This window comes from Oxyura jamaicensis, chromosome 7, assembly GCF_011077185.1.
Source record: "Oxyura jamaicensis isolate SHBP4307 breed ruddy duck chromosome 7, BPBGC_Ojam_1.0, whole genome shotgun sequence".
Classification (NCBI taxonomy): Eukaryota; Metazoa; Chordata; class Aves; order Anseriformes; family Anatidae; genus Oxyura; species Oxyura jamaicensis.
The window spans coordinates 12,916,926-12,989,014 of NC_048899.1; the positions used below are offsets into that span (position 1 = coordinate 12,916,926).

Below are 72,089 nucleotides of genomic sequence, written 5' to 3' on the forward strand. Positions count from 1 at the left end.
TTTATGGTCCTGTGTTCGATAAATTACTTCATAATTCAGGAAATGTTCAGAGTTTGAAATAATCGTCCTGTTAAAACGTGAAATCTAAGGTAAATACCCCTTCTTCTGCTCCATTACCTCCCACAAACTTCTTGCTGAGAGCAGATCTGAACAGTAAGCATCACTAGGTGTTTTTGAAACGTTTGCTGGTATCTCCTACAGATAGGAGATTTTTTTAATATTTTTTTTTTTCCCTCCAGAAATTCTGAGTTTGTCTGAATCTCTAATGGCAGAACAGATGACACAGTGGGAAGACCCCAGTTCTGTAACTGGGAACACTAGACTGCTTACAGAGGAACTGCCGGTGTGCGCAACCCCTTCAGGAACTCAGCTCACAAACAAAAAGATCCAGGCAGGCAGGATTTGAGGTAAATCAAATGCCAAACTGATTATCCAGCACAGATGATCCATGAAAGGAACATCCACATATGATTGCACACCAGCAACATCCAACATTTTAATATTTGTTTATCTTTTATCTATCTTTTTGCCCCTTTCAAGACAGATTTGCTGTAATCCACAGCAAGAGCCTCCAAAATGTTTTCAGGAAGCTCCAAATATCTATCAAATTGGAAAATCAGAAAATTTCCCTTCATATCCAACTGTTAAATCCTATTGTAAAGAACAAGGAATATTATGTTCATGAAATATTATTTTTCTATGTAAGCAGCTGTTGTGGTTGCCATAGAGATGTTATTCAATCTCAAATTGGAAGGTGGTCTACAATGGCCATGCATCATATTCCCTGTTAAGATGAAAATGTTTAAGAACCTGTGTGAATTCTGTAACATTCTTCAGAACAAATGTACTTCCATTTAGTAGCTCTATGATTTTTTTATTTTTTTTAATGACATTTCAGTGAATGCTAGCCATCAACCACCTACAGAGAGATGTAATGGCAGATAGATAATTGTATATAGCTTTGAACAGTTTATGTGAAAGTGTATCTTGGATCTCTTTGAATGAACTGGTCTCTTCAGAAACACCATCATTTAACCCATAATTGTAAGGCCCTTTATAAAGCATTTTGTTTAAGCCTTTCTCCATTGCTCTGGAGTACACTCCAGCTCCCTATCAAATGCTCTACTTTAGAAGACGGCAAAGTGGTAAGGATTGAAAATTTTAAACTCCATGTGATCTGTAGTATCAAAGTGTCATGTCTAATCTTTGTCAAATGCTGAAATCATTCTAGAAGTTATGAAATGCCAGAACTCTTATACAATTAGTATTTCTTAGGAGTTGAAGAACACCAACCAGTTGTAGAAGTGTTGTGAGCAGCAAAAAGACTCTAACCCAGGAGAGCTGGTGAGGAGGTACTTTGCCTGAACCCAGAGGAGCCCCCCAGGAGGGGGAGGTGGGTGTTTGCTCCATTCCCACTGAAGAGCTGCATGACCCAACTGCAGAGGGAGGCCAGGGGGAAAAAAAGAGGGTGGTCTCCTATCCTGAATAGTGTAAGAATGTGCAGAGGAGCAAGAGAATATACATGAATGGAATTAGAATTGCATTTTATCATTTCAATTTATTCAGAACTTAAAATTTCTGTTCTACCAAAGCAAACTGAAAATCTGTTGTTTTTAAAAAAACATTTATCATTCAGAATAGATTTGATATGACATTTGTGTGTCACTTAAGGGACTGGATCCATGCAGAATGGTGCATGCAAACCCAAAAAAAAAAAAAAAAAAAAAAAAAAAAAAAAGACAACTGCTGAGCTCTCTACCCTAAGCCATTTTACATATTTTACATATATCAAAGGCTTGCTAATTACTTGACCATTGTACTTTTTGAGAGAATTAAGGTTCAATAAGTTTTTATTCTCATCCATTTTGCAAATAATCTGCATCTAAATACTACAGTGCATTTGAAGTATGAACTTTGTGTTATTTTATGTTATTGGTGGTCTTATGTTATTGGTGGTCTATGCAAAATATGAAATTAGTGTCCTAATGCTCCAGATGGGGATTTGCCTCTTTGGTCATCTCATAAGGCCAATGAAAGGAAGAAGAAGAAACTGTTCCAAGGCACATTCCATAAGTCTCCCTCTGCAGAAATACACCCAAGTGTTTCCAGTTCTCCTTTTTCAAGTGCCCTTTCCAATAACCTAATCAACATTAGCATTTGTGGGAATTGTTTCAACTAAAGAGATTTCAGAAACAGGGAGACTAGTTGTAGAAACAAAGAACACAGGCAGAGTCAGTTTGGTATTTCTTCTCTGTCAAGTACTAACTTCTCATATAATGGGAAAAGTTTCTGTTTACCTCAACATCTTCTTTTCCAGGCTAATTGGCCTTAGCTCTCCAAATTCATTTTCTCTTGACTGTAACTGACAATGAGCAGCCTTCAGTGTTTGCTTTGCACTCTCCAATTCCAAGACAGCACTAGCCTTGTTGCCACATAGAGGTGAAGAAAAACTTAATGGAGAGTTTGCTCTTAACTTTCAGATTGTTGTGCTGCAACATGCTAGCCCTGCGTATTGCTTGGTTTTGCATGCATTTGCCATATTATTGGTCTCAGCAGCATATTCAAGATCAATATACTGGATTGTTATTCTTATTTTTAAAACTTACTACTTCACCAAGTTCTTCAAGATGGTGGATGGTATGTGTGCCTATGTTAAGCAACATACGTGCCATTTATTGGTGTGTATGCATACTTTCCTAGGAAATAACATGATGCAAATTTGACATAAGCATTGTCTTCCCTTATTTACTTTAGTTTTATGCTTTTTAACAGTGTGAATGTTAATTACTTGTCTTTGAGCCTTTCATCCAAATTTTTGACTTGTTGGAATGCAACAATATGTTAATTTTTGTATGGTTATCATATGTCTTTAGTCATTATTTTAAAACAGTTAACGCAACACTTTCAAATTTGGCAAAACCAGAAAATAATTGTAATGATATTCTAAAGCTTTTTATTTAGACCCACCTTTAATTTTAAAATTTTGATTTTTTCCTCAAGATTTCCACCTCACCACCTCATTCCTGTGATCTTCAAAATTAACATTTGTTGGAGTTTTATGAAAACACAGCGAAAATTATGATCACCATCTTCCCTGCTTGGAAAAGTACGGTGAAGAAAGCCCCTCTGATGACTGAAGCATGAACTGCTGTGCCTGAATCCATGCCTCTGTCCCTAATCACACTGAGGTCTTTCTGATATTTTCTCACTTTGTTGCTTCAGAAGACTAAGATTTTTCCCTACTAGCATGCAGTTCCTTGTTTGTCTCCTAATTATTTGTTTTTCATTACAGTTCTTTTGAGTTGGTTCTGGATCAGGCATTTTTTACTTTTATTTTTTTAAGACTTTTGGAACTTTCTTGCTTTCCTTACTCAATTAAAAAAGCACAGCTGTATGCACCTCCTGAGTTAGGTTCCTCTAAGCAAAGCTGACATTTATAACCAGATATCTTATATGGCTATTCTGTAGCTTCCCTGTTACTGCCTCTGGGGATACAATCCCAGATTTAGTCAGCTCTCCATCTGTTTCTCCTGTAAGACAGACAAAGCAACTACTTACCCACCTTGCTACTTCCTTACCAATCTATCTTTGTTTTATAAGTAGGACAATGATTTAGTTTGTTACTCTTTTCTACCATATTGACATTCATCCATACTTGATGCAGTCCTTGTTAGTTGATTCTTTCTGCAGCTTGCTGTTAACTCTTTACTGCTCTGTATTCTTTATTTTCTTCACAGAATTCCAAATTCCCAGTGTCTTAAAAGTATCTTTAAAGCTCCCAATTGTCCTCTTAGCTTCTCAAAGATACCCCCCCCCCCCTTTTTATTTTATTTTTTTAAACTTGTGTCTGCTAGCTTTAGGGACTTCGGTATCTGATGAATTTAGCTTGGTGAGGGTGCTTGCAAATTATCTGCATTATTCAGAATTATGTAATAAATTGCCTACATGATTATACTTTAGTCCATGAATTACCTGCAAACTATCCAATCACATATAACTATGCTGTTCATACTGTGTGACAGGTCAGTTAGTTCCCATGATACTGTTTCTATTTCCTTGTTGCATGTTGAGTTAAATTACATGGATTTAGACCATAAGGTGTTTGGCACAAGGAATTGTTTATTATCTGTCTACATAGTGTTTAGAAAATCACATTTATGAGCTATTTTTAGGGTTGTCTGCACACATTCAATATCAATAATAAATAACACACACTTCTCAGGACAGTTGTAAATGCTTCTTCACAGAACTTTCTGGCTTCATTTATATATTCACAATTCTTTTCAAAATCACTTGTGAACAAACATTCATGTTTTGTACTAAGTCAAAACAGTATAAAAGTTACAAATCAGCAATAAATATTTTGCTTTACTGAAATAGTCGCATCTGTACTTCATTACTTTCCCAGCTAAAATGTTTTTATCTTTCTGCAGTACATTCTTTCTTTGAGAAACTGAAGTAGAAAAAAAAAAAAAAAAAAAAGTGATCTAAACAGAAACATCTGACATTTTACCAAGCATTTGAAAAGCAACTAAACCCTTCCTTTCAGTCACAATCTGTTCTAAGAATGAGGTCTCACTGATACATATTAAGACTATTCAATGTTATCCTGTCCCCAGAGAATATCAGCTTCACAGATAACATGGAAACTTATTCTTCTGAATAAATGATTTACTGTGAATGCTGAAAACCTAGAGAGTTCACAGTTTAGAGAATAATTCCAATAATACACAGGAAAAATATTTGCAAAAGAGTTTCAGACGCTTTAAATTCTAATTCAGTTCAGGGAATAAGATAACTCCTAGACAGGAAAGAACAACTGAGTAAAGAAAGTACACTAGTAATATAGGACTTAAGAAGTTGAAAACCAGTAGAGGGAACATCTGAAAACCTCCTGGTAAAGTATCCAGGTAGGCTAGCCAGATGGCATATTATTTGTTTTCACTACTTCATTTAACATGGAGACAAACTGTTCTTCAGCTGAAAAACAAAACCAATTAGAATATTTCTTTCCCTCAGTGTTCCTAAAGCAGCCTCCATTAAAAATCACCAGGGATTTACAGATAAGAACTATGCCGTTTCTCTTTTAAAGTACAGGTGAAAGATCAGAGTCACCTCCTGAGCTCCCATCTGTTTTTAAAAATAATACTACCTGCACAGCATACAAGTAAGAGATTAGAAACTGTGAGATAGACAGCAAAAGAAACTTGAGTTAGTATGGGTTTTCATGTATTGGAAATTTTTTGTTAATATAAAAATAGTGCAATTAACTATGATTCCAAGAAAATTCTGAATTGAACAAGATCATTCTTCAGCTAAAGGACAGTCTCCTTTCTAAGAGATCTGCCACTTCAAGGACAGGCAATAAGCCAAGCATATACAGAATAGCTTTGCCTCTTGTCCCCTGATGAAAAAGTACAAGATACAAAATCCAGTGTAAATGCTAGTGGTTTAGATCACATGGGAAACTAGTCATCTTCTATCTTATGCTGTGGACTGAAAAACGTACCAAGGATAAGAGTAATCTTTTATTCTTTACATAGCTAAAGCTTTCTTGGAAGAGTTAGTCTGGTGTAAAATAAGAAGAGTGGTGGTGAACGACAGGCTCCTTTCTTTACAACAGCCTCAGGACTTTCTCTGAAAGATGAGAATAAAAGAAAGCATTATGAAAATGCATCACAATCCCTGACTGCAAATACTTGAATTAGTACTACTCAATATGAAATCTCAGTGCACCATCCAGAATCATAAAATAAGTAACAGTCCTTCTAGTTAATCCCTGGAGAAAACTTCTCTAGTGACTTCATCACAAATAATAGGATTTGGTTCTAACTGCAGCTCTGTTGGTATCTTCAACAAGCCTACCACTGCATCCTTGGCAGCATAGGTGATACTAAACTAAACTGGTATATCATGCCATAAAAGGTCCACACTGGAAGTTTGTGCCAGCAAACTCTGGAAGTTTGTGCCAGCTGTGTCTCTTATGACATACTGACACTGTCTCTGATGTCATACTCTTTCAGACATACTCTTCTGCCTGAAAAATTGTGAGTATTTGACTGCTGGTTTGTTGGTTGTTTCCCCCCACACCAACAAAGGGTTGCATATTGAGACTTCTTTTTCACTCCTCTGTTTCCATATTAAACCTTTTTTAAATACAGGACAAAAACTGAACTTAAATAGCTTCCTCCACACAAAATCTGAATGCAAACCAGGCCTAAGAATATTTAAAGGACAAGCTGCAGCTGTGCTCATCTAATTTCAGCAAAAATATGAGAAATCATATGGGATGGATGTCTCGTAGAGCCTCTGCATGATTCATATGGTTCAGTCTGCAGGGCACAGTACTTGGACACCTGCAAGGGAATGCTTGTGCCATAAGAATGGCATGGGATGAGAAATGAGTGACCAAGAAAAAGACTTTGATTATTTGGATTTATCATTTTCATAGATTTTTATTTTTATTTTTTGGCCTGCACATATGTATTCAGTTGAGACCAAGAAAGTTACTTCTGCTTAAGTAGTAGAAGGAATGGATATATTATGTGGACAATTTTTGAAATACACAGGGATTTCATGAAGCATTGAGTCTGGGTTATGTTATTGGCTAAAGACTAATACTGCAATTACTGAATTTTACTTGGCAGATAATACAGCAAAATAAGTTTGGGAAACTTGAATGAGTTCAGCATTTTAAGGATTAATTTTAATACACAGCCTTGTAATTACACTGTCTATTTAAAAGAAAAAAAAAAAGAAAACAGCAACACAATGTATAATTAAATAATTACCTATTAAATGCACAGCCCCAGAGATTTACAAAATTATACCCTTATAACTACCTTATTTGCCACTAAGTCCCACAGTAATTTTTAAATAATGAGTGTTTCCTTAGGATGTCTGTATGGGTCCTGTGCATTAAGATGCTAGGAGGAGATTAATTCTGACTAGAAATCAGAGCAACACTTCAATTCTGCATCTGATTTTCCCAGGGTTTCTAACCCAGCTGGAAAATGTTTGGTAGTTTTACTTTTCTTTTTTTTTTCCCAGCAAATTTTCTTTCATTCACTCACTCACTCATTCTGTAGAAAAAGACAGCAATAGATACTGCTTAATTATATGCTTAACAGATCAAAAGCTGCCTCTGTATGATTACACAGTTCAAAAAAAGAACAGTCACCAAAATAGTAGCCACCAAACCAAACTACATCAGCTGTAACCACAGAGGAGCACATCAAACCTCATGTGTATGGTACAATCTGCACTACCACGAGATCTTCCTTCTGTTTCAGAGGGAGGCTTAACATGCCCCCAAAAAAGCGCAGCTTCAGCACAGTCAGAAGAAAACACAGAAAGGGCACTCTCAGCTCTCAGAAGGGAAGTGCTTGGACTACAGCTGCAAAAAAAGTCGCACCTCGTTTTGTTCTGACAGACTTCTGAGCACTGAGCTCCTCGAAAAGCAGTGCCACGGCTGGAGCAGGGAGGACTATGTGACATCCCTCCCATCCCTGCCCCAGCCATCCCTGTGGTCAGTAATCGCTGCAGGGCACAGGGGCCTGAGGCACTTGTATATGACGTGCCAGATACTGTTTCACCTCGCAGCTAGCAAAAAATATATCATGGGGTTTCTATCTCATGAAGCCTCTATGGGCTGTAGAGTAAATCTCTCTCCTGGGTGCTGTGTGAGCCAGTGTCAGGCTATAAGGAAACAGAGCAGTAGTCCCAGGGATAATGACGGGGCACGGGGATCTCTGGTGGCTTTTCAAGACCTATTACAGGATTCAGAGGTTTTGGTAACAGATTTACTGCTTGTGCCAGAAAGGGGGAAATAAATTCTCCCTGAGCTCCTGCCATGCCCATTTGAAGGAAACTCTGAGGGGATGCTAACTAATATTCTGCTTTCCACATAGGTAAAACTACAAAACTATAAATACAGTTTACATAATAAGGAGGTTTTATCAAAGTTGGTCATTATATTAAGAAATAAATTGAATGGAATATGAATGACTTCAGGGAAATGAGTTATTAACTTGCAGGCTATTTTATCAGATGATTCACATGCACTCACTCTTTCCCTCTCTCTTTCATTGTAAAGGTGAAATGAATGACTAAGTTGATCAGGATACCCGCAATTGCAGCTGCAGCAGTGCTCAGCAGAAATCAAAACCAACCTTATTTGCACAAACAGTCCAAAGATATTATGAGTAGGGTATCTGACATTTGTACAGCAAATGGGAAAGAAGCAAAATACTGTGTAGTCCCATTTCCTAGTAACAAGAAACCTGTATTTGAAACAAATGCATAGAAGAATGAATGAATTTTCAGCTCAGACTGAGAGGAAGACAATGTGATGCTCTACTTTGAGCTATACCTACATAAAGTCCCTCTCTCACACAATTTTAGATCATTAGGGACAACTTTCCATACTTCTTTTCCCAGCAGTCACAGGAAATAGGCTGTTTTGGAAATACATGGCAATCTAGCAACTGCAAGGCACAGACAGGCTGTTTTGTCTCAGTAAATGAAATGATGTATGACATGGCTGTCTCAACTGACAGCTATCATGCCACAAAACTGCACAACCTTCACTCATTCCTTTTGAAACTTTAGTCAGCAGACTCAGTGTGGAGAGTGGCTCGCCACAAGAGCCTGCCTTTAGTCCGCCTCTGCAGTAGAATGAGGAATACTAAATGAACAAGTAAAAAGCAATTTTATCAAGAGCCCTTTGTGGCTGCCCACTGGCAGCTTTTGCTGCGTGGGCTGGTGGCTATGGAAGTGAGGGGTGTGTGTGTGTGTGAACCTAGCACCATGTGCTCCCTTCCCATTGAATAATATATATCCTCAACAAAATACCCCCCCCCCCCCCCAATCTCTCTGGAACTTTGCAAAGGCAAAGCTTATACTCATTGTGCTGCCTCCTTCTATAAGAGAAAACTGTTCCCTGCTGGGGAACATGCTCCCCTCTCTGCGTGAAATCAGGCTGTATTTTGAGGAGGCTCCATACCTCTCTCTTGCAATTATGAACGTGTGTTTCCTCACACCATGTGCCGTCATTCAGATTACTGACAAGAGAAAGTGATAGGAAACCAAAAAACCTGAATTAGTTGAAAGGAGACCACAGTGACAGCTGAAAGTCTTTGTTGACAACAACATAGTAATGAACATTAGAAGCAATCTGGTGAATTAGTCATACACATTTTTGGGTAGCAACTGTGGAATAAAGACCAGAGTTTCACTGTGGACAGCTCAGTAAATGTCCCTGGCCAACACGCAGTGACTGGTAGCAAATACACAGACTGCCACAAAGTAAAAAAAAATAAATAAATAAAGACACTGAAAATACAATGTCATTTTGAAAATTAGTGGTATGGTCCCATCAACTGGAATGCCATGTTTGATGACCCCAGAGTATGCAGCAGAATCACAAAAGGCCAGAGTGAAAGAAAGGAGAAGAAATAAAACTGATAATAGGCTGTAGAGGCTTTCCCTCTGAAGGGAAGCTGTGAAGAAGTGTTTACAGAACAGATGAATAGAAATGCACTTAGCACTGGACATCTGCAATAATGAATATTATACGGAAGAGAAAATGAACACTTCTTACCCTATTTCATAACAGGAGAGACACTCAATGAAAATGAAAACACATTTAAAACAGATTACAGCTTTTTTTTTCTCTTAATGTTGTGGATGATCCCATAATAATAGTCTGAGAGATTTGTGGCATCTTTTTCTGAAACATTGGCCGATAATGAACTAAATATTTCAGATGTAATTCAAAACAGGGTGGAGCAGAAAGTGCGTTAATATAAATAAAAGGAGCCTGCTAGCAATGGGAGACATCCTTCCTTCCCCCTTTAATTTCTTTTCATAGAAAAAGATTATAATGGCCTTAAAAGAACAAGGAGAGACTGGAGTCATTAGGAACAAGGATGAAGATGGAGTAAAAGCCAATGCTAGGGTTCAAGTGCAAATTAAATTTGTCATTCAAAATGAGAATTTCAGACTGATGACAGTTGCCATACAAGTAACCTTGAAAAGCTCTCCTTCAACTGATATATGGATCATTAAAATGATTGGTCTTCACACTATTTTCTTCATAAACTACAGTAAAACTGTAGTTATGAAAATAAAGCCTTTCTATAAATACTGTGAAATGAAGAGACTGTTTGATTATATATGTGCCAAAAATGAGGCAGACCTTGAGCCATAGGTTTCTGCCCTGTGCACTAAAAACAGGCAGTGCTGCTTACCACATCTGCGGTCCCATCCACGCAGACCACAGGATGCGCCACCCGTCAGCCACTGCCGCTCCCCAGCAGCCTTGTCTTGACAAGCATGCTGTTCTGGTTAAGCTTAAACTTAAATAACTCCTGGAAAGTATAATTGGATATAGATATACGTATTATATATATACACACACATACATATTATACATACATAAAATGTCAGAATGTGACACCAAAACATACACTAACATTGCTGGTATCTGTAATCCCACCTGTTGAAATGTCTGTCATTAAGTACCATAAAAATAATCAACTTTCCAATTTAGCAGCATTATGTTATATCATACAGCACAGCAAAACCATAGCTAATGTACCACATGCATTTTGTTTCCCCAGGTGGACCTTGCAATATTAAAAATATGAATATTTTGCACTGTTTAACATGGTATAAATGGAAAATACCATTTGGGATCTATTCAGATAGTATTGAGATGAAACTCTTCATAAATAGCTAAAATTTATTTCAATTAACTGTCTTAATTGACACATACAACTAATCTTAAGCTCTTATATAAAAAGAGATTGAAAATAGAAGACTTGGTATGCACCTGTGTGTATTTATGCATAGGTACAAAACTAAAAACTAAAACACATTTTTCCAGTATGTCTGCCTCTCTGTAAATAGAGCACTAAAAATGACATGAGAGGAAAGAATCGCATTGCTAAAATGAAACAAACTGATTTGGTGTAAGCAGAGATGAATTTAGCCTAAGGAACACTGCGGCTGGGTCCTTCCCTGCAATGGGCATAGCAGCTGACTGATCCTCCCACTTTCTCCACAGAGCCATAATCGTATAAATGGGCTCAGCAAGAGAGGAGGAAACGATAGGCTGTGAAGTACTTCTGGATAGCATCTCAAAGAACTGGTACAGTGATCAAAACAGGCTGATGCACCACCTTTCTTCTACAAAGAGTTATAACGAGTTTTTTTTTTCTTTTTTTCTTTTTTTCCTTTTTTCTTTTTTTCTTCTTCTGTGAGGGGTAGAGAGGACAGGAACAGAGCTGCAAAGGGCTTGCCCGCCCCCCCCCCCCCTTTTCCAAATGCATCTTTTCAGTTTCTCATTTCAATTACTGATCAAGTAAGTCATTTGGCTTCAATTTTTTCTTAAGCACTTTTGTGTCTCTCCTCTGGTGACTCACAATAGAGTATGCAGCACCAGAAGAAGGTGCCCTGTGAACCTCAAAGAGTGGCAGCCTGCAGACCAGATACCCAACCTCAACACCTGAACAGAGGAAGCACATTCATTAAAAGTATGTGTCCCCTTTGAGGTAGTCCTCACTTCAGTATTCTTTCCTCCCATGGAGCCACAAAAGCTGCCTGCACCCCTGCATAATGAGATATAAAATATTAAGAAATCTTTCAACTGGCTATTTCTTTCCCAAGATTAATGCAACTTTCTGCCCACCAGCCAAGTCCCCTGATGCTGACATGCATTCACACAGGCTAGCAGAGGAGAGCAGGGTGCAGGGACACAGAACCATAGAATGGTTTGGGTTGGAAGGGACCTTGAAGTTCTAACTCCCCTGGCCACCTCCCACTAGACCACATTGCTCAAAGCCCCATCCAGCCTGGCCTTGAACACTTCCAGGATTGGGACATCCACAGCTTCTCTGGGCAACCTGTTCTAGTGCCTTACCATCCTCAGAGTGAAGAATATCTTTCCATTATCTAGTCTAAACCCACCCTCTTTCAGTTTAAAGCCATTCCCCCTTGCCCTATCACTACACCCCATGACAGAGTCCCTGCCCAGCTTTCCTGTAGGCCCCCTTTGCGTACTGGAAGGCTGAAATATGGTCTCCACAGAGCCTTCCATTCTCCAGGCTGAACAACCCCTGAGCCCTCAGCATGTCTTCATAGGAGAGGGTGCTCCAGGTCTCTGATCATCCTTGGGGCCCTCCTCTGGACTGGTTCTAACAGGTCCATGTCCCTGGCACAGAGCGTCCCACTCTATGCCACATAAAAAGTTAGCCATGCCACTTGGTCGATCACGGGCCTTTTCAGCCAGCCATTGCGCTTCCCTAAGGACCTCTCTCTCTTGGGTTGAACACAGATCCACCCCTGCCAAGATAAGGTAGACTGTCTTCAGAAGCTGAAACAAGAGGCAGCATAGCCTCTGCCCTGAGGTGGTTATGGGTGTGCTGGCAGACATGGCCTCTGAGGTGCTGCTGTCAGGAGAAGGCCTCACAGGAAGATCAGTTCTGGTGGCCAGAACCACCCAGAAGACAACCTTACAGCTTGTTCCTTTGGGGCCACCCAAGAACCAACAAGCAAAGGCCCATCCATCAGCATTCCGCCCACACCCCTCTGGCAGCAGCACCCCCAGCGAGCACAGCACAGGCCTCACTCTGCCACCAGCACCCAGCCATCGACCACCACTTCTCCAGGGAACTGGAGCCTTCTCTGCCAGCGCCTGCTTCATAGAAATGGTGCAGCTTATTTTCCTCTTGCAGAAATGTTACAGTTCCCACTTCATTCTATCAAAGAGTGGAAAAAAGAGAACATACAAAGGACAGAGTTTAAAAATAGAGCCAATATGTGGCAGGTTATTTTTTTTTATTTTAATGTTAATGGACTTGTCTGTTTACAGTTTAACAAACCAATTTCCCAACAAGTCCAAGGTTTTAATTTGTCATCCTCCTCCCCCCCCCCTTTTTTTTTTGTTAAAAGAAGTTAGAAGAAGAATGCTTAATGATAGTCATAAGGAGTAGAAAAGAAAATTTCTAACTCCAGTCACAGCCAAATTATAGACTTGCTTGAGGAAAATATGCAAGAGAAAACTAAATATAAAAAGCAAAGCATCTCCAAAGTGACCTTGTTTTTCCAATGTATAAAGCAATATTTTCCTTATGCCAGTTTTAACCTTGTGATACATGCGTTATGTGGTTTTAATTACAATGATCCCTTGTTTTGCATTTTGACTCGATTTCTTAGAAAAATATTTTGACTAATAAAAAGCTTTTCAAAGAAATACTAGTTTCTTTAATTGAAAATATATTGAAGGACAAGCTTCCCTGTTCCCTGCACATTATTGGAGTAACTGGAGTCAATTGTCTTTGTTGATATAATAGATTCCTGCTTTTTTAAATTCTCCAAGAAAATTAGTCTTGAGGTTAGGCACATTTCCTTAGCATTGAAGTATAATTCAAAGTAGTTTAAGAATGGTCAATGAAGATGAAATAGTGTCTTTATTTTCATAAAACTGTAAAAAATTAATGACAGGGAGGCTCTTAAATTACTCCCAGAGCTTAAAAAAACAGTCCACCCTAGCTTGCTTATTTATTATGCAGATGACACGTGATAAGCTATTTTAGACTGTTCCCTGCATTAAAACATTAAGAGAAGTTATGTTATTGCAGCCTTAAGTAAATTAAATAAACACCACACTCTTAGGTTAAAAGAATGCACTTTATATAATTAGCATTAGGAATAATTTTCAGAACTGAATGTAATGTTCAATATGCATGTGATCTGCTTGTGAACTACAGTTAATAGGAGCAAAGCCAAAATAAAGAAATGTTTATAGTCAAGTTCACATTCTCATGCAGTGCTTTGGAGATTAACTAGCTACAATTTAAGACAGCAATACTGCTTTAAATATCAATTAAAACCACTTTAGAAACCATGACATGTTAACGACTCCTCTAAAATATTTTTAATAAACAGTAGATATTTTTGTCACAGAAAAGTATCTAGCTGCTCTTATACTACTAGATCGCATTTTGGTGATTAGTGTAACAAGGCTATCTAAACAGTCTGGCATAACATTTTCACACTTCTCTGGGTGAAGAGCACTTGTGACTGAACCTTGGAGCTCAGCAAGACTGAAGTAGCTCAGCATTCAGTTTACCTGCGAGGCAGTCAAGCACGGCCCAGATGTACCTGAATTAGGTGACTGCTGATAGCAGAGGTCTCTATATAAAGTCATAACCAGGTCCACCCGCACAAAGCCACAGCTAAAGTAATTCAATAAACTTTTAAGTAACATGCAATAGGACAGTTGAGCACAACAGTTAAGAATACAACACAGTCTGTATTTCTTGAAGTCTTTTGGCCAAAACTGCTGTTGAAAATACAATGTTGAACTCTAATATTGGCTAGAGGCACGAATCGCTACATCGCTGTGCATGGCCTAGTTAGCTAAAGAGAGAAATCCCAGGATCACTGTGGATCATTCAGCTTTACAACAGTTGAAAGGATAGACTGAAAACAAGCAAACCCACCGGCAACTTCCCCGCAAAAAAAAAAACAAAAACACAAAACACTTATATCACTATGCAACTCCTGGAACACCTCATTTTGAATACTATAGAGCATTTTGAGTTCTTTACCTTTGTAAAGAACATAGTAGAATAATACCAATAATAATAATAATAATAAAAAGGCAGGAAGAATGATCACGCCTATGGAGCAGTCCCACATGAGAGATTAATAAGATTAATTTTAACTTCTAGAAAAGAAATGGCAGAGAATAAACAGCTTTAGGCCTACAAAATCACAAGTGAGATGGCAAGCAGGAAATAATTACACACTTATTCACAAAACAAAAGGAACCAAACGAAAGCGATCAGACAGAAGCAATGAGACCTACTTTTACCTGTACTGTACAGGTAAATGCTGGAAGTCCTGTCACAGGATGCTGCAGAATCCTTCCTGCAAAAGCATTAAGTTAAGCCACTTCATAGATGAGGTTTTATTCAGAGATGGACATAGAGCCTCTGGCTCGGGTAGCAGCAGCCCGCTACTAACTGGGAATGCCTTCTGTATACTGACCCACGTCAGGATCACGGCGGGGCCAGAGACACGTGCGGCCTTGCCACAGCACAGTCATTCTTCTGAGCACCCATCTGTCACCAGGCACGTGTTGGAAACACTGCTGTGTTACCTAAAAGCAGTAACTTTAAACCGCTGATAGTAGGAATGGTAAAAACAACAGCTATTGTTAATAGCTCATTCTATTAAATATCTATTAATATTTCCAGGAATTAAAACAAAAACACAAATTGTGTATGCAGCAAAGACCCCAGCTCAAGTCCTAACGTCACTCTCTCCCTTTTTTCTCCCTTAGAGAGCACAGTATCTTTATTAGCTATATGAAACAAACAAAAAAAATGAAAATGTTTAAGCTGTCATTTCCTGATCAGTATACCAGAGATCAAATGAATATATTTTTTTAAGCAAATGAGGTTTTGTATTTTCACACTTAGTGTTTTAATGCATTTCCATTTATTACAGATGTAATTAGCAAGATTTTGTAACTTGTACAGAGTATCTGAAAAAGCTATGGCTTCATAAAGGTTATGCTATTAAACCCATAATATAGTAAGGGAAGTATTAGTCTAGATAAATTAAGAGTCTGCAATTATTAAACCATTATGAAATACAGATAATTTTGAACACCACTACTGGACAACTATCAAAGAAACAATTATCAGCATAATTGTTTTTAGAAAGCATTCTCTCATATTAACTTTCCTTGGAATTAGCACACATTTACAAAAATGCACAAGTCATTTTAAGAATGAGAAGCATAACAGGGAAAAAACGAAAAAACACACTACAGTTTAAATAACAGGTAACTCCGATGCCACTAAAGCATTTATAGCTATGCGATTCAACATGATGGAAACTTTGATTTTTCTCTGCAGCATGAATTTATTTTCCACGCTAATCTTTTTGACTGGAAATGTTTTACTACATGAAAACTGGCAGAAATAAATTCTGTTAAATACAGAATAAAGTGTAATTTTTCTTAGAAAAAAATGTTGTGACAAGCTTTAATCCAAACAAATATATTTCCTTAGGAATTGTTCTGATTTCTGTTATTAAACAGCTCAAATGTATTTCTGCGATGTTACAGATGATGAAATGATTTACATATGAAATGTGCAAATTTTCATATACACAGCAATTGTGTTCATTTCGTTGAGTGAAAAAATGCAGTCTTATGGCACCAATTGTATAATATACGACTATCACTTCTGTCTTTCCTACTAACCATGTCTACACTATTTTCTATTTCACTCCAAAAGACTTTCCAAATATTCCTTAGCTAGTGATGAAATTTAGTCTTAATTAGATTATTTTGATTCTTTACTCAATGAATGCTAGTTGCTTCATGTGACTCCAGATAGAACAATTTTGTTATAAACTGCTGCAACTGATTTTTTTGGGCAAACTTTGCTTCCAATAAAATTTTGCACTTCAAGCCACACAGTTCAAAGTGAAAATAAGATTTGAAACACCTTTTGTTTCTTTCTTTTTTTTTTTTTTTAATATATATATGTGCACTGGGAATTACTTTCCTTAAACACTTCCCTTGTAGAGCTAGAGTTTAAGTCTATATAACTTTAAATCAAATTCATAGTTGAAGTTTTTCCCCTTTGTAAGATCACAAGTATAACTAGCTCAGGATGTTACAGTATTAAAAAACACTGTGAAAAGTAACACAGAACAAGTTGACACACTTTCAAATGTGACATTTAAAACAACAATATTGGTTTTCCAATTTTTAACTCTTCAAGAAAGAAAAATAAATCAATTGATTTCTTCATGAAAATTTTGGCCAAATTTGCTTCTGTGTTTATGAAGATGAAAGAATATATAACCCTAAAAAGCATGAAGTGTTCATGCTGATGTTTCTAATTAAAAAAAAAAATCCTCCTCATATTACATTCATATTGTAACCTTAGATTTTTACATTCATCACACGAGCCTCAGTATTTCTGATGTTTATTTAACCAAGGTTAAAACCCAACATTTTCATACTATAAAAGTTAAAATCCAAATATTTGAAACTAAGTGAGAAGAACACCCATTTTACTGAGATCTTAACTGTTTTATTCACAAAATAAACAATTTCATCTTTCCAAAGGAGAAATTTAACAGAAAGACTCAATGCGATAGCTATAAAAAAACAGTACGGAAAATTTGAAAAAGTCTGATAAAATTTACAAACGCAAACTATCACTTTGTACAAAGTCTTCCTTTTAAGAAAGTTCAGTCATAGTTTTTAAAATACAGTTTTTAACAGCCCCGGAACTGCACATTTATTTCAAATTGGTAAGGTATTATTTTCGTCTGTGTGGGGAATTCTCTCTACGTCTGTCCTCATTTTTTCTTGATTCTCTGTACTGGTCAGAATAACGGTTGTGCTTCTCTCTTTGTTTCTCTGAACCATTCCTGTATCTGTCATCTTGTTCTTCCTCTCTTGGACTTGAATTATTATAAGGTCTCTCTACAGATTTAGATTTCTCTCTTCTTCTACTCCGATGTCCATTATCTTTGCTCCAGTGTCTATAACTTTCGTCATCAGATAAAGAAGCTCTTCTCTCTGCTTTCTTCAGTTTTGAATCACTGTGTTTATTTTCTAGATCCTTACTTCTTTCATGGTTCCTATCCTTTCCACTATGGTAACTGTCTCTGCCATTGGACTCATCTCTGTGATAGTATTTTGATACATCATCCCTCCTATGTGCTTCTCTTGGATTTCGGTGATTTCTTTCTGACTTGCTCTCAGTATCACTTCTATCCTCACGCTGTCTCCTTCCCATTTTCTTCTCAATGGATTTTCTTTTCCTTCCTTGCTTTTTCCTGGAAGCTTTATCAGATTCTCTATTTTTCTTTTGTGTTCTCTTTCTTTTAGCTTTGGGAGCATCTGAAATTATAACAAATCATGTGAATAAGGTTTTATTTTAATTAACTGCAGTCAATTTGTTGAACTACATAAAGAACATTGTACGCATTGTAAACTTAACAAGTTTAAAACGTTAAGAGAACATGCTTAGCTAAAAACCTTAATAGTCCTAAATGCATATATATCTGTAATGACAATTTCTGAATGAAATCAAAGTGTGCAACTGCTTTAAACTGGCAAAGAATACTTGATTTGCTTTCAATTAGAAGTTATATTTGTCTAATACTTTCTTTTCAAAAGCCGAGTTTTACAATTACCTCTGAAACCATCTAGATTATGAACTAACTTCGGTATTTCTGAATATAGTCGTGCTTATCTCTGTGGAAGAGATTTTACTCCTCCTGCTTACTCTTTATAAAGAACCACTAGATTTCACTCAGCAGATGTGACAAGCCTTGTAAGTAAATAATGAACACCAAAGTTACAGTCATTTAGAGAATAACCGTCACTATGGCTTAGTGTATGAACTATGGCATCGTATCATTTAACTGTTCCTAATTGCCTTTTGAAAATACTGTAGCCATAAATTGATTTAATAGTACATCAAATATCTGACTTAGAGCAGCTTGCTAATCTGTTTGAACTATGGCTTACTGGCACTGATAATGTGCAGAGATGGATCACTTCGGTTAGATTTTGGAAGATCAAGTTTTTCTTTTCCAACAGCGTTTTTCCGATCGTTTTACATCCACCAGAATGCAGAAGAAGATTCCAGAAAATAAGTAAGAAAAATAAGCGTCTTTCACTACAAATTTCATCCTCTGGTAGCCCAGTTTTGGTTGTAATGGCCTGTCCAGAGCAGTGCAAAGCCAGCCAGTGAAGTTCCACACTAAATGTCAGTAAGGAGTACTCTCCAGTTTAGTTGCATGCTTGATTTCTAATCAGCAGTTTTTCTATTTTCTCATACACTGTACTGCTGAAAAGCTTAAATACTGCATTACACGATTAGAAAAATTCCTTTTTATGACTACCAAGTTATTTTAGATTTAAAAAGCTGCAAACACAGGAAGAGTTGGAGTTATAACCAACAATGGACCTTCACTTTATAGCAAGCCTGAATGAAGTTTACCATTACAGAATATAGTTATCTCAAATTATTGTTCCAACCACTGTATTTAAGTACACAAGAACAAGAAAAAAGGTGAAACCAGGCTGCTAAGGTATCAAAAGTCTTAATGAATGTGTGTGCCTGCATGGAGGAAGGACAAGTAGTAAAAGAGAAGGTCCTAAGATTACAAAAATTAAGTGTTCGTACTAGCAGACTGCAGACTCAGTTGGTTTGTCACTAAGGACTTACCTCTCTGGTTCCTATCAAGCAGCTCAGCAGAGCTGCAGCTGTCTTTGCAGGAGCCATCTGGCACTTTGCTGAACTAACGCCTTCTCTGACCCTGTTTAACTGTGCCCTCCTCTAGTGCTTTATCGTCATTAATGTGATAGCTTCATAATGACGCCCAAATCAGATTTTGTACAGTAACATTGCAACAGAGGAAAGAAATGCATTTCCAAAGCACGAGCAGTTCACACTGCTTTTATTTTATTAATCTATATTTTTGTTTCCGAGGCACACAATAAATCAAATTAACTTTGAATCAGCAAGCTTCTGAACTATAGAAAGTCATGCTGTGTTATCATCTGCTCATGTTACACAGGAGAGACTATATAAACTAATTCATACTAACATGTACTTCACAAATTAAGCAACATTTATGACACATGTCAAACAGAACGCTATACATGAGCAGGATGATACAAGATGCTAAATAATGATTACGACACAAAACTATAAAATACTAAGTTGGAAGCAAAAGCTGGAAGTTGGAAGCTAAGTTGGAAGCAAAATCTCTAAGGAAGCTTAGAGATTTCTGTCAAGGCAAGAACCTTCACTGTATCAACACACAAACTCTCTTTGAGGAAGGCTAATTAGGAAATGGAGACTAAGAAGGAGAATAAAATTAAACACACTGCTAGAACTGAGCAATGCCTTGTCTGATCCATGAAGAGACATTTACAGAGAAGGACATAGTTCACCAGTAGGCATCCCACAGAGATATTAATAGGGAACAGTTCTAACCCCTCCTTCCTCCACTGAACTGAAATGATAGCTCTGTGTAACAGGTATCAACTGTGTAAGAAAGTCTTGGATAACACTGTTCCTCAAATACTTAAGTGTCTAAAAATAGCGTAGTTTTTCTGATTTCTAAAGTAAGTTTCCGTGAGCAAAAGGTGGTATTCTAAAACACATAAGAAATTTTACATATACGTTTTAAACAAAACACAGTAACAGCTAGTTTGTCAAAACAAGCATATGTAGCAAGAGCAGTAAATAGAAGTATAGCAACAAATAAAAGGGAAATGAATAGTTAGTGTTTAAATACCTGAGTCACTACTGTTGCTACTGCTAGATGAGGAGTCGCTGCTACTGGATGACTCTGAGCTACTGCTACTGCTGTCAGAATCAGAATCTGAAGAGTCTGTTTCTGAAGATGAAGAGGAATCTGATGACTCAACATCTTGTTTTTGTGTCATTATCATCTTTGGTGCATTTTTCAGATGTTCTCGTAATTCATCCCTAATTTACAAAAGAAAAAAATTAACTTCTTCCCCCTTCTCAGGGGGGCACAGGGAAAGAAACCAAGAATGAAATAGAAACAAAAAATGTTCCTCACGTTAGTCCTCCAAGGCCAATAGAAGTGAAGAAGTTGATGGCAAAGCGAGTGTTTCTTGGGTTATCCCGAGGCAGTAATCCTTCAAAGAAAGGCTGCAATGTTCTGTTGAAAACAAACATCTAAATCAAGCACTATGCCAGTTTAGCACTAATTCTCATTGACATTAAGAAACTGAAAAAGGATCTGCACACAACTTCATATCATGGCAAAAGTTTTCTTTCCATGCATTTTTCAGCACTTTCATTATATCTGTGGCATACATTAACAAAATTCTTCTGTTGGTCTAATTAAAAATACTGACAGATTTTGACAACATCAAGAGCCTAATTTTGTGAAGCCCTGAAGAGACCTCTGAAATCTAGCTTGTGATAGCAATGACCAAGAATACTTGATGACCAAGAAGGTCAAAGATCTAGGTACCTATGACAAAGTTCCATCAAACAGCGCCCTAAGTATAAACACCTACTAAATTCTGTTAATACAAAGAGGTACTTCCTGTAAGTTGAGGTTTCTTCTAGTAACGAAGATTAGTGTTGCCAGAATACAGTGTATTAAAAAGGTACATACTTAAAATGTGTTATTTATATCATATCGAAGGACAAGCAACTAATCCTAGAAAAACTAGAATTAGGTGCTTTTTTCTAAGTTTCGCCAGAAAGAGAAGTCACAGCAACTTTTATTACACTGCCATATAGCTGACAATATATATAAATGCACGTACTTGAACCCAAGTCAATTGTAGGTAGCACTCAATTTAACAGGACTCTTGAAATAAATGAAGTTATACATGTACTTACTCTTGAATACTACAGCTACAAGACTACGGTCTTGTTTGAATTTGAAAATAGAGTTCTTATTTTTACTTTTTCAGATTAATTAATTCAATGTACAGTTTTGAAATAGATTTCAACTTACTCATCTTTCAATCTTGCATTTAGATTTGGAAGTCCCATATATTCACTAAGTTCCTGAAAGAATATTTTGACAAAAATCCTACTGGAGGATGTGGTGGTTTCTTCACTCAGTATTATACATTCAAGGACCTGAAAATGTTTAAAGGAAAAAAAAAACACACACTAAAACATACATTCCTTCATTTCTCTTAAAACCCATTGACCTCCTGAAATAACTAAGTCTGAATTTTATTTATTTTTGTTCACAAAGACTTCTTTGTCCTTGAGAATTCTGTTCTACAACCTGCAGAAAGTTTCTGATCACTTTTATGCTTGTAATTGTTTTAGGATTTATTTTAAGAAAATTCCATGAAATAAAAAGAAGTCAGATGTGTGAACTTCTGGAAAGTTAAGGATTTGAAACTTCAGTTTTAAACAGATGAAATATTTGAACTGACTTGTGTGTGACAATTCACAACTGACTTGTGAATGACAATTAGATTAGGTTGTGTAAGAAGAATAAAAGTTCATGAAAAGAAGTTACCTTGTAATTATTTTTTTTAATGTTGTATTGTTATATAGCAGAATGTAAGATTGCCTTTATTCTTTCTAAAAGAAATCTTGAATAACAAAAATGCAGCATTTTAAAATGTATTATGCATTAAAATGAAAAGCTTTATATAATTACAATTTTAATTTTTCTTAGACTTATTTTCAAGAGACAGCTCTACTATTTACACTGCTGATTAGCTAAAAAAAAGTACATTTTAATCAACCAATTCCAGCTGAGCTCTGTAAAATTATAGCGCAAATCAACTAATTAAGAACTGGGGGGGACAGGGATAGGTTAGGAAGAAGAGATGATCAACACAATTGTTCATCAGTATGCCTGAGAATATATTTAAGTTAATTATATTATTTAAAATAGTAATAGTTCCAAAGTGCAGAAGGAAAGTAAAACTGATGTTTTCCCTACCATTTCAAAATACTAGGCATTAATAATTAAATAAAAAGGGTATGACAATAGACTGTTCTACTTACACTCCAGGGAATTGAATCAGTGTACAGTAGATGAGCAAACATCTTGGCAACATTCCTCAATTTGTTTGTTTCCAAACGATGAATAGTATCATACTGTTCTTTGAAAATAGCTTCAAAGGATTCCATATATTCTTTTTTTAACATGCAGAAACGCTGAAACAGTATTTTACAATTTAAACAGATTAAACAAAATATTAAACATGCAAATAACCCATATATAAATGACCCGTGCAATGTAAATGTAATGGTGCTAGTATTTACTCCAAGATTTTCCTTTAAACTAAAACTTAAAGGAGAAGAAAATACCTTCAAATTGATATATTTTATTGCTTTTGGCAGTTTGTCAGACCAAGAAACTCATCTGCATTGCAGAAGTAGTAATAATTGATTTTGACCTGCAGCAAATTATCCAGCAATTTATTTTACTTCCATACATCCAGTATTCTCACTGGATGTAACCCCTCAAATATAACTTTTTCATGACGTCGTTGAACGGCTATTCAAAATTGGAAAGGCAACAGGGAACACAGCCAGAGGTAAGACATTTTGGACATAAACATTTCAAGGAAGATGGAAATTGACAATTATATTCTGCTGCTTTTGAATATGCAGATTCATATGGTTAGTGCTTTGTAACAGAATGTCAGCAGAAATATTCAATAAAAAAGTAGAAATGGAGAAAAACAATCCCTTTCAGCATAACTGCTCGCTCCCTTAGGACAACTATTTGAACTTAACTAGTCAGTTCTGTCAATACAAGACAGGGAAAGCTTAAGCTAAGACATAACTGCAACTATTAATTACACACACACAAAAAGAAAGCTGACAAGGCGCTAGCAGTTTACTGAAAACCAAAAAAAAAAAAAACAGGACTGAAATTACTGTTTTGTCCTCTAAAGACAATCTGAAGCATCTGGAAAAGAGGAGTCTCCAAAGCCAATCTTTAGCACCATGAAAAGGATTTTTCTAGTAACTCATAGTACCTTTAACTTTTAGTACCATGCCTTGGCCTACAATTTACCTTTCTACAGTAAAGAAAAAAGGGAGGCAAAAAAGCAATAACCTAAGGAGAGAATGAGTTCTTATTTCACATTCACTATGCTTATTACAATCAAAATGTTAATTCAATTAATTAGCATAACCATTTTCAGAATAAAGACTATTAGTTTTACTTACCTATTAAAATTTAAGTTTGACACAAAAACTAGAGTAAACCATACAGTGCAAAATCTGAAATTAGAACTCACCCCTGCCAGTAACCCAAAGAACTTCTCATACGTTCTTTGCTGAGCACAGCAGTCAAGTATCATATTGCAGAGTTCTTTCTGATTTAAGATAAAATAAGATTTTCACTAGATAAATTCACTGTAGCAGTAAAAACATCATTACGAAGTACCAAATTATTGAAAAAATCCATACATGGGCGCCAGCTTTAAAACACCACTATTTACATAAAACTCACTGGAAACATCAGCAGTTTTCTGAATTTCTTGTTTCTGAGGTTACTGGGGGCCTAAACATGAACTTTTTGCCATACATACATCCTCTTCTGCTTCAGCTAAAGTTGTTGAGCTATCACACTGTACAATGCAATAACAAAGCCAAATCTAATTTACAAACTGCTTTTTCCACAGTGAGGAAAAGGAGTTATCACAAAAACTTTTTTTTAAATAAATAGCATCAACCCCCTGCATCTACAGAAAATGAAGGTAAGAAAATCCATACTAAAGTGTATCACAGGAAACCCCAGAAAAAATAATACCTAAGTATGATTAGTACATGTTTGTTATCTTAATTTCAGAACTCTGGGCTTTGAAACTAGAAAGTTGCATGTATACACCCATCTTTATGGGTGAGAACTGGCAGCTCATGAATGGGAGGAGAGTTAAGCATATATACATTTATAAACATCTTAAAACAACTATTTCAATTTTAAACCATAACATTTCTGCATGTAATTGGTATAATTATTCATATAATATATAATAATATATAATTATTCATATATATATATATATATATATATATTTAATCACAAAGTGACCATCTGGTAGTTCAAGCAAAAGTCAGGTTTTTAAATCCTACTGCTGGCAAGAATGAGAAAAAAATCTGTAATTCTGCGAGGAGTGGGAGGAACAGACAAACAAATGCCAAAAAAAAAATTAAATCCAACAAGAGTGCTTTTACCATTCTGGATTTTTATTTATTTTTAAATAAGCTTTGGGCTATTTCAGGTACATTAGAAATAATTCAGGAAGACTAAATTTAAGCCTCGTGAGGCTGATTTGCCTTGACTTCCTCCTTTATAGGGAAGGAATGGATAGAAGCTCTTCTAAAGGGAACTACTTTAGGCTCCTGCTTGGAATCAGCCTCTAGCCAAGCATCTCCCATTCATGACTAGAAATGCACAGGGGAAGGAGAGATAGATTAGCCTCTCAAAGCTTTTACACACATTCCAAGACTAACAGTCTACCTTCCATTTCCCTCCTGTCTGAGTGCATGTGGATATAAGTATCAAATATAGCAATCTCACAGAAGATGCTCTCCTTCCACTGTTACCAACTATCTAAAAGAACCAGCTCTGACCCCAGCTCTGCCTTTTTGGAAGAAGGGTTGCCTGGCTACATTTCTCCTCTTTACCCAATATCATCACCCCAAAATCATTATCTTGGCACCCCCTGGCAGCCACCACCTCATATTCTTTTGTGTGCACCAACACCAGTAGGGAATCTGGATCAAAACCCAGAGGGAAATGCGATTGTCACCTCTAGGATCAGAGCACTTCACCAGCTGAGAAACAGTGGTCTAGATAATAAACACACAGGATTATATACATACACACACACACAGAAAACTTACTTTTCTGGCTATGTGAACTGAGCAGATTGGGATACAGCTATGAACTGGCTCAGGGCATAATTTGAAACATTAATTAAGACAACTGAAGCAAACATTTTTATATAAATTAAGAGCCATGAAATATACGGCACAAACAGGACTGCAGTATTTCCCCCATTAACTTTATTTTAGTATTTTCTCGTATAACCTACTTCATATTATAAACTAGTTTATGGCATTCCCAAACAGGTTTTAGGCTGTCAGTCTTGTATTTTTCATTATTAGTTCAAATAAATTTCTATTTAAACTAACACTCACATAAAAATATCGCTTAACTGAGGAAAAAATAAAGTTTTGTCTGAGCTGTCATAATTTCAATCACGTTATTTGCTTTATATTTGAAACCAGTTTAGTGTAACATCTACCAGACTCGATATTCTCTCACTTGTGCCATTCTTCCAAGCATGCATGCTGAAAAGAAACATTTTGCCCATCATACACTGTACTCAGAACAAACAAAAAGCCAACTATGTTTAACAAGAAATAATCCCTTCTCAATACTGAGGCAGTAATGTATCAAACAGAAGCTTGCAAGTGTGTTTAAAGGCATTCCTATCAACACTGTCACATTGTGTTAGCTTGGTATATTAAAATGCATATTAAGTTTTTATATTATCCTGTTTTACAGTAATGCTGCAGTTAATCAGTTTTTAAACAATAAACAGGGGTAAAGTGCTGATGCCATTGCTAATAAAGTCAGCAAGACTTGAAAAAACAAATTACTTCTCTTCCTCATCTTAAATGCAATTACAACGTTGGTATCCCCTGTGGTTTACAGTAATTAAATATTTTAACATTTTAATTAAATATTACAATGATTTCTAGGAGGGTATTTCGAATAACCACATGCATGAAAATAGACTTGCCCACAGATATTCTTGCTAGTGTTATCAAAACAACTTGAGGTTAGGTCTACAGTAACTGTTTTCCAGATTAAAAATTAATAAACTTGAAAATGATTTAATTGTTTTTTTGAGAGATGTGATAAGTTCACCTAGTAATTCTAGCTTCATTTACAGCTTTAAATGGTTAGTTAACTCATTTCTTTGCTTCCAATGATAACACTTCTGATGATGTTTATGGCAAGGAGAGTCTGTGGGTCTTAGCCCATCATTTGCTTCAGAGAATACAATGAACTTGTTTCCCAGTTTTAATTTAGATATTGTGCTGTTTAAAGACTTTCATACAATGCTGACAAATGACTATCAAGCTTAGCTCCAAAAGCAGATCTATCCTATTATGAAGTAAATAAATACTTCAAAAATATCTGATGTTCTATACAGATGAAGTGAATGATCTCTTGTAAATATCGAGTTCAATATTATACCATGGAAAAATAGCACTTCCCAAAACTCCTAAGACAGAAGATAAGGAGAAAGATCCCTCTAAATACATTGCATTTCTTTCAGTTCTCCCTAAAGAACTCCATGGGTTGGATGAACCTTGGTGCAACATAGCAGGGAAAGTATCATAATCAATTTAAAGACACTGAAGCGTAAACTAGGAAAAATCAGACTTGTTTTCAGTTTTACCATTTTACAGAACAAGCATAACCTGCCCAACTCTACATTCAACCAGCATCACAAAGACTATATTCACTGTTCTTCATCCTACTACAATACCTTGAAACTAAGAGAGCTACTAATGCCTTGAGCCAGGCAGATGCCTAGATGAGTGGTTCAAGAATAAGATTGCTTTGATTTTGATTAAACTTGCAGATTTAAGGCAATGTATTTAAAAAGAATTATTTAGATTTCATTAGAAGCCTGAACTTAACGATATGATTGAGTCCAAGCTGATATAGTATATGGTTCATGCAATTAGGTATATTCATGTATGGAAGTGTAAGTCTAATGACATTAACAACAAAAGAAGCAGGGAAATACTATGTTATACTGCACTTATGCATTAACAGAACTCCAATTAAACGTGTAACACTTAATCTCATTTACAGTTTGGGTACATACTATTTTTAGAACAGAAGTTCTGAAAATTTACATTGATTCAGCATCTAGGGCTCCCAAAAAAATAAATAAATCTTAACTACAGAAGACAGAAGAACCACTTGAGAATGATCATGTTTTACAGACAGTAGCAAGTCTGAAGTAATTACGGTGCAGTTGCCAAACCTACCTGTTGCAATGCCTTGTAGTGAGAAAGGAAACCAATGCATCTAAGAAATCATCTACTTGACCAGAAGACAGTTATCAGCTTTAGACCATCCCACTCCATACCAGCTTCCTGGACTACATTTTCAGTGAATGTCAAGTCAAAATTAGTACTGCTGTTATCTTCAAACACTACAGCAGAAATAGCACAACAGAGACACTCACAACTCCCTCCACCCCAAAGTAGGACTGTTTTGAGGAAGTGTGACACCATTCCGTAAAAATGAAAATGTGTCAAAAGCATGCAAAATTATTTCAAGAAGGCTGTGCCTAGAACAAGTTTTCTCCTTTCAAGTAAAAAATAAATGAATAAAAATCTTGTGACATTATTTTTGTTTGAGATAGCTGTATTGAAGATATTCTTACAGATGAGGCTAATTTAGTGAAGTTCCAAACTTTGCTGTACACCAATGTAGTTCACATCACAACCAATGAAAAGAACAAACAAAAGCCAAACCTATTTCAGCCAATTTTCTGAAGAGCAAGTTTTTTTGTTTGTTTGTTTTTTTTCTTCCCCCACCCCTTTGGGCTGAGCAACAAGGTAATAGCACTTTATGCCCTCAGCTTGAATGATGCTTAGATCCTTCTGAAATTAAGTATTCTGTATGCAGTAAGATCTTTCAGAAAAAGATCTGCATTCCTCATACACTAAAGAAGGAATGATTCTCTAGCTAAGTACTTCTTTTTTCTGTCTAGATCTGTACTACCATGAAGATTCTCAAATCCTTTTAACTAAAACCAATAGAAACTGAAACATACTCCTCCAAGAGCAGAGGCAATAAAAATCTGTTAAGGGAAAGCAAACTGACATTTTAAACAGGCTTAGTTTTTGCTTTTGTTGTAGTTCAAAAGCCAGAAAACTGGTAACATCATATTCCTCTACTAGTTTTAATTTATTTAAATTTTCTTCTTTGGAAGTAAGTTACATTAATGCAGTTTTAACACAGATAATAACAGTACTTTTTAAGAACAGAAGTAGCACTCTCTGCCACGACCATATGCTTAAGTAACTGAAAGGCTTGTTTAGAACAGCTTGTCACAGGCTCTAGAAGAGACTACAACAACAAAGCTCTTCAACTTCTGATCAGAAGGCATCAATTGGTCCTTTAGCACTTAAGAAAAGCAAGCCTCTTGCTTAAATTTACTGTACAGAATATCAGTTTCGATGTGTTTTTTTTCTTTACAAGGTAAACATAAGAAGAAAAAAAATTCTGAATATTTGACACACTAAATACTTCAGTGCTACTGTTAAATGGTAAAGAGCAGAACATACCAAAATGCATCAAATCAACAACAAAAAAACCTAAAACTCTTTGTTAAAGATCAAAAAAGGGAAAAATTGCCTGTAAATTTGCAATACAAAATTGTAGAAAGAAAAGGTGTTTCAGATAAAGAATAATAGACACTGAGGCATAAAAACTTTGCATCCAAAAAAGGAGCATTAAAAAAAAAAAGATGAGGTTTAGCTGAGTAGACTGAGGAAGGTGAATATGCAACTGAAGACTAGAAGTTAACTGCATGCAAATCAGATAGGAAATAAAAGACTGATACTTCTGTTTAACAGCATCATTTAGCTCTGAAAAAGCAGCATTTCAGTTCATAGCAAAAATGAAAAGTATCTCCATCTCAAGTCAGAGAAAAACAGCTTACTAAACAAGAACAACAAAAAATGCTGACATTCTCATCACTATCCTGTAGTACACTGCAGTGCCAAGGAGTATTCTGTTGTTCTCGTACTTTACATTTTGATTACCAGGGGAAATACCAAGTTTCTCAAAGCTCAAACCTGTCTTTATTTCTATAAAGCACTTCATACAATTATGCAATATAAAATGATTAACATTCAGTAAATTAGTACCTTATATATTAGTCCTACATGGAAAGTAACGGCTTAATTGCATTTGTGAATCTCAAGTTATTATTATTTTCAACCAGTAAGACGTTCACAGCAAGTAAAAGCAACTATCCTGGCAGCAAATATGAAGTCAAGTCTCAAAAACACCTAGTTTTCCCAAATGAAGTTGTGAAAAAAGAAGTCTGTCTTATGTACCTAAGATTCTGACTTATGTTGTTGACTTATGTTGTGGTGTTGGTTTTTTGGTTTCTTGTTTTCCTTTTCAATACATTTACTTTATAGGTCTTGATCACAGAATAGTTGGTAGTTGATAGACTGCAGTGGTATTAAACACCAACATTTGAGAAGTATTTTGCTAAGCAATTACTCAATAAGCAGTGTTACTCAATTTATTATATCTTCATTGTATGATGTAGTTTGTATATTCTAGATTGTTCTCTCTATAGCTGAAATGATTTGGTGCAAAACAGGATTTCTTTCCTCTACTTAGAATCCTTCAGGTTATGGCTTCATGGGAAGCCCTAATCCTATGCATGCTTAGTATTGCATTTAGGTAGTCTTGAAATACTCCATGCGCAGAATTAAAGAATCAGATAAGAAAATACACAGCAGTCACCTGAATTCTTCATTTGCTTTCATGTAAATTACTTACTGACTGAGGAACAATTTCTTTTACTTGAAAACATACCAATTGATCTTAAACAGTGTCTGCAAACAATTTCTTTCTGTGAAGATTGCAATAAATTATCCCTACTCAAGTTGTTTTAAATCAATACATACTATTATTCAAAAGACTGTGGAAGCAAAACCACAATTCATTCAGTACTAGCTTATATTTCTAGCCCCACTGACAAAGTTCACAGCTGCCTTCAAGTATTACCTCCAACTCCGTTCTCTTTCAGGGGACAGAATGCTGAGAATGCTACAGTACTTTTGTTAGAGGTTAACTCTTCTAACAGAGATTTTCAAATAGGCCTTAAACATTTACTCTGCTTGACAGAATGTAGAAACTGTGTAAAAAAAAGCATTTTAAGAAACAAGTACCAGCCTATTTGCTCTAAAGGTTTAAAGACATTATGAGAAACAACTGTAAGGAGACCTCCCATTCATCCGCTCTCTTTAGCGTCTAGGTCTCAGGACAAGGAAGGGTGCTATATACTACCACAGACTACTTCATAATCATGTTAATAACAAAAAAGAATAAAAAGCAAGGCTTACAGTTTGACTTTCGGGAAAGTCCATCTTCAGCAATTTGTGAGCACATTCTTCAAAGTCTAAGCTGTAATAAGATAAAAAAAAAAAACATTTCTCCTTACCTGCGCAATATAAGTACACTAAAAACCACTGACTTTTGTTCACTCAAACAATTTTGATTACAGCAATATTCATAGAAAAGTCCCAGCGCTCTAACTTCATAAACACTTTAAACAAAATGAATTTATCTTAGGATGATAATTCGTCTACCCATTTGTCAAACAATAGTCTGCTTTACACTATTAGATCAGGCTCTATATTGAACTACTTAAATCCTGTTTTAGCATACAATTTAAAGAAAAAAGAATATTCAACTTAAACCCTGTCAAAAGAAACGCACTTGTGTATAAATTATATAATATTTACCTTGACTGAATAGCAAGATAAATTGTACGACGGAAGGAGACCAGGTTAATTTCTGTTTTGTCATGGACTGTAACTTTCTGGCCTAGGAAAGAAAAGCAGATTGAAATAGAAAAACATCAAGGCAGGTATAAGTAATCTCTTACAACACATCTGTTTTTATTAGGTCTGTAACACGCTATGCAATACTTCTCATTCAAATATTTAAGACTAATTAGTGTGTGTGTGTGTGTGTGTGTATATATACATATATTTCTTTTACAGGGGGAAAAATAGAAAAACAGTGTTTGTCTGATTATTGACTAACAGGTAAATATTTAGAGATACAATTTTAAGAGTTTAATTCCTTTGAAATCCTAAAACCTGATTTAGCAATTGTACCATGGGCTTAACATTCATTGCACAATGGGCTTAACATTCTTTGCTTACGTTATTAACAAGGTATTTTCTGAATAATGTAACTATACAATGCTTTATATAGGTCCTCCTGTATTTAACAAGATAACTTTTTATTTCCACTACATGTAGAATGCATTCTGCAAAGTCCTATTTTCTCCTGAATCAAGAGCAGAAAAATCTATTATTCCAAACCACAACCTTTCCAGAAACACCTTCATTCACTGTTCCCTCAGTCTTTAGAAGTTTAGCAATAGCATAAACATTCTGAATTCTCACACTCTTCCCTTCCTTGACCTCTCCAGTCAATCAGAAGTTCTGTGGAAGTTCTGCTCAGAGTATGTGACATACTCTGCTAAAGTGGTGAGGAAATTCATTCTCGGTATTCTACAAGAACAGCACTTTGCTTGCTTTTTAGTTACAGGCTCTGCACTAACATTTCAGTTACGTTGTATTATATACAATGTTATATGAAAACACATGAATAGAGTACTTCCAGTGCAGATCAAGCAAAGGGGCTGAACAGAACTGAGATATAAACAAAAGATGTAAATACAGTTTTAAGAAAACCCAGTCTGATTTCAAAAGCAAGTTAATAATAAGATTTAACACTAGACATGACCATAAAGTTTTTTTGTTTACTTTTTGTTAGTTGTTAAATAAGCATTTTCATGTAAGTTATTTTTAACATTTTAGGTCTGCAAGGATCTTCTTGAGTGAAATTGATAAGGTCAAGAACAATCAAGCAAAGATCTCTCACATTTTGTCTATGTTGAATGCTTCCTTTTAAATGGAAGAAATACTGAATGGAATGGAATACTACTTGCTAGTATTAAATAATTAAATCTAGGAATAAGTTTGGATTAAAACCTCCCTCAATATTGTAATGTTCTTAATTTTGGAAAGCGTGTAACACAAGTTCAGGTCTCCTTTCCTGTTTCATCTACAAAAAATAATAATAATAATAGGTCTCTAAGTTGCCAGTCACACACTTACCGTCTTCATCCTCCTCTTCATCTTCCTCTTCTTCCTCCTCACTACTTCCAGCTTCTTGATCTGGTTCAGATTCACTGTCACCTTCATCAAGAATTTCTGAAAGAGCAGTATCCCAGATTAAAGAACGTAGCATCACAGTAGTTTCATCATCAAAGAACACCTGATCCAACACCTACAAGTGAAGGAGTGTCTCAGGTGGAGAAGGTATGTCACAACTGAATGATACATATCTGCAGGAACAACACTGAAGAAGGCAGCAGGAATACACTGGAAAGGTGTATCATGAACTAAAAGACAATTATTTGGGACACAAATACCACCTGCTGTTAAATAAAATTGGTAACAGTTGAATAATTAAATGCCACATAAACATATATAAATATATATATAGACATAAATAGGCCCACATTATACATGTAAAATACATAATACATCTGTTATACATAAAATGTGCATACACACCTACCTTTCTTGAGCATTTTGTATTTCTCTTCATTTTCCATAAAGTTCGGATCCATCTTGAAAACATCTTGAAAATAAAAGAGAATCTTTGAAGTATATCAATGAAGAAAAACACTGCATATTAAATCTTCGGTTTGTATTCTTGGGGAATACAAACACCGAAGTATTTCCCATTTCTAACTTACTAAGAATATCCTCTGGGTTGTATTCATCTTCTAATGGCAACATATGAGTAAACTGATCCTCCTCTTCCACTAGATCTAATCCCTCTGGAATGATTGGATGATCCTTGAAGCCATCTTTCCGTACAGCAAACATGACTTCTATCATGTACTGAACACGCATGTCAATTTTAGACTCATGCAGGATGTGTCGAAGACGGTCAAAGATCGCTTTCAAAATAGACAGAAATGTTAATATGAAAAAGGACTTTTTAACACAAACAAAAACAAACCCTACTGTTATGGCTAATTATACTTACCATTAATACCTCTAGGAGAAACTTCGGTTAATTTGAGACCACTCTCCTTAAGAAACCCAATTGCTACTTCAATACTGTCATCAGTAGGCCTTTCAAGAAGCAAGGTGAGCATTTCCAAACATAAAACCTCATGAGCCTTTAAAAAGAGTATCAGTAAAGAACATGACTTTACAATTTACAATGTTCCACAATTAGTAGAGTGATTTACTTGACTGAGAAGTCTAGCCTTCGAGGATGTCACGTGACTCTTGTTTAATCAAGAGTCGTGTGACTCTTGTAAACAAGGCAACACACAGGACAAAGCTAAGTAAGATGTAGTCAACATTTCAAATACAATTTTACTACCCGTATATACACCATAGTCAGTACAACTATACTACCGAAATGTGGCTACACTCTGGTGAGCAAGCAATGAAAAACATTTTGCCACTAAGAAAAAATAGAATGCATTTCCAAGAAGCAAATAAAATAGCCCATCACTGAAACTACTTGGATTGAAAATACTAGTTTTGGAAGTGCATGGCGTCTACAATCAAGCCAGTCTTCCAGGGTCACGTATTTAAGCAAATGGCATATCAGATTGTTTCTTTCAGTCTTTTAGAAAACCATTGGGAATATACATTATTTTATTAAAGAAAAAACTAATGTTTCAAACTGGAGTATCCCATTTAACTGGGGTAGAAATCCTGGGATTTATAACACAGAAGATAGTGGCATACAGATTTATTCAAATTTGATTTAAATGCAACTGAGTCTAATTCTGCCTAAAAAATGCTTATGTCTGCGTGAGATTACAGTGTTGTGAGAAAACTCTGTTTAAGATCTGTGGAACACAGCTCCAGACCCAGCCTTTGATAAAAAAGCAAACTGTTGGAATATTCGCCTAGACACGTACATGAAGTTTTGGGAAGCTCTGAAGCATAAGTGCAATGGCTAGTGAAAACTTCATAGCCAAATTACCAGATAGAATGTCTTTTCTAAAAAGGTCCTAAGCACTTACAGCAAACACTGTAACCTTTAGAATACAGAAAGCATCTTCATTTGGGCTACCATTGTCTTGAAGCTAGAAAAATAAATACAAAAATAGCCATATAAAGTATGAATCAAATAGTAACATACCACATTCTGATTCATCAGATGTGCAACAAACTTTGAAGATGTTAGACAGAGTTGCTGCAAAAGAAATAAAGCAGGAAATTACAATGCATCTTATACAGAAGAAAAACTTACAACTCAGACACTCTTACTAAATAAAGACTTGTGCGTATCAGTCAAATTAAGTCATGAAAATAGCTATGTTGGTATGTTCTACAATTAGGACTACATACTATCAAATAAAAAAACACCACAGTTCCAACTTCAAATAGGTTGTCAAGCTTTCATGTTACTCTAATACTACTACACTTAATGTACTCATGTTAAGTCAAATATAATGATGGGTCCCAACCCACAGGTCTTGGCTGTATTCCTTTCAAGTACATCACTTGAATGTACACGGTACAAGTTCAACACAGCAGAACTTCATGTTTCAGCATGCTGCTTCTTGACATTTTACATACCTTGTCATTTCTGCGATATCCTTTGCGAAAATTTAGTATCAACCTCTTGAGAATCAATTCACCGATATTTGGAAACTTGGAATTGATAATTGCCACAAGAGCTGCATAAACATGGGTAAAAATTGGAGAGGCACCCTGAGCTTGCAAAATGGATCTAGACAGCAATCCCCTGTAAAAATACATAAATGTTTTATTACGAGAAAATCTTATTCTTAAACTTAATGTTTTTAATGCAGTACGTACCATAAAATAGGATTGCATTGTTAGAACAGTTTGAAAATGATTGTCTGGTATCTTTCTATCAGTTATTTGTTGTGCAACAAATAGAGTTTTGCAAAATCTAGTTGTCCAGGTATGACTGAACTCAGAAACTCTTAAACTAGCACCGTATCTTTCAATTATGAATATTAGAACCATTTTTTAAAGTGGTAAGCACTTAAAAAGTTGCTATCTTGTAACCTGCAATCATCCTATTTTTAAGCACGCTGCAGGCTCTTCTTAAGCTTTTAAATTTATATGACTGTGCTGTTTCTTCCCCAGCCCCCTTGGTGGAAATAACAAAAATCTCTTTGTGACAGAAAAAAACATCTGCTCCGCAACTATTTACAATGAAGAACTATGATGCAAAATACCAAATAACCTAAACAAGCAAGAACAAGCTAGGAAATCAGAATTATATTTTCATAAAAGATCCTTAAAGATCTACCTAGGAATAATAAAACCAAATGCTTCGTAAAGCCAGAATAGGCAAAGTAATATTTTTCAATGCTTTTCTCAGATGAACCTGTGTATTTTCAATATTGTAACTATGTTTTGGAACACAACTTACTTATAAAAGACTACCTTTTTAGAACCTAAATGAATAGAAGCAGAGGGCTCATGAGTTATTACATCATCCTAAATGTGTATCAATAGCGAAGTCTGAAGAGAATCTTCTGAGACCTCTCAGACTTACTTTTTCTAGTGCTGTAGTACATAAAACTTGAATGCTGTTGCATTAACTCATTACAAAAGGGAGGCGAGAAAAAAAAACAACAAAAAAAAACCTCCAAACATGAACGTTTATAGTACATACTTGAAAACCAACTGTCTTCTCTATGGTCAATTAAAATCTGACTGCGTATTCCAAGAGAAACCCTACATGGATCTAAAGTAAAATCACATCAGGAGCTTATTCCTACTTACTTAGGAGGTGATCAATTGAAAATAACTCATTTCTTATTAGTTAGTGTACAGGAATGGAATGTTTTGTTTTGGAATATTTTGTTTTGAAACCATCAGATGCTTTCAGATTCAAGTGTATTAGTCTAGTTCAGACCATATTTACTTATACAGTTGCCATGGCTTAGTACTGATCTCAAACTCAAAGAGCACAATAATCTTTTCTCCACATTACAATGGCAAAGATAAAGGTGGAAAACGATCTAGTCAGACAGCTGTAGTAAAAAGTGTATTTTCAGACAATACTAAGCTCCAGATAAAATCAAGGAATACAAAAGTACGTAGACACAGACACCTGTAAGTTTCAAACTATTCACGAAAAATGAGTAGGTAAAACTACCGTGAAAAGGAAACATTATCTGCTGTACTCTCTTATTCCTCCAAGTACCTCCTCTACTTCCCCCACTGCCAGACTCTTTTCCCAAGTAGGGAGCTCCTCTGTATCGGACAATTAAGACGAAAGTCAATTTTCAAATCAGACTAGTATACATTTTCTAACCACACAGAGCGATGCACAAGTGAACGATACCTATTAACAGAAAAGCAAAAGAGATGTTTTAAGATATTTTAACACCTACCTTCCCCGAACAATATTTTCCTGAAGGAGCTCATGAATGATGTTTTCTATGTTAGAAACGTTCACTTTATTGACAAGACCATTGATCGACTTCTTCAAGGCTTCCCAACTCATCCTCTGATATGCCAAGCTATTACAAAGGTATCACAAATTATTAATGCATAAGTTTGAGGTGGCATTGTTGTATAGTATTATATAAAAACATGAAGGCAAGCTGCATTTAATAACATAGCAAAGAAAACATTCACTGCATAAATGCGAAGGTCAGTTCAGTTATACATTTAACTACCAGGAACCTACAAAACCAACATGCTATACCAAAATGTAATTCTCCACAGATGTGGTATGCTTGGTCTTCTACAGTATTACAAAAAAAAAAATCCCTGTTTACGCTCTGTATCCCACTTTTCCATTAACAGCACAAGTGCATATAGCCATAATCTGAGTTTTTTTGTTGTTGTTTCCCTTTTTTTTTTTGGCTTGTTTGACTGGTTGGTGTTATGCTGCTTTCCCAAGAAATAAGACGACGACTACAAGGAGACAACTCTCATCTGTTTTTCTGAGAAAAAGAATCATTAAAGCCTACAAAAGGTATACCGTTTTCACCAACATTTCCTAAAATCCTTTAACATTTTGCTTTTAAAAAGAATCCTAATACATGACCATCAACTCACCTATTTTTATCAGTGATTTGCTCTTGCATCATCCTGAGCTTGGCAGGTGGAATATATGCACCACCTGTGCGAGTAAGGATTGGATCCACTTCTTCTTTCTTCTTCTTCGAAGTGGCCTCATCATGAGCAAGCGAGCTCTGCACTGCTGATCTCTCTGGACTTCTACGATCAGGGGAAGAGAGTCTTCTCTGCTTCCTTCGATCAGATTCTCTCTCCTCCCACTTCTCATAATATCTGTCTCTCCCTCTTTCCATCCTTCTAAGGAGACAAAATAAAAGGCAACAAAAAGGTTTGTGAGAAGTTTTCACCTTTTATTATTTAAAATCAGTACTTCCATACTGATTAAAAGAAAAAAGGGGGCTTGGAATTCACCTTCCTTCCGGAGTTCTGTCATCATAGTAGTCCCTTCTTGAATATTCCTGATCATATCTGCTGTCATCAGAGTATCTTCTTCTTCTTCTGGGAGATGGAGACCTGTCACGCTCTGTATGCCTACTCACAACCCAAGAAACAAAATTCTCAATAAAAGGCTATGCTATTAATACCTACTTGAAAACAATCTGTTACATACGCCAACAAGTCCACCTCTGCACTCTGGGTCTTAATACATGCATCAGTCAAATAGAAGACGCTCCCTTTATAATAACACGTTGACAGCCAGTGAATAATTTTATACATTTCACATATTTATGTTTTTTTAATCAAGAAAAGCACTGTAAAAGGAAGCACCTCCTACAACTTCGAAGTACGTGCCAAACGGTAATAGCATCAAATACCAAAGGCAAATGCTGCATGTGGTATTTCTTAATGCATTCATTTCGCCTACTTTTACTGGTGTTGCGTGAAACAGAAAACACGCTATTAAAAATGACATTCTGTTTGGTACAAGATGTTTTATACCAATTAAAACGAAATTAAAGTAAATTGCTAGCAGTTCATCTCCTGCCTCAGTAGACTGCACTTCAAATGATATTTCTCCATCTCCTGCTTGCCTTCATAATCTTGCTCTAAAGCAACAGTTGTAGTATCAGCAATGAGTCCAAGAAAGAAGCTGGCATCTAATTTCCATTTTTGAGACCCTTGAGATTTTAACTAAATGAGTAAGGAACTTTTAAATAATTAGTTACAATAACAAGTCTATTTAATTACTGTTTTCTTGGCATGCAAGTATTTTATTAAACCTGCAGTTATTTTTCACTGCTCATTTATGGTAGTACATAAAAAGATAAAAAGCACAGAGGTTTTTGTTTGTTTTTGGACTTATCTCTTATCTATGGGAGGTATATAAATGAAATAATAGGTTATATAAATCAGTTATTTCTACCTGTCCTCTGGAGACAAACTTCTGTGGCGTGAACTGTATTCGTCTTTCCTTTCATGACTGGAGCCATGCTTTAAAAGAAAACAGGAAAAAATTCAAGCCCCGATGTTGTAATATAATCAATGTGAATGTATGTATTCTGACATCAAGGCATACCATGGCTTTAGTCTCCTACTCCCTTACAAGAAGCAGAGGTCATCAAATAAAGTGTATAGCAATCAGGCTTATGACAAGGAAAGCTAGTTCTAAGTAATACCTGCTTAAGCAGCTGAACTCCCTGCTACAGGATGACCCAGATTTTAAGTTTGGACATGGGTTCATGACTCTCAAACTAAACACAGGAAAAAAAAAAATCACATAGGTTACAAAAGAAACTACCTGGCTCAAGAAACTGCAAATAGGTGGAGACTGGAAGCGCACTTGGGAAGAGTTTAAAAGCAGGGCAGCCATGAAAGTACTTTCCCAAGGCATCTGCTGTTGATTACTACTAGAGTAGACTGACCTTCAGCCTCCCTTTGTTCCTTTACTGCTTCCTCCCTCCATGCATCACTGTATGATTTGTCACATCACATCCAATACTATTAACAGAATTTTACCACTTTTTTGGTGTCTTTTCTCTCTTCTGAGAGTCCTCTTTATTACATGATTTTTGTTAACCTCCTCCTTTTCTCTACCCAAATTTGTTTTCTTACTAAATCACTCCCAACTTCACAATTAATATATATAATATATATTTAACACGTGGGAAGAGTCAGGTCTTTTTAGGATTATCCATTCTCACAAGTTCTACAGCATGTGCCTTTGTCCAAGCAGACCCTACAGACAAGCGAACGTTCATAGGAGTAAAACAATGCTATGGATGCCACTGTAACTGGGAGTTCTCACATCTCCTTGCAAAAGCCAGCTAGCTATGTTTGCTGAAGTCACCTACAGCTCTTGGCCAGGCTTCCTGCCACAGCCAGCAGCCTCCTTCCTAGTCAATTTCCAAACAACATGCCTCTCCTAACTGGCTAATTTGGAAGATGAGAAGCACTACTATAATCACATGACTGGAAAGATAGAAGAACATATCAACCTATCCCTCAAGTACCCCTATCAAACGCCGCATCAGTCAGAAAGGTCAGGACAAACCTAAGAGCAAGGAAGCCTATGCGGGGTTCTAACCACCAGTAACAGAATAACCAACCCACACAACTTAGGCTTAAGAGCACTTACGTTTATTTGTGTCACCCTGCTCTTCATCTTGACTTCTATTTTACGAAGCTCTGAACACGCAGTGAAGTTGAGATCAGTGCATCAAAAACATTTCACCTACAACGCACAAAAAGAGAATCAATCTTTTTCTACCGCGTAAGATGGAGGAACCTGAGGTTTTAGTTTGTTGCTTTCACACGTTCGAATATTAAACCCAAACGAACAGCCCCACCACAGGTACACACCCAGCCCCTCCTACGGCTGCACAGCACAGACACGAGGACGTGCAGGGCACACAACGGCAGCTGGACTTCGCCTGCGCCCCGCCACAGCCGGCCCCGGGCCCGCCACACGGCGCCGAGCTCCCGCGGCGCTGCGCCACCGCCCGCGGCCTAGGACGGAGGCCGCGACCACCCCACCCCAGCGGCCGGGGGACCCGGCGGGGGCTGCCCCGCTCCTGGGGCTGTGTGCGGGGCAGGGCCGCCCCTGTCCGCCCTGGTACCCCCGCGCCGCCAGCAGCCCCCCGACCCGCACCTACCACCCACCGACCGCGGCAGTTCCGGCGGAACGCGACGCACAATGAGAGCGCCGGGCCCGGCACCGCCCCGCTCAGCCGGCGCTATGTTCCGGGCAGCGCTGCGCCACGGGAAAGGTAGTTCTGCCGCCGTGTGGCCAGGCCGCCATCTTGAGGGCCGCGCCGCCGGGCTGGCTGCGAGCAGAGCATATGGGTGGCTGAAGGAACTAGCGCCGTCCTCGTCCGTGCTCGTGTTGCTCAGGCTGTTCTTCTGAATTAAAAATGGTTGTGTAGGGAGAGTTGCAGGAAAAAAAAAAAAAAAAAAGGCAATAACAAAATGGGAAGTAAGCTGATAAAGTGCTTTCTGAGTTCATTCCTCCATAGTGGGCCTGTTGCTCCTGTCATCTGGGACTTCAGCAATGCTGATAAGAATGAGTCACAGAAGAAATATATATATATATTTCTATTTCTATATTTCTATATTTCTATTATATATATATATAATACCATAGAATCATTAAGGTTGGAAAGACCTCCAACATCATCTGGTCCAACTACCACCCTACTACCAATGTCACCCACTAAACCATGTGTCCCTAAGCGCCACGTCCAGCCTTTCCTTGAACACCCCAGGGACGGTGACACCACCACCTCCCCAGGCAACCTGTTCCCATGCCTGACAGCTCCTTCTGAGAAGAAGTGTCTCCTCATTTCCAACCTGAACCTCCCCTGGTGCAACTGGATGCCATTCCCTCTTGTCCTATCTCTACTTATCTGTGAGAAGAGGCTGAACCCCAGCTCCGCACACCTTCCTTTCAGGGAGTTGTAGAGAGCAATGAGGTCTCCCCTGAGCCTCCTCTCTTCCAGACCAAAGAACCCCAGGTCCCTTGGACGCTCCTCACAGGACTTGGGTCCCAGGCCCATCTCCAGCTTCATAGCCCTTCTCTGGACATGCTCCAGGGCCTTGATGTCCTTCATGTACCAAGGGGCCCAAAGCTGAACACAGTACTTGAGGTGCGGCCTCACCAGAGCTGAGTACAGTGGAACGATCACCGCCCTTGTCCTGCTGGCCACACTACTCCTGATACAAGCCAGGATGCTGTTGGCCTTCTTGGCCACCTGGGCACGCTGCTGGCTCATGTTCAGGCGAGCGTCAACCAATACCCCCACATCTTTTTCCTCTGCACTGCTTTTTCCTCTTTTTCAAGCCACTCTGCCCCAAGCCTGTAGCGCTGCCTGGGGTTGTTGTGGCCAAAGTTCAGGACCCGGCCCTTCGCCATGTTGAACCTCATCCCATTGGCCTCTGCCCATGGATCCAACCTGTCCAGGTCCCTCTGCAGGGCCTTCCTACCCTCTGGGAGATCAACACTTCCCCGCAACTTGGTGTCATCTGCAAATTTCCTGAGGGTGCACTCAATTCCCGCATCCAAATCATCAATAAATATACTAAAAAGGGTAGGCCCCAATACTGACTCCTGGGGAACACCACTCGTGACCGGTCACCGCCTGGATTTCACACCGTTCACTACTACTGGGCCCAGCCATCCAGCCAGTTGGTAACCCAGAAAAGAGTGTACCTGTCCAAGCCATGGGCTGCCAGTTTCTCTAGGAGAATGCTATCGGGGACCATGTCAAAGGCCTTGCTGAAGTCTAGGCCCTTCCCTCATCCACCAGGAGGGTCACCCGGTCATAGAAGGAGATGAGGTTGGTCAGGCAGGGTTTACTTTTCATGAACCCATGCTGACTGGGCCTGATCCCATGGTCATCCCACAAACGTTACGTGATTGCATTCAAGATGACCTATCACTTTTTCTAGCACCAAGGTCAGGCTGACAGGCCTGTAGTTCCCTGGGTCCTCCTTACGACCTTTCTTATAGATGTCCGTAACATTAGCAAGTTTCCAGTCATCTGGGACCTCCCCAGATGACCATGACTGCTGATAGATGATGGAAAGTGGCCCAGCAATCACTTCCACCAACTCCTCCAGCGCCCTCAGGTGGATCACATTTGACTCCATGGACTTGTGACAGTCCAGGTGGAGCAGCAGGTCTCTGTTTCCACCTGAACTGGGGGAGGGTTTATTCTGCTCCACATCCCAGACTTCCAGGTTAGGAGGTTGAGACTTGACCACCTTACTGGGCAAACCATTCCAATGCCTAACCAGTCTTTCTGAGAATGTCACCTAATTTCCAAACTAAACCTCCTCTGGTGCAACTGGAGGCCATTCCCTCTTGTCCTATCACTAGTTATCTGTGAGAAGAAGCTGACCCCCAGCTCCCCACACCTTCCTTTCAGGTAGCTGTAGAAAGCAGTAAGGTCTCCCCTGAGCCTCCTCTTCTCCAGACTAAACAACCCCTGTTCCCTCAGCTGCTCCTCATGGGACTTCCATGCCCTGTGTTCCAGGCTCTTCACCAGCTTCATAGCTCTTCTCTGGACATGCTCCAGGACCTCGATGTCCTTCTTGCAGTGAGGGGCCCAGAACTGAACACAGTAGTCGAGGTGAGGCATACCCACAGCAGAGTACAGGGGGACAGTCACTTCCCTGGTCCTGCTGGCCACACTATTCCTGATACAAGCTAGGATGCTGTTGGCCTTCTTGGCCACCTGGGCACGCTGCTGGCTCATGTTCAGGTGAGCGTCGACAGACACCCCTAGATCCTTTTCCTCTGCACAGCTTCCAGTCACTCTGCCCCAAGCCTGTAGCGCTGCCTGGGGTTGTTGTGGCCAAAGTTCAGGACCCAGCCCTTCGCCATGTTGAACCTCATCCCACTGGCCTCTGCCCATGGATCCAGCCTGTCCAGGTCCCTCTGCAGGGCCTTCCTACCCTCTGGGAGATCAACACTTCCCTGCAACTTGGTGTCATCTGCAAATTTCCTGAGGGTGCACTCAATTCCCTCATCCATCAATAAATATACTAAAAAGGGTAGGCCCCAATACTGACTCCTGGGGAACAAAGGTCAAACAAATTTACAAGATTCCTGTCTGTACAAATAAAGTACAAATTAAAAAAATATATTAAAGTTAAATAAAAACAAAGAAAAAAAATGAACCAACCAACCAAACCAACCAAAATAATAATAATAATAATAATAAAAAACACACTTCCCCTAAGGGGAAGAGGATCAGAGAATCAGTCCAAAGTGTTCCAGCATCACTGTGAAATGTGTGGCAGTGTGGTACATCCATCCTTTCAACAAAACCTGTACCTGCAGCACGCATGTTTGTCACTTCAGTAGGAAATGCATGCGAAACATTACCTGAAATGTGTCAAGGACATGCACTACATAATACATTATACCATTCTGAGTGCTTTTGAGTGCTGTTCATTAGAGGTTTTTTTTTGACAGCTGAAAGTTTGAAGTAGCAGAGCATCATTGATTGACACTAACGGGGAGTCTGGCTCATTATAGGCCCAAGTTTGTTTGGACTGTAAAAGGTAATTAAAGGTATAGGGGTGAAAAATAGGAAAATGCTATGTAAGGTCTTAGAATGCTTACAGTTCATTTTAAGCTCTTGTGAGATAATGAAAACAAACTCTTAGAGGCCACAGCAGATCAGGGTCAGAAAGGCATTAATTCAGCAGAGCCAGATGGTTTCTGCAGGGACATCTGGAAGTGAGCAGCATGCCGGGAGCCAGCAGGGCAGGAGCTCTGCGGCAGCGCTGCCTACCTGCAGCCTACCAGCGCTGGTGTGCGTCTCCCTCTCTGTGCACTCCTGGTGGGGTGCGGTATTTTGTAAGGTGGAGATGGTGGCAATGAGGTGGGAGTTGGAAATTTGTTTGACCATGATATTCGTAGACTGGTCTGCAAGAGCTGCAGATATTTGCATGCAATATCCCTGCAATGTGTTGGGAAAGCATGCCATTTTACATGCCTTATTTGCATTCCCCCTTTGCTCCTGTTAGAATTGTGCCCGTGGTCACCCACTGTGGTTGAGGCTGCAGGACAAAGGATGCTTCACTCTCTTGTGTCTGGGTAGTTGTTAAGAAGACTTGTGTCCTCCCCGTGCTGTAGGGTCCTTGTTCTGTCCCAAACACTCAGGGGCAGCTCAGGGCTTCATTTCCACTTTGTTACGTGATTCTGGAAAGTCTTATGCACCAGACAGCAACAGCATGCGTAAACAGCATGCATGGGGAAAGAAAGTAGAGATGCATTATTTCCTGAAACATTTGGAAAATGATATTGAAATGGTGCCGAAAGCCAGTTAATTCAAAGTGCCCCAAAGTACCAAATAAATACTGAAATCAGAATGGTTAACTAAATAAAAATAAGTTTCATTTTAAAATAAATAAATAAATAAATAAATTCATGACACAAAATACTGCAAGAAAAATAACACTTGCAAAAGTCCCACTTGGTGCTTATTTCTGATGAAAATCCCTTTAATAGATAGTTTGACATCCTAATGTTTATAGTTTAGGTAACAAATGCAAAGCTCCCTACTTTTTTTTTTTTTGGAAAACATACTTCTCTTTATTTTTTGCTAGTTTCTAAAAGTAGTTTACCCTCAGGAATCCCAGAATTTTTTCATGTTCACGAGAGATCATGGTTACATCTGATTGCTAGAATAGCTAGCTTTTTTTTTTTCATTTTTTTCCCTTTCCTTTTTTTTTTTTTTTAATATATATTTTTAATGACTTTTCAGGACATTAATTTGCTTCCTTTGTTATTCAGCAGCCATATTCTTCTGTTAACACTTGATGTATACACGTGTAATTCAGTACTTGTCTTGTGGGAATGGTGCAAGGCATCCGCTTTTCAAGAATGGGACATTGATTAAGAAAAGATAGTTACTGAAAAGATGGGGATATTTGTTGCTCGTAATAACAAAGCATACTTAATTTGTGCATGCTCTGTTATATTTGTCATTGCTTAAGTACATGCGTACAGACAACTGGATAAGAGTATTAAAAATTAATTGTGCTTACATATTTAACACTTCACATTTTATTCATTCTCATTAATATGGAAATATAGTATTTATTTTGTGAGAATTCTCTTGAGATAAAGCTATTTATACTAAAATAAAATGCCTTTTAAATCCCAGTGATGAAAGCAACCTCCTCATTGTGCCCTGAGGATTGCTTTGCAAAATCAGGACTGCAGCATGCGCTACATCCAGCAGGAGTGTTCTGCTTGACGTACAGTGTTTGCAGAGCTGGGGCCTAATAGTTGTGAATTTGTGAACAGCGTGGGCTTAGCATGACGACTTTAACTGGAGCCTTATTGCTTAATTACATATTTTATTTTTTATGTTTGTCTTGCTTGTTTTCTAAAAATAAATAATATGTTTATTTATATAACTAGCAAATGTGACCATAATTATGATTCACTTTAAATAAAGCTTGATTCAACTACCAGGTTCTGTCATGTCAGATTATTACCACTGATATTAGGACATACCACGTAAACAAATGTTCTGAAATGCTGTAATTTGGAAGAACTATTAATGCCTGGTATTTATGGTCACATTGAGTATACAAACATACACACACATGCTCAATTAAAAAATATGAGGCTGGTATCTTTTGATTCAAAGATAGGAAAAGGTTTTAGTCATGCCAACTTTCGTTGTTGCACCCTATAGTTGAAAGACAAGTAAAAGGCCAATAGCAGGAATGAAGGCTACTTTTAAAATAGGTATTACTTTAAGGAAATGAGAATTTCAATTTTAGACGTAATTGACTGCAACTTAATTATCTGAAACCAGCAGTGTGGCGTACCATATCTCACAGTACTGCTAGAAGAAGTCTGCTTTACCAGCAGCCATGCCTCAAAAATTACCTAAGTCTTTATTCAAGTCCAATTTTAAAAATGTCTGCTGATACAGCTATAATATGCAATTACAGTTGAAAGCAGGAAGAGCCTTCGTGACTAGGCCCTGGCCTCATTTCAAAGACAGATTCCAAGATGTTTTGATGAAAACACAAATCTGCAGCAAATGCTGTATCACAATACTTATAGAGCTGGTAATTCCCATTTCTTAATTGTCAAAATTGTGAAGTAACTCAGGAAAGAAAACTGATCAGATAATGAATTACCAGGTATAATTTCAGTCACAAAATCTACCTATACCAGTGAGGCACCTGTTGGGCCAGACTTATAAACTCTATGACCAGCATTGGGGAGCTTATCAAACATCTGATTCATACAGATACTGTACATGATGTGGAACAGCTGCTATTCTGCTATCTCATTTTAACAGGTATTACAGGCTTAAGATGTCTGTGTTCAACACAAGAAATCATGACGTAGTGAGTGGAGGACACTTATTAAATAATACTTAGACTGGTCAAAGGCTAGTTAATTCACTGTAGCAGTTTAAGACTTAGGCCCCGAACCGTAAGCTGTCTGTCCTGCCAAAGACTACAATCCCACAGAAGAGTCAGGGAAGTGGAACATCAGACCATGCCTGAGATGGCTCAGCATGTATGCAGCATTTTAACTCGAACCACTTTAATTTAAACAGAGTCTTTGCTCTCAAACACTTGAAGAACTCTTGAACACTTTAATGCACACAAATCCGTGGGTCCCAATGGGATGCATCCGCGTGTGCAGAGGGAGCTGGCAGAGGTTATTGTCGAACCGCTCTCTTACCGCCTTTGAAAGGTCCTGGAGAACAGGAGAGGTGCCTGAAGACTGGAGGATAGCCAATGTCACTTCAGTCTTCACGAAGGAGGATCTGGGAAACTATGGGCCAGTCAGTCTCACCTCTGTTCCTGGAAAGGTGTTGGAACAGCTTGTTCTTGATGCCATCTCCAAGCGATTGGAAGAGAAGAAGGTTATGAGGAGTAGTCAGCATGGGTTCACTAAGGGGAAATCGTGCTTGACTAACTTTGTTGCCTTCTGTGATGGCATCACCAACTGGGTAGATGGGGGGAGAGCAGTGGCTGTCATCTACCTTGATGTTAGCAAGGCTTTTGATGCTGTCTTCCACAACATCCTGCTAGCAGAGCTGAGAAGGTGTGGGATAGAGGAGTGGACAGTAAGGTGGGTTGAGAACTGGCTGACTGGCAGAAGTCAGAGGGTGGTGATCAGCAGCACAGAGTCCATCTGGAGACTTGTGACTAGCGGTGTTCCCCAGGGGTCGGTGCTGGGTCTGGTCTTGTTCAACATCTTCATCAATTAATTCGATGAGGGAATAGTGTACACCCTCAGCAAGTACACCAATGACACAAAGCTGGGAGGAGTGGCTGACACGCCAGAAGGCTGTGCTGCCATTCAGCGAGACCTGGACCGGCTGGAGAGATGGGCAGGAAAAAAAACAAATGAGATTTAATAAGAGCAAGTGTAGAGTCCTGCACCTGGGAAGGAACAACCAGAAGTATCAGTACAGGCTGGGGGACGACCTGCTGGAGAGGAGCTCTGAGGAGAAGGACCCGGGGGTCCTGGTGGATGACAGGTTGACCATGAGCCAACCGTGTGCCCTCGTGGCCAAGAAGGCTAATGGAATCCTGGCGTGCATTAAAAGGAACGTGGTCAGCAGGTCAATGGAGGTGGTCCTTCCCCTCTACTCTGCCCTGGTCAGGCCTCACCTGGAGTACTGTGTCCAGTTCTGGGCTCCATGGGAACAAAAAAGACAGGGATCTCCTGGACAGAGTCCAGCGGAGGGCCACAAAGATGATACGGGGCCTGGAGTATCTCCCCTTTGAGGAAAGGCTGAGACCTGGGTCTGTTCAGCCTGGAGAAAAGAAGACTGAGAGGGGATCTCATCAGTGTTTATAAATACCTGAAGTGTGGGAGACAGAGGGATTTGGCCAACCTCTTTCAGTGGTTTGTGGGGACAGGACAAGGGGTAATGCCCACAAAATGGAGCACAGGAAGTTCCGCACCAACATGAGAAAAAACTTCTTCACAGTGAGGGTGACGGAGCACTGGGACAGGCTGCCCAGGGAGGTTGTGGAGTCTCCTTCTCTGGAGATATTCAAGGCCCATCTGGACGCCTACCTGGGCAGCCTGCTCTAGGGAACCTGCTTTGGCTGGGGAGTTGGACACTATGATCTCTGGAGGTCCCTTCCAACCCCTACAATTCTGTGATTCATTCTGTGAAGTGTTTACAAAGTGAATGCAAACCTATTTGCATTTTTTTTTCCAAACGCCAGTATCTTTAAATTGTGCATCATGCCAGGTATAAGCATTCTGCACTGCAGAGGGAATAGCTGCTTTTACTTACTGTCATAAGAGTCAACTCTCTCATTTACTTCGTGATTCTAAGAAGATCAGTAAATTAAGAAAACCCTAATAAAAACAAACACAGGGATATTTTTAAAATGATTGTAAAACTATATACGTGTTTTTCTGCTTCCAGCTAACTACTAACCAAAGAATTTGATTTCTTTAGCTTTCAAATTGGTTTACAACTCTGGTGCCTACACAGGAGAGTGAGAACAGAATGTTATCTGGGTGGTTATACAGACTCCAACAATATGAATTGTTAAATGCTTTCACTAGATATACCATGAAGTCACTGCAAATACAACATCACCTGCTGGCAGGGACTAGTGCCCGTGAGCTCTCTATGATTTCCCATTCTGCTGGGAAAGGAATCTTTTTTTCCTGACTCACACTGTGTAAACAGGTGCCATCAAATAAAAAGGCATATGGCATCAACGTGACAGCACCATCTCGCAAGAAGGGCTTCCTGTGGCTGATGGCACACATACCATCACTCAGGCTGTCCCTCTGAATGTGCTGAGAGAGCAAACAGCGAGACCTGAGCATCCCCGTCAGAGGGAGTCTGAGGACAAGACCAGGAAATAAACATCCTGCTTTGAGGTGCAATCACCAGGAGACAAATAATTACCCCTGAGAAATGAGCTTATGTTTTGAAAGCAGCTGAATGACACGGGGAGACTGCGTCCTCCCATGAATTGTACTATTCAGTTTTTCTGCTTAAATGTGGAAAGCAGAGCAGGGGCCAGAAGGGTGGAATTCATTGAACAAGAAAGGGAAAGGACAGGTTAATACTGCATAGCTGCAGCAAAGTGAGGTTTCCCTTTTTCCTTTCCTATGTTGATGCTTTTACTATGAGATTACAGAACGAAGCCACCCTCTGCTCATTGCTTTTCTGGCCTTCTCATCTCGCAGTCCCTTTTCTGTAGTGTATCACCCTTGCATTGTTTATCAGGATGAGTGGAGAACACGTTCAGTTTTATAGAGGGTCTCGTCTTACGGTTTGGGGACATGCTTTAGGAGACATAGGTTTCAATTCTAGGAAGGTGAAATCTCCAAAGCCTGCACTTCCCAAATGAAGGCTTGAAAGAGCAGACAGCAGCGCTGGTTGAATACCACAGACCAGCTTTTTCAAAGCTCCTACACTCAAGATCCCAACTATATGGTGCTTGAGGTAGGGTCAAGGCCCTGGTTTCTGACTTCTAGAAAGGAGCAGGAGTTCATCTATCTCATTTTGCTTGGTGTCTTTCACAGCTTCTTGCCTGGTGTGTGGGCCTCTTCAATTGCTTGGAAAGCACTCAGTTTTCAGTGGTGGTGGATGAAGCCATGTACCTAACTGTAGCAGCCCTGATCTCCCTGCTGGAGCCAAGCAGCTAGTCCGTAAGTGCATGAGGTGGATGGGATCTCTTATCTCTTTCCCAATCTAAATCAAGTTGCAGTCCTTGCAATTGTAATGGAGCATGGTTATGGAAAGTCTGGTTATATATATATATATATATATATATAAAAAACTCATAACCTAGTGACATTATATACCTTAAAAAAATACTCAAGAGAAACTCTTGAACATTACTTTGTAAACATATACTGGAAGAAACTGCATGAGCATGCTTTATCTAGAGCTCTTTGGAGACTTATCATATGTGTTTATATGCATTTCTAAGATACCGCAGGGCATGGCTACTGCACAGTGCAAGTGTAGTGGAGATGTGCAAGCTAAACGTAACTCTAAATGAACTAAATCTGGTACCAGAAACCATACAGCTACTCTAAGGGGAAATCTGCTCTGTTATACCTTGTTTCATCAGGTTAACACAGCGCTATGGATGGGCTAACATGATCACATTGCTTCTGCTATCTGAATTAACTCATGTCAATTAGCTTTATGTATATCAACATAGAATGCTTCTTTTATATATATATATATGCCCCAAATGATATCTTAGACCTTAGAATAAAATAATACTCAAAATTAAATCAACTTGAGAAGTTGTACCTTCAGATAAGGCAAATTTAATATATAGATTTCTACATACTGAAAATACAGAAACCAGTGACAATTCAACTGAGACTAATAGCAATTAAGCCAACCGTAATTATATATTTGAAACTTGCACAAAGGGAGAAAGGATAATGTGCCCAACATTCATATTCAGCAGCTTAATGTTGTGCATGAATACACCATTAGTAAGCCACAGGAAAAATATTCGCATTGTTTTCCCTTAGCAGTTTTGCTACTGTGCTTGAAATAATACAAGTTAAAAATCATCTGCATGCTGTATTCCCAGGACTGGCTCCTCACCTGGTATGAGCAGCCACAGCTCCAACAGCTCCTATTTTTCTACAAGCAAAGAACAAAGGTTTGCATGTAGATTCTCACTGGAAGGACCAAATACTACTGGAAAAGCAAACATAGCAGCCCCAATAGCTTATCCCAGTAGCTGATTCTTAGTATAAACACCATTTGCAGTTAACACTGCTTCATTAATTAATCACAGAATGATGAATTAGAGACTGGTTTCCCTACCTGCTTTATTTGGAATAAGACATTTACACACAAGTAGTTCGCATTAAAGCTAATCAGTGTGACCTTTCAGCATGCTGTAGAATTGCAATTTTGTGCAAGGCTCAGACGGTAATTCCAGGCAGCTGCCACAGGGCACCAGCTGTAGGATGTTACTCCACACCTCAGTGACACAAGAAATCACATCCACCGAGCTTTCAGTACAAGGGCAGATCAGTTAGCTGGGCCTAGCCACCCAAGGAGCTCTGAGACAACAAACCTGGGTATGTTCCGAAGCAGAGGAGGATATAGCCATGCAATACCTTCTGCTACCAACTTTTTGTTTTTATTCCTTATGGCAGCAGCAATGCCTGCTACAGGATGTTAAGAATCAACAGGTGGGATAGAGAGAGAAAGAAAGAAGGAAGCTCTAACATCACATATACAAATCTGTTTCAGAGAGATCTAACTAATGCTCCAAAGTCCTATCACCATTGCTTTTTAATAAGTGCTAGAAGACCAGGGATTTATGATAGTAACTGAATAATGTACCTCATTTTAGTACCATGAATGAGTGACATTCACAAGGCTACACCACAGATTTTATTTTGTCCATGAAGGCACCAGCAGACTCCCAGCTTGTTTTGAAGGCTCATCAAGCAGAGCTATCCCCGGGGGTTCAGTGGGTAGGGATGAGCAGACTGAGAACTTCCGCACAGTTTTCTGCCCTGTGAAAAACACATCACACACATTTTCTATTATTTTTAATGTCAGTCTCTCAGCTGTTTCTCACAGTAGTAAAAATGTACCCAGCTCCTGTTTAAAGCAGGGTCCTAGTCTGTACACTAGGATTACCTTTCTTTTAATTTTGTCACAATGCTGTTGTACCAGATTTTTGGGACTGTAAACAATTCCTATCCCTTCAGGCACCTACTGCTCTTAAATTAATATATACACGAAACATATTCAGAAAAGGGGCAAGCAGGAAATGCAAATTTGCCTTTTTTTTTTTTTTTTTTTTTTTTTACTGTCAGGTTTTGGTCATTTATAATGTTTTTCTGTTTGTTTGTTTGTCTGTTAAGTCATTCCTACCAAGTGGTGTGGACCAAAGGCAAAGGTAGTACAGTAGGCACAGCTCACCCTGCTCTGTCACCTGGTGTTTTCATGTCCTTATTTAACCTCATACCTACATACCTCAGAAGAACACTGGGGCTTTTCCACAGTGATGGGAGTTCACCAAAACAAGGTGGCACACTACAGCCAACCCCTGAAGTTGGAATAAATCTGCATGAAATGTCGAGGCTCTACCATCAGTTCAACTGTGCAATCGTTTGGCAGCTTTAGCTCATTTAGCAACTAAAATCAATTTTTAGCAACTAAAGCCCTTTCAATTATGTTTTTATTCCTTTTTTTTTTTTTTTTAATGAAAAACCTCCTCTAAGGAAAAAAAAAAAACACACCACCATTGCTCTCCAGAGCTGTGGCAGCAGAGCCCCTCAGTGGGGCCACCACGCATGGTGCCAGGCAGTGGCTTTGTGCCCAGAAACTGCAGCAGGGTGTGAGGAGTGCCCTGCCTGCCCTGATCAGGTGACCATGTTGTGGGGTGGGCTGCGTGGCTCCGTCTGCATTCTTTGATAAGCATACAAAGCTTTTTTATTAATTTGATAAGCTTCTCCTACTTAACTCTTGATATATACTTCTACCCAAGTTTTACTCTGAATAGAACGACTGCAAAGATAGCAGAAACAAAACCACTCTATTCATATCATAAATTCCAGCTACATTTTATCCCGTGTTAAGGACCAATGCGTTAATTGTTGCGTGCTTCTAAAAATGTGGCTAGGTGGACAGGCCATTCAGCTGTGCTTTTTCAAGCTCTTCCTCATAATTTATCTTTCTCAATAGTTAACCTAAAAGAAAAGGAAATATATATATGTATATATATATATATATATATATATATATATATCCCCTCTTCTTTCATTTTTTTTCCTGTTTTACTTTATCTGATTATTTCATCAGGCAGAAGCAGCCACTCAAGCCTTTAACTAAAGGACAAGTTAGCACAATGGTTTCTCAGCTGCTGAATTGGCATTTGGCTGCTGTGTTCATCTTTCACCCCCTCAGCAATGGAGAGGGAGAGATGATGTCTGCGTGCTCACAAAGAATCTCATGTGAGACTGAAGCATAAATACTTCAGTGCAGATGGTGTCATCGTAACGTACTGGGAAGGACCTGGCCATAGACAGTTTGCCTTACGCTTAATGGACCTGAAACTTCAAAAATGTGTATTAGTTAATTCTTCTGAATTTCTGCATTATCTTGATAAATCTTGTGATTCTATTGCCATCACAGAACATCCAGCACTTGGCAGGATACCGAGCACCCCTTGGAGCTCTGGGATCTTGGGGCTTATCCAGCTATGGGAATTCATCTCAACAGATATTTAAAAACTTGGAAGGTTGTTTGAAAATATGTTATCTTCTGAGTTTAAACACAGTAACAATGCTGAGAAGAACCCCTCCAGAATTTCACAGAGAACTTTATTATAAACAGAAGTTATCTAAAAAAAAATAAAAAAATATAAAAAATATATAGTAACAAGAAAAGTAGCAATGAAATTCTAAACTTAGGCATCTTTGTATTAAGGTATTTAATTCCTTTGTAACAGCTAACTCGTGTTGCAGTAAATACTAGGATTTGTGCAAAATGTGATACAAATGTTCATTTATACTTTATTTCTAACAAAGAGCATCTCTTCACCATGTGAAATCAACATTTGTGTTCAGGGTGGCAGTGATCCAAGGGAGATCAAAATAATGGCAAAAACAGAAACAAAACCAAGCAACCACCACCAGCAAAACTCAAAGTCAAACCCCCAAACCCAACAAACAAGAAAAAAGACCTTGAAAGAAGACAGTCAGAAAGGCTTTAACAGTTCGGCAGTAAGTATGGAGAGAACTGACTGCATTGGAAAATGTCAACTTTATGGACAATGCATTTGTGGGTATTCTTGATATCAGAATATGTGGCCCACTTCAAAACATTAATGAACATTTTCCAGATAGGTGCTATAAGTTTTCTGCTAAATTAAAATATTTAGTAGGCATCTCATTACCACTGAAAATTACCTATAAATTTAATATGGTTGAATTGAGAGCTGCCTCCTTTAACCAAAGACTAATTCAATTGCAATTAAAGTTTTTGAGAGAAAAATTGTATTGAAAAGAGTAAAGCAGCTTGCAACACATCTAGAAATATAACCATCTTCCCTGACTCGTGATTCTTGCTGGTCCAAGTCCTTGCGGAGCCTTCGGGCTGTCCCTGGGGCAGAACTGAGAAATATAGACAATGTAATCCCTGGATACTTTGAAAAATCTTTTCCAAATATATAACTTCATCTAAAGTGAGAGTTAGTGGTCATTTCTAGTTAATTAGTTTGTACTGGAAAGGCAGTCTCCAAAGCAGTTTTCTCTTTCCCAATATAAATAGCCTCCTATCTCAAAAGGATTCACAAAACATTTCAGGGAGTATTCTTTCAGAAACTTTTGAATTCTCGTCTCAGATTTTCATTTAAAGCTTTTTAATCTTAGTTCATATCGTATCAACAGTTCCTTGATGCCGCCCAGATGATCGTCTTTCTTCTTCCTATATCAAAACTTCTTCAGGTAGTATGTAATGAACAGACAGCACTTTGATCTAGAAAAGAAGATATTTCAGTCAATAAATAGAGTTGCTGTAAATAAATAAAAACAATTGCTTTGGAACGGTGGTGACAGTAACTATGTAGCTCAGTATGATTTTAAATGAAATTTAGTGGATTTGCATGTTTAAAAATATATATTATTTAAAAAACAGTAATTGTCAAAATTATGTGTTCAAAATAATGAAAACCAATGCCAAAATGTTGGTGCTCCTTTGATAGTTTTAGCAGTTGTAGTGTTTTTGCACACTGCATATTCCGTAGCAAGAGCTCTTGTTCTGACCTAGAGAGAGAGATAAGATCTGTTAACATCTTTTGCCCTTTAAATTACTATGATATGTTGTTTAAAATTTTACTTAGAATGGTATTATCCAGAAGAAGACATCGTAACAAGCCCCTTTACAAATATGTTCGTCATGTCACAAAATGTTACATTTTTAAATTACCTTTCTTAGCACTCACTACAGCAGACCTTCAAATTAATAGCTATTGCAAACTATAGGCAAGCAGTAGGTGCCTGACTTAATTAACTCTGACTCTGTGTGATGCGATCTGTATCTCAGCATCGCTTGTGCTAAAAATGGGCACTGGTTTTCCTATGGCATATGGCTCTGTTTCTCCAAAGGGCTGTGATATAGCTGCTTTAGGATCTAGAATAATTTATTGCTATTTGATGATTTAGTTTCATTATGGCCAGTAAATTAGGTCTGTGAGAACCAGGACAAGTATGCAGAACAGGGAGTAATGCAAAACTGAATGCATTTCTGTTTTCATGAAGGCCTTTTACAAATACCAAATTGAAAACATTTTTTAATAGGAATACCAGAACAGATTTGCTGTTTGATCTGAATACATACAAATCGTATGATGACATGAGCAGGATCTCCAGAAGGGCAGAATCCCAGAGCATTCAAGGGAGACACTTCTAACTTTCCCCTGCTGGATTAAATTCTAACCCCAACCCCATCTGCCTTCCCTTTACCTTCACTCTACACTGGGGTTGTACACAGTTCCTCTCAGCTGCCCATGCCCATTCAGCTGATCAACTGCTGCTAAGAAATACTTCTTTGCTGACCTTTTGTGGCTGAAGTATCTACTTCATGAAACTTCTGGGGATTCTGTGACTGCAGCTGAACATTGGCAAAAACTTGCTTCACTGGAACCCTTCTCAGAATCCTTCTGGACAGACAGATTTCATCCTTGCTATGGGGAGTATCACAGAACATAGCGGCATGGCTTTCCTTCAAAAGCACAAGACAGCCACGGAGCGCTTACAACCCCCCTGTCTGGATGCATGCGGAGCTCAGTTGGTTCTACTCCCCAGTTAGCAGGAAGCATTCCAGCACATGGGAACATACTTGAATTTTTTTTACAAATATGTAAAAACAAAAAATTGAAGTTTTGTTGGTTTCAAAATGTGCACTTATGAAGGTCCCATCCTTTCTGATCATGGTGAAAAGACTTCTACATTTTGAGGCATAATATCAGTCACTAAAGCATATGCAAAAATGGTAACTTCTATAACATTTTGCTACAGAAAATGTGGCCAGGTCCATACCAGAAAATGTCATGTAAAACAGCTAACAAGCACTTAAGCAATAGTTATATCAATACTTAGAGTCATGCTATGCTTTAATACCTGATATATATGAATATATATAATATATAAATGATTTATCCTAACAAATTTGAAGGGAGGCAGAAAACTAATCTTACAGTTATTAACCGTACTTTCTATTTTGAGTTGAGTCCTTACAATCTTTGCAAAGTACAAATGTTCATATCTCCTATGAAAAAGGTTTCCAAATAAGCCTTTGGCAATATTTCTGAACAAAGAGGGGCCACTGTAGAAATAAACTGGCTCCGTGTCTCAAATCTCCATGGGGTTTTAAGAGGCAAAATGACTTCAGCAGAGAAAGTAGGTTAAAGCAAGGACAGACAGCCTCCTCAAATAAGTGTAACTGAAAATAAGCGCAGATACTCACCCCATTCAATGCACCTAAGATTCAGTAGTTCTAAAAAAAAAAATAACATAGGTCAAAAGAATAAAATTATTCAGCTTTACAAATGCATTTTCCTTAATTTTTACCTGGAGAAAGAGTCCTGCAAACATCTACTGTGACTCAGCTTTAAACTGGGTTTACTTTGCAGATGTCTTTTAAAAAATCTTATTTGATATGATCTTAAAAGTTGAAGGTGGTCTGGTTTTGAACATTCTGAACCTTTTTGAAGGCAGTCTGGTTTTGTTATTTATTTTTTAAAGCATCTGATCATTGTTAATTTGCTTGTATAATAATTAATAGGTTAAATAATGTCTTGTTAATCAGTTGTTTTTAGAATTTCTTCTTTCAGGCAAAGATATTCCAGGAAATGGAATGTATTCCTACTTTTTCCTACTGTTCCCTAAGCAAAAAGCATTCCTATTTCCTACCACACCACTTGTTAGCAATATGGATTTTACTTCCCTACTTTATATCTATAGCTATAATAAGCTGTTACTTGTAGAAATCCTTTCATAAGTTCCCTAATACATTGTTCCACTGCATTCCAGCTTCACTTATGAATTACCTTGAATGTTTCAGTTTTGAAACTGAGGAGTTTTCACAGCTAAAAAACATGCTGATAACAATTCTATCACTTCTGTGTCATTCTCTACAGTATCACTGTGTATCGCTGTTGGAAACTAAATCCTGAGAACAGAAGTCTCCGGTTTTCTTGGCTTTTCTCTCTTCTTTTCTTGAGGAAACAGTGCCTCCAAGAGCTCCTATTTAGGGAGGGGCAGTTTAAGACAATTAAGTCAATTAGCTATTCACTGTTACATTAATCTCTAAAAAAGTCTTCTCAGCATTGCTACTAGAGATGTTGGTTTGAAGGCAGGTGAAAGAGTTTATTTTGTTTCCTTATTTTATGCCCACTAATAAGAAGTTAGCTAAATGACTGAATTCTTCCATTATTTCCCATATGGAGACCTCTGCTGAAGTGAACATCTTTGCTGGCATCTTGAAGGAATGAAGGACGCGCCGTCTGCCGGGGCTGCAGAACGTTGTTTTTTTTGTGAGCTTCTTCATTGCCGGGCTGGTTTTGTCATTTGCCAGTTGACATCAGGACAGCTGGTGGCAGTCCAGGAGACAGCAGGAAGCAATGGTTGTTTGTTTGTGGATAAGCAGAGAAGAAAGATGGCACGAAGTGATGAAGAACAAAGAGAGAATAATCAAGGAACAGCTTTAGCTACAGCATAGCCATAAAAATACCGGTAATAAGCCTATTAGCCATTTTTCCTAAAATACATAAGCACACATGCAATTAATCATGAATAGTCTCTAAATCTCACAGAGGCAGAATTAATAACCTGAAGTGATATAATACTTCAGGTTTTTTTAAGTATGAAGAGTCATCACAACTTTTTAGAAGTAATATACAAAAGTTGGCGAGCAGCACCACAACTTTTGAAAAATTGAGGAATCATCATCATAGCATCTAATAAATTTGTCATCCTCAAGGGTGGCTTTTTAAAAATGGAGTTTTGACCTTAAAAAATAATAGCTTTTCAATGAGCATTTACATTCAAAGAGAACGTGAAAGAGAGGGGAATATTAAGACAGGGAATGTATGAGAACAGAAAAGGATGCCACTTAAAAAAATCCCTTGACTAACCTTCATATTCAGTGCATAATTTAATTTAATGTATTATTAGTACTACAGAGCACAAGTTGTCATGAGTAAAAAGGAAAGAAAATAAAAGGATGGAGAAATCACCATGGCTAGCTACATACAAAATGCAGGAATCAGAAAAGCTAAGCAAAAATTGAAACTGAGATGCATATCAGTGGGAAATCTAATTATTTCATTTCCTTCTTGATGGAGACTGGATGGTCAACTTCTTGATGGAGAAAGAAGTAGTTGCATGCATTTGTCCAAATATATTGTTTTATATTTGTATTGCAATACAGTGCTCCAAATTTAGCACTAGTATTAGGGGGGTTGTGGAAAATTAATCACTGGTTTCATTCTGCAAGCTAGTTTTGTAAGTGTATTTAATTATAGTCAAAAGCTGCCTGTGGATTACTTACCATGTACTGCCAGGACAATTTGAACTGCAGATCTTCCTTGAAAATCTGATACTTGGTCTGATCTGATGTTGGATAGTATATTGTATTACCTAAGGAAAAATAACAACTGTTATGGTTCATTAAATGGTTCTACATGATAGTTTTACTACAATTTTTTGAGTGAAAGGAAAATTGAGTCTTCAAAGCATAGAAATTTCCCAATATTCATTTTGTTGTGCTCCAGAAAATGAGGGTTTCTCAATAAATTGAACATTACTAAAGAACTACTTAACTGACATCAACAGCTAAATTTCTGTCCCTAATGGTAATGATCCTCCAGTTCCGCAAATGTTGACCAGTTGCCCTCGGAAGATCACTTCAAATGCATATAAACACATGAAAAAAAAAGCAAAAAATATATTCCTATCAATGAGCTCCACACCCATGACAAGTAATTCAAAATAATTTCAAACCTTTTCAAACTTTTTACCTTTTCCTTTTCCTTCTGTTAGAAATAATTATAAGTAATTTCCCTGTCTCTAGAAGTAATTTCGCCTGGTCAATTGCAAAAAGCAAACACTACTTTTTCTGCCTCTTGGTTTGATTTCTATATGGCAGTAAACTTGGCAAAGACAAAATGCTCTGGAAGAAAAGGAGATAATGGCTGGGTTTATAACTGTTGTGGAATTAATATTACAGAATATGGAGAAAGATGACTTCTGCTTAGAAGACTGCCTCCTCATTAACAGATGGCTGTAGTTCAATGATTCCACTGTGGTGCAAAGAAGGAATCAAATTAGATGTTTTGTGAAGCTGTCATTGCACTGTGTGTTTCTCTGCATAGTTCCAGCTTAAAGCGTGTTCCTTTTATGCAGTCCCCCAGATTGCTGTGTCTCATCCTTTCCACATCAAAGTACTGTCAGCGCTTTTATAGTATAGAAAGGACATAGAGATAATGTTACATTACATTCTCTTCAAACAGCAATGATTTGTACACTTGCAGCATTTCTTTTTTTTCTGGGAATTGTAAAAGAAGATGCATTAAGATGAGTAGCATCTTAAAACTGAACAACACCAGAAATATTTATTTAAAGCTGGACCAAAGCAGCTCTGGAGGGATGGTGGAGATTTCAGAAAATCAGTTCTTCTCAAGTGCTATCTGAATTATATTTCAGTCTACCTAGACACTCGTTAAGCAGCTATGCATAAATGATCTGCAAATGTTTCACATTGCATTTACTAGCCATGTTTGTTGTTTGCCATCATCTATGTAAGAGGGTGTCACAAAGGGATAAGGCTTGATCAGCATGTGGAATCTGCATTTTTCTTTCACAAATAAATTATATAATTTAGTTTTTATCTCGAATTTCAAAGATTTCAGACATTTTCACAATAGGAAATAGAATGACAAATCAAATTCTCAAAATGTTGCATTTCATTTTCAAGGTTATAATTCAATATTTCAGACATTTTTTCAAATTAAAAAAGCAAATCATTGCTGTGAAAGAAGGTGAGCACGTTCTTATGAAAACAAAGTTCAAGGAGAGAGAAAAATGACTATTTGGATAACTCAGTTTTTTGAACTCAATAAAAAAAAATGAAATCATGGGTATAAATGTCTAGGTCTATGTATAGTATATCTGTCAGATCCATCTCTGTCTAAATACTGTCGACTTTTTTCACAGAAATATAGAAGGTTTGTGCTCACAACTATTTCTTCTTCCACAGTTATCTTTCTTTCCCTTACCTCATTAGAATAGGACTTTGGGACTTTGGCTCCGGATGAACACAAGGGAGGAACGCTCAACCAGTAATGTTTCATCTCACACAGAGGTCTCACCCGATCTTGGCTGCATCAGCATGAACTGGAGAAACTCAGCTGAGATCAATGGGCTTACTTGGGCCTGAATTCAGTCATTACTCTGGTGCAAGTGCGATGGAGGCCAGCCCATAGGCCCAGTCTTGCCACTTACATGCAAAAGGCAGCTGTGGGGGACCTCCGTTGTTGGCTGGCCATCTTGGAGGCGCCTGGTTCGCACGGTTCTCCTTGGCATGGCCGTGCAGAACGGGCGTGCAACAAGGCCAGGGTGTGCTGGGTACCGCACCGCGTGTTGCTACATGGCTGGGGTGTTCAGCAGAGGTCGGTATTGTTACGCAGCCCTGCAAGAAATGAAAGAAAATAAAGCTTGAATACCCCTCTCCCAGCCCCCATTATATGCCTCTGATAACCACACGGGCAGCTGGCACCCTGTTGGGGTAATCTCCGAGTCTGGCAGGGGTGCTCTCAAGTATTGCCAAGTCCCTTCAATAATCAATATGATACTTTTTCTATCTTCCGTGTTTCTGGAATGGCTGTTGAGCCCTTTTGTTCCGTTTTGGTCTCTGGCATCTGTGGGCACTGGCACCGAAGCTGACCCAGTGGGATGCCTGGAAGGAAGGCAGTGCTGTGCCAGGTTAGGGAAGGGCCACGTCTGTTCGGATAAACTGATGCTTCCCGGCACCCACCCTGGCACAGCCACCTCGTCAGGGCAGGCTATGGATGTACACTGCAGCCCCCTTTCTGTCTTCTTCCTCTGTCTTACCTCCTACCGCCAACAGGAAATTAAGAACAAAAAGTAATATACTGCAGCAGTGTAAAAATTACACTTCCCACCTTGTGTGTTATTACATCACTTTTTACATAGAGAATTTAACCCAAAGTTTCCTGTACTTCCTATTAGTGGCCAAGTCTCAATCGTTTTCATAAGGGTACCCTGTTAGCTGAACAGCACAGTGTGCACCAGCTTTAATAAAAGGCAGAGCTTCTTTCAAGACTTGTCTCTTTTGCCATATCAATATTATTCCAGGTAATGACTATTACACTATTTAAGACAAAATGGCATTGAAATAGATTTTTATCCTTTGTGCTCTACTAGTGATTTTTCCTCTCCAGTAGCTGATGTAAGTAAATGTAAAGAGCAGAAATATTGATTAGATGGCTAATTCTGAAGGCAAAGAGTGACATCAATTTTTCCAAGCCAACTATTCCTCCATTTTTTCTTTTGCTCAGGGTTTTTTTACAACTATTCCTCTACTTACTGTGCTACAGTTGACAAATCTCTGAAAAAAATAAGTAAATACATAAAACCTTGATAAAGTCATTGAAAGGATAAAGCCTTGTTCAGATGGATCAACAGTAAGTATTAAGAATTGGTTGATTTTTTGAGGTTTGCTTCCCTTTTTTGTTTGTTTGGTTATTTATTTATTTATTCAAATGTTCAAAATACTAACTCAACTTTGCAGTATGTTGGAAGCAACTTAGCTCATTCATTGAAAAAGGGGCAATTCATGGACAGTATTTTCTTCACTCTACTTGACACCTTTTTTTTGGAAAAATCTCTCAAGTAGCACAACTTTCCTATTCCTCATTTAACTCCCTGCTACAAATGCCATATCAACAAGCTGTTTTCATGCCTGCCATATCAACATGCTGCTGCTACATCTGAGGGTGGTCATTTTCTTCATCCATAACACTTCTACTCAACTTGAGCATATATCTGTTACATGTTCTGCCTACTAGTTATGTAAAAATACTAAACCTAAACGCTAAAGAGAAAGCTGCCAATTCCTTTACTATCACCTCTTCATTAAGCTCTTCCTGTTAATAGATTTAATATAAAGTATAAAGGTACCAAATTAAAGCCAATGTTTCATGCACACCCAGTTTTGGTTAGAATGGCAAGAATAACAAACAGGATAACAAACAATGGCCTTTGCTCTAGCCCAGATTCCCTGAAATATTCAGAGGAGTCACTAGGTAATGTCTGAAGAGACACCTGTACCTGGCAAAAAACCCAGATGTAAGAAGGAAGATCATTACTGAGGCCTCTGAAGAGTGGCTGGGGCTAATAGGTCAAAACAAAGGGAATTTCTTCCCATCAATATTACAGACTGAAATTACATGAATTAATGAAAAACATACTGAGGACATTGAAGGCAGTTAGAAACCATTATACTTCTAGTGATGGTGTACAAAAGGCTGCATCACTGCCATGCCCTTAGGGGTTGTTGTCACACTGTGGGCCATATGCTTTCAAGTTTATCAGGAATTAATAAAGCCCTGACTCTGCTCCCCCCCTTACACCTCCTCAGGTCAGCCAAATCATGGAGTGTGCTGCCCTGGCATGCTCTCTCACAGTGGTGATACTTAGAAAATCAAGTCTAAATACGTATTTTTCTAACCGGGCCACATAATAACTATCAACACATATCAAGGCAGAGTTTACATAGCAGCTTTGAGATACAAATATCCTAGCAGTTTCCACAAATCAGCGCACAATGAGTGAAAAATGTCTGAAAACTGCAGAGAACATCCATCTCAAAATAGCATTAGCTGTGACTAGTGAGCTAATCAGACTGCATAAGAGGCATACAAGTGGAATTCCAGTTTTATATATGGGTACACGCTAAGTAATTTATGGGGTACTTTGATCTAACTAACCTCCTTTCCACAGAACTTTACTACATCCATCACCTACCAGATCTGTATCATTTATTTTCTCTTGCTAGTCACAAATCTGAGGTCTGATACATGTCGGTCAAACTTAGAATATTGTAAATCATTCTTTCGAGCTGACTGTATTGACTGTACACAGAATTAAGGAAATGTTAACATTTTGGGCTTCCCACACAGTGTCTGTGTCTTCTAGACCTGACCTGGTTAGCTTCAGCAAAGATTCTATCGCCCACTATCAAGTGACAGGCAGAGCAGTTATTTGTTTGAGGGATCTTGTAGTGGCTAGAAGTAATAAAACAAAGACTGAATTTAGGATCTTATCTCTCCCAAGCTGCTCAGTCACATCACTTTCTGTAGATTTCCGTAAGGAATGGGGCCAGAAGCCCTTCATGGAACGGTGCCTTTGGGGAGGAATGTTGTCTCACGACAGCCAGCAAAGCTGAGCTGGCAGTGGGCACCCCTTTGATGCTCATTATATATCTGATATTACTCAAGTGGAATTACTTAGAATATTGTATAGTGCTGGTGTGTTGGAGCAGAAGGGCATTGTTGTTGCCAAATTCTGCACTTGTACTTACAGAAATAAAAGCTGTAATAGAATATATATATATTACTTTCCTCTGTTACTATGGTGCTTAGGCTTAGAAAGTACTATAATAAACACATTGAATAATAATTATTCCATATAAAAACAAACAAATAAACAAACCTCTTGCTCTAGTTCACTTGAAATGTCAAGCAATTCTGACTGGAATAGGAAGTATCTGCTGAGAGCAGTGACGAAGCTGGAGGGTGCCTGCTTTATAGAAATAAAACCAATGAATTAAATAACACCCAACACTGATATGATAAGCATGCTTTACTTTAGTTAGTTGCCATGAGAAATCACAGGAAAAAAAAGCTTTCACTAGATTTTTTTTGAACTGGGGTATGCTCACTGTGCTAAAAGTGTAAATGTATAAAAGCAGTGAATTATTGTAGACTCTTTAATGTTGACCTTCTTTTGATAACTTCAGCTTTGGCATAGCCCCTGCTTTTAAATGAGAACACTCAGTGTGTAATGCTGGCTTAAATTCACTGTCTGGCTAGCGAGCTTCAGCAGGTTTAGTGCCTCTCTACTTTAGACACTAGCATTTGTATGTTTTTTCCTCCCCAAAGAAGTAAATTATTTATACAGCACCAACCTTTTTTAACCTAGCTTCTGACAGGCTGGGATTTTTCCAATCTCAGTTGAAACTGTCTAAATAATTTATCGAGTATTCTTTCAAAGTACAATGAATTCTGAAACCTAAGAAATGTTAAATGAGATTCTTTGCCCTTCCAGTGTGAGTGGGTAACTGAGGTTAAGCTAGTGTTTTCTTTGAACTTTTCTCAGTCCCTGTTTTCTCCCATTGTATTCATTTTTTTCCTCTCCTACTGTCTATCTATTCATTTTCATGACATTTTCTATTTATCAGACTTTCCCTTTGTGTTTCTGAATCTCTTGCTAACTCTTCCCTTTCTGATGTCTTCCTATACCTTTTATTTTTAGATACAGTAAAACACTTTTCCTTTATATGGTCCTCCAGCTAAAGGAGATGTTGATTTCAGTGTCCCAAAGTGTACAGGCAGTATCAGTCCACTCAGTGTCCTTGGTGTGGGATTTTCCAGTCCAGCCTCAAATTCAGCCGAACCTCCTCCCAGTCCCATAAAGAATCCTCCTCCCAGTGCTGAACAGACTTAAGATCTTTGGTATAGGTGAGCATGAGGAAGTCTACATAGAATGATAATCTGCAAACAACACATAAGCTTGCAAGGACATATTTCCAGGTCAGATATTGCTCCCCTTTCCCCCCCATTTCTGTCTGGTCAGACTTAACTCAAAGATAGAATTTTCTATAACACTTGGATAATTATGTCTCAAAGGACCAACATAAGAAGTTCATTTTTATGAAAGAAACAAAAACAAAAACAGCCCCAGATGACTGGGATTATAAACAGGAAAAATAGACAACAAATCACAAATGACTCAGACTATTCCAAATTTCCCAGAAGGTATTTTAATCCCTTTTAAATTTTATCAAATGTTTCAGGTGACTACCTTTATCTGAATCAATTCATCCAGTTCTACCTGTAAGAACATGCAGTTTTCTTTTTAGAGGAAAAAAATAAAGAAGTAGGAACCCATACAAATTTTTATGTATACTCAACAATAGAGGATTTTATCCTTTATAAATTAATGATATAAAGAACTGTACTTAAACATGTCTGATGTAGTATCAGTGTTGAAAACAGCAGCAGAATTATCAGAAAGCAGCTCTCTTAACTCTGCTGTATTGCAACTGTTTAAATCAAGCAATACACCTTTAAGTAGGCTATTTAATTTTAGGGCTTTAAAGCAAGTCAGAAGTTACTAAAGGGAACAGCCACAGCTATTGAAAGACAGCAAGATCTAGTGGATAACCATTGCTGATCCACGAAAGCTGATTTTAGTGTTGACTAAAACCAACTAAAAGTTGACCTGCATTATTCCCCATGTCAGAGAAAAAATAGTGCCCAGGCATAATCTTGCAGGAAATGGTAAGACAGTTGGTATACAGGCAACCCAGTAACTATGAAATGAAATAACCTCTAATTTCTTTGTCTGTCTCTTTCCTCTTGTAAGCATATAATACAGCATTTTTCAGTGGTCACACAAGGCAGTTTCTTCCTCCCTTTCCCTCTCCATCTTAAGTTTCTGTTGTTATCATTGTCATAATAAATAACGTCTGTAAACTGAGCATAAATTGATCAAACGCTCACTGCAATTAATCGCCTGCCACTTTCTCTGTCCTAGACCCCACTGTGTGGCCCCACTTATGTCTTTAGATGCAGCCTGAAGTATGTTCAGGTCATATGTACAGAATCCAGAACAAGTAAAATACACTTCTGCACCTGGTGTGCCATGAGTTACTCCTCTAGGATTGCACTTACGTGGTGCCTGTGCCCAATATGCCTACTAAAGGAGGTGATGTCTTCTCAAGAACACAATTCCTCCATGGCCTGGTAGACAATTATTACACATATCATGTGATATATTAGGATGAAAAGGGAATTCCTTGAGCACAAAAGGTCTGTGCTGTCTGAGGTGATCTGTAGCAGGAAGATATAAAAGTTAATTCTGAAATAAACTGTGGGAGATGTACTACTAGCCATGGTCAAGCATCCAGAGTCAACTGACAGATGCACATAAAGAGTCTTCAAAAAAAGTCTTTTGCTACCCTTTTTCTATAAACTTTCACTGTACTCTACATTTCTCTCTGTACAGAGCACCAAGAACTCACCAGCTCTTCTCGTCTGGCTTGCTGATGTGTTGGGCGTATAGGTAGTAAATTCACCCCACAACATTTATGTATTTTGTGGGTACTATTCCAAGTACCTGTCTAATTGTATTTCAGTTTAGAACCGAGCTGACTTGATGAGCCTATTCCAAAGCCCACAGAGGTCAAAAGAAACATTTCAATGGACATCACAGCACTTTGGATCTTGCCAGTTTAACCTGTCCCTTCTCTTCCTGTAACTGCACCATTAGTCTGGTGTCCCCTCCTTCAATGTCATACTGATCAACTGCTTTTGTGCAAACCACCGGTAAATGTGTTATGCACTGACCTGCATGCTTGATCCGCAGAGGGAGAGAGTCTGTAACAGCCCTTGGCTACAGAGCCTATAGAGTCAATGCTTTTCAGTTTATTAAATGCTCTTGCTTTTGTCTGTGTCAGAGTCTTACTGATTTTAGTTGAATGGATGCAGGAAGGATGAGGGTGGTAATGTCTGACAGTGAGCGTAAGGCATGGCAGCATTTGCTGATCACGTTGTTGGCAGTAGGCATCTCCTGAATTCTGTGCTGCTGCTTCACAGCAGGAATCTGCTTTGTGCCAGAGCCCGTCAGGATATTTAAGACAGATACTACACAATATCTGCAGATTATTTTAAAAACAGTCACCTTCACAACTTTTAATTACAACACAAGTTAAGAAATCCCAAATCCACAATTTGCAACTTAAACTTGGCCTGCCTAAATCCATATGTATTTCATACTGGTACTGCCATCAAATGTATTTGCAACTTGCAGTGACTTGCACCTGCTCTAAATCTGTCAAAAAAATAGGCCTGTTCAATTTAGGAACTTGTATATAAATCAGGCTCTTTATTTGCTTAAATGGCAACTTTTACAAGGAATATTCTTATTAAAGGCTTGGGAAATGGAAAATCAGTTACAGGTAACAGTAACAATAAAGAATTATAGCATTTCCCTTTCACTAAATCAGAAGTGTTAAAATAACCCCTTCAGACTGCAATCTTCAGTTAAACAAAGTACACTCAGTTTTTCACCTAGTATTGCTTAAATAAGAATGGCTTAAATAAGAATCAGAAAAAAAGTGAGTGTGTGGGGGTGCAAACAGCAAACTAGTTAGCATGTAAGTTCCTTATAATTATTCTTTGTGAATTACAGTGTTACAGTTCCAAAGTATTTTATTTTACCCTTGCTGAATGTTGCCATCTTCTGACTTACACTGAATTCCCTTTCTGAAGGTTTCCTTATACCAAGCCATATTCTAGCTCTAAGTTTTCCCTCAAAAAAGATTTCTTAAGTCATAACCTTCGGTTATTATTTCACTGTATTTAGTACAAAGATCAATCAAAAATAAAGTTTTGACATTCACTCGGGGAATAACAGTTTTTCCAGTGTAGGACTACCATGACATTACTCACAACACTTTAAAACTGTATGTGTAAAGGTTTCTTACGTGTTATGCAAATTTGCTTTATTTATGGATTTGTGGGTAATAATGTTCTAAAAGTCTTCAAAATTTTAGTTTCACTGTGATACTCATTTCTATTTTACATTCGATAACACTAAAATACCTAATTTTGAAGAAAGCTTTGTTTGTCACTTATTAGCTATCTTGTGACAGCATTTTTCATTTTACAAAACAAAAGTGTACTTTTGTCTTAAGAAAACAGGAAAACTACATTCATTAATTCAGACTTCCCAGTAGATGGTGCTCTAAGTACACTTCAAGATGTTCATAAATTTATGCTTGAATTACTTGAACACATATGTTCATTAGTTTACAGCTTTTGTGTGTTCATAAATATTGATGATATGGCAGCATAGCAGTCTATGTACAATTCAAAAACCAGTCATTCTTCTATTCAAAATTTTTGAAATCTGCTGGCTAGACATTTCCCCTAGTATGCCTTTAGCTGTAGCACATTAGTTAAGTAAAATATTAATGGTTTTGGTCACTTGTATTGTTTTGGTCCCAATCTATTGTAATGCTAACAGCAGACTTTCCAATATATCACAAGGAAACATGGATGGTACTTTTTGAAAGCTATCAGCCAGCAAAACTTGGGGAAAACTGCATTCTGCTTGGGTCTCTTCTGCTGCTTCTCTTTTCTCTTTGGACATGCTATTTTTTTTTATTATTATTATTATTTTTAAGGTGTAATAATTTGAATATCTACCTAGGTATTAAAATATACCATGTATTATATGCAATCACACACACTACTTACACATAATCACAGACTGGAATACAGAGATACGCTCTGCTGGAGATCTATATATTCACCTGACAGTTCACACACGGATGTCTTTATGTAAAATATAGTGAAGTACTATAAAGGAATTATTATCATGACGATGACTTCCTTGTAAAATGTTTTCCAGGTACAACATTTTGTTATAAAAGATGTAAGACAAAGTTATGAATGCAGAACTGCCTTGGAGAATGTCATGGTTGCGATGTCAATGGTGTGTAATTACTTCCATGCTGTAATAGTTTGTATTTTGTGTTAACTATTGAAATAAAATAACAGCAACATTTAAATCTTTCCTCATTTAAAGTGAGTGAAATGCTTACTGCTGACACACAATTTGCAAAAATAAAAACAAACAAACAAAACACACACACTCACAGCCAAACAAAAAAACAACCAACCTACAAGAAACCCCAAACAAAGAACAACTCTGCCAAAATTTGAATTTACTATTCTGAGCAAGTGAAGCTGGGCTTAAAAATGTTTTATGTATTCTAACACATAGTTGCCTCTGAGTGCCTTATCAGCAACATAGCATGTCATTCAATCTACGTGGGAAAAAAGTGTTTCTAACTTGAATCTAAAAGTGGGTACACAATACATAACAGTGTTAACTAACTTGAAGATACCCTGAGTTTACATCAGTGGCAAAACTGTCAGCAACAAATTATTTTAAATCCATAAATAGCAAGTTTGAAATGTGCACTAAATTAGAAGACTGAGGTTTGCAGCAGAACATTGATGCATATGTTTATTAATTCATACTTTGTGATTTTTCCATAGTGGTAAAATATTTCGTATATACATTTATATCAGTCTCTCAATGTACTTTTATCAGATAACACAGCAATGACAATTTAATGGGAGCAGATTTGGTCACCCTGCTGTGACAGACTAAAAAGTAATGTCATTTTCATCTTTCATGTATTGACTTTCTAACTCCTTAAAATATAGGCACTTATACATACAAAAGATATTGAAGTTCTGTTTAATGAGCAATTTAACAGGATTCTTATCTTCATTAATGAATCAAAGAATATATTTATATGAATACCTAAGCTGAATGTCTGAATTTATTTTTTGCTTCAATAATTACTTGCCAAAAAAAAAAAAGTCTCTTAACCTTCTGGCATGAGATAATTTTTACTGGGATTATGGCTAGTGATATGTTTGGTGGACTTACACAAAAATGTTCTTTTCTGTGTTTGCTTGTCAATGATATGCTAAGTATTTATATATCATTACATTTAATTTAAAAAATCTCGTTGCTTAATAAAACAATCCTGGGTATTTAAGAAATGATGTACCAACACTCTTTTTATTCCCTGAAACATACCAGAAAAAAAAAAAAAAAAAAAAAAAGTTGTTTGGACCTGTAAGCAATTATTATATGCCATTCACACCCTGATTCCACCAAAGGATTGACACTTGTATCCACATACAACCACACGGACTTCACTGGGTCCAGGGCACAAGGGAAGGTCTCACATGAATCAAACAGCAACGTTGTTATTTGCAAGAAATCATAAATCATGACCTGTGCTTCCCCATTACTGCAAATAATGAGATTTAAAATGTATAATATTTAATTTTAAAATTTATTTTATAATTCTAGAGCCTCTTGGCTTCTGATTTTCAAGATTTCTAGAAAAAAATATGACTAATTATTTTTTAAATTTAAGAATAAATTCATTATTCTAGTTCTCTTAGCTATGCTGGCAGACCTCTTCTACGTGTTCAGCTATGTCAGCACAAAAATGCTGTCTTTGCTTATGTGATTCAGGAATGTTGTTCAGCTATACCAGCCAAAAAATTCTTTCTGTCAGCATGTCTTGAATGCGTACTAGGGCCTGTGCCAGCCAGGCTAGTCTGGCGTAACTGCAGATGCAATAAAGATGAGCCTTTAGAGCCATGCTGAGGACCTAAGTTGCCAGAGCACAATTTAACCTTTGAATTCCCTATTACTGATCGGCAGCTCCAACATAAGCTTAAACTTGAAGTCCTGTCCTATGAACAAAAGCAAATGTCCTGATGTCTGCTGAAGCTTCCCTGCTTTGCACAAATGAGACACTGGGGTTGCAGAACTGGCCTGGTACTGTCCGTGCCAGCTGCTTTTGCAGCATGATGGCATGAATTTACACCTGGCTTACAGCTTTCAATGGCTCTCAGACTTGCCAGTTGGATGAATGCTTTTTCTCTTAGTTTCTATTTCTGTCTTGTCCAGCATGGGAATAATACATTTTGTTTACAACTGTTCTACTTCTCTACCAACAATGTGTCTGTCACGTATGATGCCACCTTAGGCCTCACGTCAGCTCCTAGCAAAGCAGCAGAATGCTGGGGGTGTGTGTCTAAGTCCATCCCTAATTGCATGGTGAGAAAGTACAGCCCAAATACAGCAGACAAATGATAACAAAAAATAGAGCCAAAGAGGAAGGAGTTAGGTAGGAAGAGTATGACCCAGGTGGAATTGTGGATGCCCAGACTGACATCTCCCATGCTTATTTAAAATATATTTTGAGAAAGGCACATTTCAAGATCTGGTTGAGTCAAAACTGAGACTAACCTTAAAGCCTCGTTCTGTCTCACTAGTTTAAATTAAAAGAACTCTCAAACCGATGTATGATTTATTTTTTTCCATACACTAAGAGAGTGAAAAGCACTGCCTAAGCTACGAAGCTGAGTGAAGTCTACAGCAGAGGCATATTCTTAATCACTTCAGGTGGGAGAGGGTGTGAAGAAAAGGGTTAGCAAAGAGCATAGTGTCTTTAGGTTTGTTTGGTAACTCTTAGAGCTGTGTTCTGAACAGAACAGATAGGAGGGCAAATAGGGAATTATCACAACTGTAAAACAAGCATTACTCAAAGCATCTTTTGAATTAAGGTAAGCAATGATTTTCTAAATGTTTGCACAGCTCTTCATTCTGTGCATATGGTATTTTAAAACTAAGGATTAAAATAAAATATTTGAAGTGGAATTGGATTGAGCAGACAAACATTGTGAGCTGAAATACCACTAATATCAAGAACATGCTGTGGTACCATCTCTGCACAAAATGGAAAATAATAAAAAAAAAAGCATAGCTGAGAT

The 72,089-nt window shown here is 37.8% G+C and overlaps 1 protein-coding gene across 3 annotated transcripts; it reads right to left on the reverse strand.

The window, feature by feature from the left end:
* Positions 1–15,487: 15,487 nt before the first annotated feature.
* CWC22 (CWC22 spliceosome associated protein homolog) lies at positions 15,488–40,556 on the reverse strand. 3 transcript variants are annotated; one of them, XM_035331520.1, is made up of 20 exons: positions 40,538–40,556; positions 40,021–40,116; positions 38,809–38,876; positions 37,857–37,976; positions 37,485–37,742; positions 36,812–36,940; positions 35,013–35,181; positions 34,573–34,626; positions 33,454–33,589; positions 33,158–33,364; positions 32,977–33,039; positions 32,511–32,606; positions 31,122–31,203; positions 30,720–30,780; positions 23,828–23,905; positions 22,581–22,733; positions 21,562–21,689; positions 20,647–20,748; positions 20,356–20,549; positions 15,488–17,941 (listed from the first exon to the last, which is right to left on the reverse strand). In XM_035331520.1, exons 2-20 carry the CDS (start codon positions 40,045–40,047, stop codon positions 17,355–17,357), a joined length of 2,712 nt encoding a protein of 903 aa, XP_035187411.1. In that variant the 5' UTR covers positions 40,048–40,116; positions 40,538–40,556; the 3' UTR covers positions 15,488–17,354. The 3 variants fall into 3 exon arrangements, with proteins under 3 accessions (XP_035187411.1, XP_035187410.1, XP_035187412.1); XM_035331519.1 differs by lacking the exon at positions 40,538–40,556 and adding an exon at positions 40,245–40,522; XM_035331521.1 differs by lacking the exon at positions 40,538–40,556 and having other exon boundaries at positions 37,485–37,739; positions 40,021–40,522.
* Positions 40,557–72,089: the final 31,533 nt, after the last annotated feature.

What these genes read in the sequence shown, in the direction of transcription:
- CWC22 (XM_035331520.1), bottom strand. Translation starts at nt 40,047, where the DNA reads ATGAAGAGCAGGGTGACACAAATAAAC. An exon ending in TCTTTGGGTTACTGGCAGGG is followed by an intron (nt 22,734 to 23,827) that starts GTGAGTTCTAAT and finishes ATACTGTTTCAG; the next exon opens with CGTTTCTGCATGTTAAAAAA. An exon ending in CTGATTCAATTCCCTGGAGT is followed by an intron (nt 21,690 to 22,580) that starts GTAAGTAGAACA and finishes AAACATTTTCAG; the next exon opens with GTCCTTGAATGTATAATACT.